Source organism: Varanus komodoensis, unplaced genomic scaffold (genome assembly GCF_004798865.1).
Source record: "Varanus komodoensis strain SLA01 unplaced genomic scaffold, ASM479886v1 scaffold62, whole genome shotgun sequence".
NCBI lineage: Eukaryota > Metazoa > Chordata > Lepidosauria > Squamata > Varanidae > Varanus > Varanus komodoensis.
In genome coordinates, this window is record NW_025336248.1 from 3,696,534 (window position 1) to 3,762,661 (window position 66,128).

At 41.8% G+C, this 66,128-nt stretch overlaps 3 protein-coding genes and 1 pseudogene across 3 annotated transcripts; all 4 read right to left on the reverse strand.

The window, feature by feature from the left end:
* Positions 1-5,613: 5,613 nt before the first annotated feature.
* Positions 5,614-28,749, reverse strand: LOC123033466 (vomeronasal type-2 receptor 26-like). Its single transcript, XM_044450071.1, has 9 exons — positions 28,640-28,749; positions 24,247-24,538; positions 20,567-20,794; positions 11,483-11,586; positions 10,353-10,644; positions 8,300-9,157; positions 7,602-7,829; positions 7,081-7,207; positions 5,614-6,515 (listed from the first exon to the last, which is right to left on the reverse strand). The coding sequence occupies exons 1-9, from the start codon at positions 28,747-28,749 to the stop codon at positions 5,614-5,616; spliced, it is 3,141 nt and encodes a 1,046-aa protein (XP_044306006.1).
* A 3,329-nt stretch (positions 28,750-32,078) lies between these two features.
* LOC123033467 (vomeronasal type-2 receptor 26-like) lies at positions 32,079-41,043 on the reverse strand. Its single transcript, XM_044450072.1, has 5 exons — positions 40,780-41,043; positions 35,132-35,989; positions 34,659-34,886; positions 33,521-33,647; positions 32,079-32,980 (listed from the first exon to the last, which is right to left on the reverse strand). Exons 1-5 carry the CDS (start codon positions 41,041-41,043, stop codon positions 32,079-32,081), a joined length of 2,379 nt encoding a protein of 792 aa, XP_044306007.1.
* A 9,805-nt stretch (positions 41,044-50,848) lies between these two features.
* LOC123033468 (vomeronasal type-2 receptor 26-like) lies at positions 50,849-54,200 on the reverse strand. The gene is made up of 4 exons (XM_044450074.1): positions 53,406-54,200; positions 52,782-53,009; positions 52,165-52,291; positions 50,849-51,750 (listed from the first exon to the last, which is right to left on the reverse strand). Exons 1-4 carry the CDS (start codon positions 54,198-54,200, stop codon positions 50,849-50,851), a joined length of 2,052 nt encoding a protein of 683 aa, XP_044306009.1.
* A 9,479-nt stretch (positions 54,201-63,679) lies between these two features.
* Positions 63,680-66,128, reverse strand: part of LOC123033469 — an 18,511-nt pseudogene continuing 16,062 nt past the window's right edge.

Here is a 66,128-nt window from a genome sequence, read left to right on the forward strand (position 1 = left end):
TACTGTTGGGCTTCATTTGGGACCATCTGGTACAAAAAGGGGAACAGAACTTTGCTCCCTTGTCCTGGCAGAAATGATCCATAGGTTATCTGCATAGAAATACTCACATGATAAACTAAACCAATATCTTGAAACCCCATCTCATGGAGTATATCCAGTTTTAGATACCTCCCATGAAGAAGCGCAGAGGCCTTTCATATAAGACATCCTCCATGGGCTCGGTCACTTCCAGTGGGCGAGACCCTTCCCCACAGATATTCACTTCAATTGTTTGACTCTCTTTTCCATGAAGACTGTTCTTCAGACAAAAATGTAAAATCTAGTCATGGCCTCTGGGCAGCAGAGAACAAGTTTCTGCCTCCTTTACTGGACTGAAGTATTTAAAAATGCTATAAACTACATTTCTTTTTCTTTGGGCTAAACACATTACAATTTCTTCAACCATTTCTCAGTTCAGTCTTTTCCCCAGTCCCCAACATTTCCATTCCCTTCTTCTGAACCTCTTCCAATTTGTCTGTACCTGTGAAGGGCATCTCCCAAAAAAGGACTCAGCGGAACTCATATTGTCTGACTAGTTTGAAATGAAGTGGAATTCCTTTATTTAGCCTTGAAAATATCATTATATTCATGCAGACTAAACTTCCATCATTTCAAGTTCAGTGCAATGCAAAAGAAAGGGTCCCTGGGTTGAATGGGCTTTTTTCTTTGGAAGATTTTTTCTTGGTGACTATTCAGGGCTATTTGGTACACTGAAATTCTACAGTTTTAAGAGATGATCAGAGATTGTGGGAATTTGTAGGATTTCTACAGTTTTCCTGAGAAGAGTAAAGCATAATGGTTAGTGTAAAAATGCTGTGTGAGCCTTGAATCCTGGAGATTTATGCTGGGTTGTGAGGAAACACCTCAGCTGCCTCTGGGACAAGTAGGCAGATTTATTCATTATTATTATTTTGGTGGGTGGGGTTTTGCTTGAATACATTAGATGTGCAGCATTTTGCTTTTTTTTTCTTACAGAGAACTTGAGGTTCAACACTGCTGAATTCCTCTATTTTACCTTCAAGTCACTGTACATTTTACCTCTTATGAGAAAGTGTCTGTTTTTCAAAGCGTTAGCTCCCCTCCCTTCAGTGTCATGCATAATTCTCATATAGATTCTTTCTATATGCTCATCTATGTCACTACTAAAGAAATGCTGAACAGCAGACCTCAATGCAGAGTCCATTGGAACCACACCCAAACCTCTTTCCACTTGGAAGAGTGGCCATTGTTGATGTGCAGTTGCTGTGAAATCACCTTTGTCACATTGCCTGGATTTCATGAGGGTGCCTCCTGAAAGGTCACACCACTCTTTTTCTGAAACTTCACTGAAATGAAAAAGATGGTGTGTCATATCTGCACACCCCCACACCCCCAAGCATATGGCTTACCTGTGGAGTCTTCCAAATTGAGGAAAGGAGGGCCACATTGGCAGAGATTTCAGAGAAGCATCCTCCAATGATAGCTATCAGAGTATTTTGGTCATGGCACTTGTAGTTGGGGACAAGCCTGTGTTGTGTGGAAAGCAGGTTGAGGGTGGCCTTGAAGGTCATTTTGGCTGTGTAGTAGCTATTGAGGATGTGGAAGCCCAGGGAGGTATTGGGTAAGATGTGGGGGTTCTCATTGAACTTGCTCACAGCAAAAGCCAAGGCCAGGACATGCTGGTAGTTCTTAGGCACCGAACTGGAAGAAGAGGCACAGGTCATTTCATCAGAAAAAGCAAGAGCAGCATGAATTTGCATTCTATGTCACCATCATCCTTATGCTTCCAGCTACCTTAAAATTATTGCAGGAAATTGGATAGGAAGATAGCAGAGGGAAGTAAATAAGGTAGGAGCTTTGAAAGGGACTTTTCTCCAATGATGAGTAAAGGACTTCAAATATTTTGAGGTAAGGCCAATGCTGAAAATAGTGTTGCATGCATCAATTGGAGCTGGCTGCTTTTGCATACCAATCAACCAAAAATGAAAAAGAAACCAACAGAACAAGGAAATAGCTCATACGTTTGGTTTGATGAATATTTTCTTTTTAAATAACACTTGTACAAAGGCTTACAAACGTGGAAACAATCCTCACTCATCAATGTAAAGCCAAAAGTTCAGGATAGGAGGAGATATTCAGAAAAGTCAAATAAGTTCACAGAACCTTATTCAGCCACTCATGTATACTGCCTTGGAGTCTTGCGACTTTGATTAATTCAGATGGTTAAAGAGCATTTAATTAGCCAAGTTGCTGAAGCTCTTACTGAAATGGGTCAGTTGAAGTGCATCCATCACAGGATTATTACAAAGGAAAGATAGAAGTGATCTGGAATTAGTATTATGATCATGTACTTTGGAAGGCAATAACCCAGGTATGCAAAAATTGAATGGTCACAAGAGCCCATTATTTTCTAAAGGGAAGAGTAGTCCTAGGATGTTTTACCTTTCCAATTCTAAAAAGGAAAGTGTGAGCATTCTCTGGTGAGTTGCTCTTACGTGTGCTCTATGTTCCTAAGCCAAGCTTGTTCCTGTCAAATGTAGAAAGAGGACAGGAAAATTACAAGTGTGAAAAGGATTAGGCTAATAAACCATGGTCGTGTTTATATAATATCACAAGTTGAAATGAGAAATGCAAAAATGAGAAGAAGGAAATCTTGAGAAAGGGGAAAGAATGGAGGCAAATGTTTGCATAGAATGAGGAGTCTTCTGACAAAAACCAAATCCATGCAGATTCCACTATGAAGATTGCCATATCCCAGAGCTTTTAAAACCTCAGCTCTGCTCTATCTCAGAGAGCATGGTTGAATGTTAGGACAGACAGGAGTTAAAGGGCAAAACATCTGGCATGCACCTGGTCATGGAAGATCCCCAAATTAGTGCACAGGATCCATTCATTTCAATGGATTTCAAATACTGGAAAATTTCCCACAAGCAGCGGTGCAACACAAAACAATGGAGATGGCATGTGGAACAAAAAGGTCAACAACCCTGAAACTTATTGGAATGAAATCTTTCTTAGACCAGTAAGGGAATATTTTTTTTCTGAATGCAGTGATGCTTTCACTGTGATGCATATTTAGCATATATGGCAGGGAGACAGTAGGTCAGAGAAAAGAAACTGTGCCTTACATAGGTTCACCCACCAGTGTCTCTGCAGGCTGTTCTGTGAAGGTGAACTGATTATACAGGGAGAAGACCTGAGAAACAATCCCTCCAATGACAAGGTCTCCTGACTGGTACGTTTCAAAGACCTGCAAGGGACCTTTTGCCAGCACCTCCTTTGAAGTCTTTTCTAAAAAAGTGGAGACACAAATGCTGGAAACATACCTAAAATAAGAGAAGTGGTCATAGGAATGAGTGGGAGAGCCCTGCACTTGCGTAGGATGAGATCTGAACATAAGATTGAGTGTGAAGCTTTTTACTGGTGCTGATTGTTGATTTTTGATCTTGAGAACAGACCATAGAAAATCTTGGAGGAACAGACTTGAAACCAGTGATTTTGATAATTACATGGGAGATTATCATTTTGACAGGGTGTTTGACAATGTGGCACAGTTGGGAAAATTGCAGGGGGTATTCTGCTTCCTGCACATGTTATTTCCTTATTTGAAAATTGCTGTTGAGTGGTGCTTAAGAGTGCTGGACTGGGACACTGGGACTCTGGAGAAATTTCCCAGCAAAGGCAACTCTGTGCCATCAGATTCCAGAGGTGTAGAGTAAGGTCCAAAGAATTTGGGGATCCCATTCTGCTCTTCCTGATTTTGAGGTGCTCACAGTTTTTCTTTTTCTTGGTGAGGATGAAAGAGAAGCCAGCTTGGGTTTCTGGCAAGATGAAGGGCAGCCTATGAGTGTAGGTTAGCATTAATATTAGTAAAATGAAATGGCAAGAGAATGGGCTGCCTCTGTGCTAAGGTATATTTAACTTCACTTAACCTATTTGTCTAATCTACTCTCACTGGCAGATCTTCAGCTATTTCATGTAACTTCTCTAATAAAAAGAAATGGTTGTTTTCTGAATGATTGCCATTGTATGCACAAACATCCATACGTGCACACACCTACTCCAAACCAAATAGTGCAAAAAGCAATTCTAACAGGAGTGTTCCCTGATGCAAACACTCTTTTCCAAATCTGTTAACATCCCTATCATCAGCTTTTCCAGAAAATAATCCTCAGCATTACCAGGAAAATAATCTATCCTATCAAGGAAAGTTAGCATCAATTGAGATTTGAAATTGAAGAAAAACCTATCCACTTGGACAGTTTCCTGTTAAGAAAGAAATGTGCAACCCTTTATAAATCCCACTCTAAAGTTAGAGCTGTCAAAAGTAGCTACTCTCATGGTTTTCTCTTTGCAATATCCCAACATGGTAAAATCTCTGGAACAAGTGCAAAATGGAGGGCACCCATTTGCAAGAAATATCAATCAAAAAGATGCTTACTGCAGCTCCTGTAGTGCAATGCACAGGCAAGATATCTTTGCCAAAAGAAATACCCTGAGTATTACTTGAAGCTTCTAATAGCCACACCCACAGAAGTACAGACATCTCCACTTGTGAAAAGGGGTCAGTAAATATTTTTGCAATATAATTTTTGTAACTGATTATGGAAATCACGTGGAGCAATTAAATGTGATTAGCAGGAATGGGCAGAACATTTGAAGAATCAGGGTTTATTAGCTAGAGAAAATTATGTTAAATTGATAAATGTTTCAAATTTTAAGGATACAATCACAAGACACAAGAAGAAAAGACATAACAAGGCAGCAATAGTGTAATGAAATAACCAGAACTGAATGCATTCGTCCAATCTAGCTAGAATGTGCCTCTTGTGTATTCAGGTATATCCAGTCAAAGTCTGTAATGTTAGGACCAGACCAAATCTCGAGTTTGTGTATTGCTAACACTTTCTTCCCACTTTGATTTTGGGTTCTTCCTCCTCCTCTGTCTTACCCTGCCCATTCCCATGAACACTGTCATTTCTCCCCTCTATTTCGTGGGTGTCTTCTCTTGTTGCAGCTCCTTTTGGATTCTTTATTGGACAAAGAGCAGATCCACATGCACAGTATTTTTTCTTTGTCTTTTTGTACATTCTACTAAATCTCATTTAGGTGGTGGTGGGTCACAGCTGAATCGTGCACCTGCATGAGCATTTCACTCCCTTTTTGCTAAGCACCACTTTTCCCCCAGTCCATCCCAACCCCACACCATGCAAAAACCATGGATGCTCTGACTGATGCTCTTTAAGCATTTGCAAACTAGCAAGAGGGAGGAATGATCAGATATAGAATATTGCAGTAAAAAGCCCTAATAGTGTATCTCCTCAGCTGCTCCTCTGACTTTAAAACTGAATGTCCTGCAAAACATTTTTCCTTCTCCCCTCTTATTCTTGGTAGAAGAAATTCAGCTGTTCAGTAACAACTCTTATTTAACCAAATGTGTGGCCTTTAAATGATTGCCATTGTAACTGAAACTGACACAAGAACACATATTAGAACTAGAATGAAATAAGTACTCTTTCAAACTCTGTTAACATCTGCACCATCAGCATTTCCAGGAAATACTCTTCAGTATTCCCAGGAAAATAATCTATCCTTTCAGTTTTTCCTTCTTATTAGATGCTCCCTGTGGTTCAGCTCAGGCCTGAGCAGAATCATATAGCATTTAGGGCCAAAAATGCAACCCAGCAGCCCAGCACTGGATGACAAGATGGCAAAGATTTCCACGGCCACCACATGCTTCCCTTTGGTGCTCAGGTAAGCTGGAACAAAGGACAACCATACACTGCAGAAGACCAGCATGCTGAAAGTGATGAACTTGGCCTCATTGAAGGCGTCAGGCAATTTCCTGGCTAGGAAAGCCACAGAGAAGCTGACTATAGCCAGGGATCCCAAGTAACACAAGACACAATAAAACATGGGAGCAGAGCCCTCATTGCACTCCAGAATGATTTTGTCCTCCAGTGAAAGCAGGTCCACATCTGGAAATGGAGGGCTGGTGCATAGCCAAAGTGTACAAATGGCTGCTTGAATCAAGGATCCAGCAAGGGCAATTGAATTGGCTAGTCCTTTCCCCATCCTTTTCCTCATGCTGGACCCTGGCTTTGTAGCCATGAATGCCAGAAGCACAGTGATGGTTTTGGCCAAGATGCTGGAAAGGGCCATGGAGAAGACAGTGCTGAAAACCGTTTGTCTCAGGAGGCAGGTCCCCTTTCCAGGCTGCCCGATGAAGAGCAAAGTGGAGAGGAAGCAGAGAAGGAGGGAGGTGAGGAGGATGTAGGTGATGCTTCGGTTGTTGGCTTTGACTATGGGGGTGTCCTTGTGCTTGAGAAAAGTGCCAAGCACCAAAATTGTGATGAAAGAGAACAAAATAGCCAAGCTGGCCAAGAAGAAGCCTAGAGCTTCCGTGTAAGAGAGGTAGCTTAGACTCTTGGGAAGACATTGTGCTTGTTCCTTGTTGGGGTATTGAGCATCTAGACATTTGATGCAAGCATTCATATCTGCAACAAAGGAAAGAAGATAAAATTATTTCATGATTCTGGTGAAATTAATCTATTAATTTATGAAGCACAAATGGTCCTTTGGTGCAAGACTTTCTTTGCTGCACACCTCAAGTAGAATTGGATACCTCTCATCCTTAAAATTCAGATGTATTTGTGAACCCACCAGTTTATGTTCCCGAAGCGTGATTATCTAAAGGGCTCCCATTCTGATACAGGATTTAGCCCTTAGATTCATCACTGGTGCATCTTCTAAGAAAATGGTGCTCAAGGTGGGTTGCAGTAATAGCTCAATAACAACTACCTTCATCTGCTGAACTCCCCTACAAGGGACACCCATCTTGCCTCCCTTTTTATTCTGTCAGTTATGTGGTTGAGACTGCCTGATGCTCCCTGTACCTTCCTTAACATTTTGTGTAGCACCCCTGCTGTGAGTGTTTATTTGATTCTTTTAAATGACATCTATATCAAGGAGCAGTTTCATCCATGTTGATAGAGTACACATTCTCCAGATAAATAGGTCAGGAATAAGTCACAAAATGGGGATGCATAATTGACCATATACCTTTCAGGTGAGAGATCATGCCTTCTGGACATGGAGCACAGTCATGGCAGCAAAATTTCTCTTGCTCCTTCTTTTTCCTGCTGGAGCCTGGATAGCAGTGGTCATTGCACATGGAAATGGGCATCACCTGTAGAAAAGCATGGGGATGACAAGATGAAGTGATCGCCTGTGCAGAGATGCAGTGCACTCACTTCTTCAGCAATGACTGAAGAGGAAATTAATATAATTTTCAGCCAGGATTCATTGAACACAGTTCTAAGAGAATCAGTACCAGTAGGAAACTGTGAGGTTAAAATATCATTGTCAGCTAGGGTTCACATGCTCCAAGATAACTGCTTGTTCATACCTTCTCCATGGAAGAGGGTTTTAGTGGAGAATGGAGACAATGGGGGTAGGAAGAAATTCAATAAGCAAGCCTTGGGAACAGGACTTTGGGGAAGGTGTGCAATGCTCTACTCAAATTGCTTTTCAATGCCATGTCAATCAGCAAGTTTAAACAATTGTTTGCACCTGTGGCTCACCTGATTAAAGATTGTATGCCAACTGATTTGCTCATTGTCAATGGTTAATTCCTCTCCTGCAGGAGCTTGGGGGTCCAGGCTTCCAACTTTTACTCTACCCACTGAGCCATTGGGGAACATCAGCCAGTTGGTAACATCAAACTCTGCAACCAACTCTCCTTTTTCATTAAAATGCACAGTGTCTCCAACATTGTTATTGAATGAGATGCTGCTAAGAAATTGATGGAGCTAGGTTGAAAGGGAAAATTAGCAGAGGTATTGAAATTACTGTGAGGAACTTCAAAGAATTGTTCCCACCTGCATCTGGAGTATTCTTTGTTGGATCAACTCAGGTGATGCCATTTTTCTTGCTGCATTTTCCCTCCAATTGAATCCATGTTGGAGGCAGATTCTGAATAAACATTTTTAAAAATCACCATTAAAAAGACTGGATTCACCTTTAGCAATGCCTCAAGAAATGTGCCGGATCCTGATGTCTTGCTCAAAAAGGAGGCACACCAAAATCTACAGTTCCATTGAATTGGGTGGATCTGCTCCAGGCATAACAAGTACTACCCCACTGAGGGCGGTACTGCCAAATCAAATGCATAAAGAACAACCTTTTTGCTGACATTATATAATGTAGAAGTGTAATTCTATTTACTTCTGGGTTGGAAGTTTAGAACCGCTTTCATTAAAATGTGTTTAGATGCCCTTACCTGCCATGGTTGCACATTCTGATGTGCAGGACTCTCTCTTTCTGCCAGTCTTCTGTGCTTTGAGCTGGTCTCATATATGGCATGCAAAGCTTGTGCAACAGTATAGACAGCATTGTAAACATTATAGCTATGGCCAGTCATCTTAATTTCAAAGAAAGATCCGGGAAGGCTCTCCAGCTTCTCATCCCCTGAACAAGTCACCTTGTCCTTCTGCCTCCCATCAGACAGTTTTAGTAAACAGCTGAATGACTGTTCCCAGAAGTCCTGGATAAAGCCATCTTCTTTTGCCCACAAAGGTCTAACCGTCTGAGTAAACCTTTGGAATCCTAATGGCTGATTAGAGTGAACAGAGAAGGATATGGAACCATGGAAGGTCTGCATATCCCACATCTTTTGAAGTGAATGTGATGCAAAATCCCAGTGGGAAGTAACAATCCACACTTTCCCCAGTGGTGGCAAATCCAAGAAGGGTGCTAGAAACAGCAACATACTCAACATCTGAAATGAGGGAGCTTCTCCATATACAAAGACTACATTGGCTTTGCTCTCAATGACAGTATTGTAGCTTTTCCAGTGCTGCAACATCACTTCTATCAGCTGGTCGACATAATCACACTTTGGTATTCTCAGTATGAAGGCATCACAGATGAGATTCCGGGCAAGCATTGGCACCATTGTCTGCAGGAACCTTTGCCCTTTGTCATCATCCACAGCACAAAGCCCAATCCAAGTCCACCTGAAATGCTGAAGTAGCCGCACAACTCCCTTGTACTGTTGGGCTTCATTTGGGACCATCTGGTACAAAAATGGAAATTGGTCTTTGCCCCCTTGCCCTGGCAGAAATGATCCATAGGTGATCTGAAGAGAAATAATTGCATGTTAAAGTTCTATTTAACTGAGTTCTTAAGTGAGCTTTTTATATGTAATGATTGTCACTGGGAGTAAAAACAAGTCTTTGCACTCTCAATGGTTTATGTTCTACCCATCACAGCTTTCGTACCATCTATTTTTCAGGGATGGGGGAAATATTCCAGTTTCATTCATTGAGGGATATGGAAGAATGCTTCCCTTGCTGTGGTTCAAGAGTGAAAAAAAATGATTACAGAATACACAATACCTTTGGCAGGCGGTCCATGTAACCTTCATAATACTGCTGTGAGATAATGTGTTGATAACTGTCAGTGTTTGAGGGATAAAGATGTTTCATGACGCAAAATGGAACCAGAAAATTATAAGGCAGTTTGATAATTATAGGCACTCCTCTGAACCCATCAGGATTTGAGCCTGGAAAGTGAAGGGGAAATGTGTGGAGTAGGAGGATAAGTTGTAAGTCTGGCAAGGCATCATCCCTGTGAGCCGTGGCTGCTGAGGCACCTGTTTTAGTTTCACATTTCTTGTTTTCTGAGCTCCAGTGTGATAGGTGGGATTCTGGCCTCAGCTTTTTTTAAAATCACTGAATATGATTAGTGGCTAGAAAGGAGAAGGAGGACACAATGCTGTTTCAGTGTGTTAGTGGATGGTTGGACAGAACCTGCTGGGTTCTGGGTTGCTGCCTGGACTCCCTTTGGAACTCAGTACATAAGCAGGTTTCCCTTGTCATGCCTATGTCAAAGCAGGTTTACTCTCCACCAGCCTGCCAAGTGTCCACAAAAATTGCTGTGAAGACTCCTTTAGATGTCTGAAGAGGGGTAATGCACAATGGTGGTACAAAACTGCAGTGTGAGCCTTGCCACCTCCAGGACAAGCAGGTAGAACTGCAGGGAGGACATTTTGGTCAAAAGCATTACCCTCACCTTACTGCTGTGCAGCATTTTGCTTTTTTGTCTTACTTGAAATTAAAAATGTTGAACAGCAGACTCCAATGCAGAGTCCCCTGGCACCATATTTGAAACCTCTTTCCAGTTGGAACAGTGGCTCTTGTTGGTGCAGTTTCCGAACAAGTGAAGAATCAAATTTTGTCACTTTGCCTGCATCCTTTAGAGATGCTTCACTGATATGAAAAAGATGCTGTATCACACCTGCAAAACTCCAGAAACCTAGGCAAGTGGCTTACCTGTGGAGTCTTCCAGATTGATGAAAGGATGGCCACATTGGCAGAGATTTCAGAAAGGCATCCCCCAATGATAGCTATCAGAACAGTCTGGTCATGGCACTTGTAGTTGGGGAGAAGCCTGTGTTGTGTAGAAAGCAGGTTGAGGGTGGCCTTGAAGGTCATCTTGGCTGTGTAGTAGCTATTGAGGATGTGGAAGCCCAGGGAGATATTGGGTAAGATGTGGGGGTTCTCACTGATCTCGTTCACAGCAAAAGCCAAGGCCAGGACATGCTGGTAGTTCTTAGGCACAGAACTGCAAGAAGAAGCACTGGTTGTTTCATGAGGAAAGCAAGAGCAAAATGCATTTACAGTCTACATCATCACCATCTGTATTCTTTGAAGACAGAGGGATAGCTGAAAATCTTTATATGGACTTTGAAAGGAAGATGAAGCAAGTAAAAGAAGGTAAGAAATTTGCAATTGGTATTTGAATTGACTTGAAATACTTGGAGATTAAGCCAGAGCTGAATGTATTTCTGTAGGTGTAAATTTGAGCTGCTCCAGCAAAAACTGACTGAATAAGAAAATAGTTCCTATGTAAGGTCTGTTCCACCTTTTCTTTTTTTAGAATTAACTTGATATAACCAGCACTTACAGGCCTGGATACAATCTAGGCTTGCCACTGAAAAGCTTAGTACCAACAGGTTCAGGAGCACATACACAATGACATTCAATGACATTAAATGAGATATAAGATGACATTCAATTGACACATACTCTGGTGGGCAATTTTCATGGTGGGTTTCTCTTTAATGCGTCAGGAATGGCAAGAAATGTAGGACAAAGAATCTGGAATACATCTGGTCAGGGAAGGCCCCATAATGCAATGCTCAGGATCCATTCTTGTCAATGAGCCCCATAGAGGAAGGTGCCCACCAGTAGCTTTTCAGCACAAAACTGCTGATGGCATGTGGAACTACAAAGATCAGTAAACCTGAAGCTTGTTGGAATGCCATTTTTCTTAGATCAGTAAGTAAATATTTTTTCTGGATGCAAAGTTATGCTTTCAGCATGACATATAACTTGAATTTACTACAGTGTTGCAGGGACAGCAATAGGGACAGGGACAGAGAAAAGGAACTTTTCCTTACATGGGATCACTAAGCAATGCCTGTGCAGGCTGTTCCATGAAAGTGAGGTGATTATAAAGGGAATAGACTTGAGAAACTATCCCTCCGATAACAAGGTCACCTGGCTGGTAAAATTTATGCAGAATAGTGAGAGGATCATCAGTTGTGGTGCAACAGATAGAATGTCTCTTGCACACTGTATGACACAGAAGCAGTGGAAAAAGTACCAACATCACCTTGAACATCCTGCTGAGAAAATGTCTTCTGCAAAGCTCCATTCCTATGTCTCATCAAAAACTTTTTCTAGAACCACATGGACCATTTTGCTAGCACCTCCTTCAAATTTTGAATGATCCACTGCTCCTCAATAGAAAGCATGGACAGCGAGAGAATCTGCACTGCCCAGAGTCCTAGAGATATTTCTTTCTCCTTGTCTATCAGTGCCCCAAAGCAGTGTATTATCTTCATCTCCTCTCCTTAGGCACAAAGGCTGCATCAGAACTATAGGTTTCTTTTCCTTTTAAAAATGAACACATCTTGCAAATATACTAGATTATATTGCTGTTTTGTATTCTAAGTGTTGACTGTGATGTTGGAAACATACCTGAAACACAAGAAATGATCATACAAATGAACCCCTGCCCTGCCCTGCCCCTGGCTTGGTTGAGATCTGAACATAACATTGAGTTTGAAGCATTTTAAAGGTGCTCATTGTTGATTGCTGATCTTGTGAGCAGGCCATGGAAAATTATGGAGGAATGGAATGAAAACCAGTGATTTAGATAATTACTTGGGATAATATCAGTTTGACAGGGTGTTTGGCATTGCATAGTTTGGGGAAATAGTGAGGGATATTGTCCTGCCTCTTACCTGTGTTACTTTCTTGTTTGAGAGCCAGTGCTGTATGATGAATAAGAGTGCTGGACTGGAACTGTGGAGAAATTTCTCAGCAGTAGCAATTCTAGTTTATCAGAGCCCAGAGGAGTAGGGCAGGATCCAAATAATTAAGTAATCCAACTCTGCTCTCCCTGAATCCTAGACTCTCCTAGGTTATTATTACTATTATTATTAGTAGAACATTTCTATGCTACCCCTTGCCGAAGCCTCGGGGCAGCTTACAACACAATAAAATACAATACAAAAATAACAATATAAAATTAAAATTAATAGTATTTCCGATTTATGTCCTGCCTGTTTCCTACAAAGGGCTCAAGGCAGCTTACATCATTCTCGTCCTCCATCTTATCCCCACAACAACAACCCTGTGAGGTAGGCTGGGCTGAGAGTCTGTGACTGGCCCAAAGTCACCCAGTTGGCTCCATGGCTGAGTGGGGACTCGAACCCAGATCACCTGAGTCCCAGTCCCAGGCTCTTAACCACTACACCACACTGGAAAATAAATAAAAAATATAAACGATATAAAAGAAGTTATAAAAGAAAAGTTATAAAAGAAAAGAAGTCGCCCAGATAAATAAGTAAATATTGTAAGTAAGAAAAGAAGTCGGCCAGATAAATAAGTAAATATTGTTAACAATTAAAATGACGTTTAAATAAAAAGGTCTTCACCTGGCGCCGAAAAACAAATAACGAAGGCGCCAGGCGGACCTCTCTGGGGAGCACATTCCATAGATTGGGCACCACCGCAGAGAAAGCCCTCCTCCGAGTACATACCCTCCTAATTTCTTTCATGGAGGGTTCCCGGAGAAAGGCCTCTCCCACAGATCTCAAGGGGCGGTCGGGCATATATGGATGTAAGCGCTCCTTCAGGTAACCAGGTCCCAAGCCGTTTAGGGCTTTATAGGTCATAACCAACACCTTGAATTGGGCCCGGGCTTCAATGGGAAGCCAGTGAAGCTGACGGAGGACTGGAGTCATGTGAACATAACGCCCAGTCCCCGTCAGCAACCTGGCAGCTCTATTTTGAACCAATTGAAGTATCCAGACCGTCTTCAAGGGGAGCCCCACGTAAAGCGCGTTACAGAAGTCAAGGTGGGAAGTCACCAGCGTGTGTGTCACCGTCACCAGGCAGTCGTACTCCAGGTAGGGGCCCAGTTAAAACAACTGAATGCCCTGGGCTAGGAGATTTGGAGTCCCCACTCTCACAGGGTTGTTGTGAGGAGAAAATGGAGATGCCACCTTGAGTTCCTTGCAAGACGAACAGCAGCCCATGAATGCAGTTGAATAATAATTGCAATAATACTACTAACAACAACAATAGAAATTGCAAGACCTATTTTGAATTTCAGCCAAAACTCTCTGAACCTCAGGGGATTTGGCAGTCAGCTTTATCACACAGATGTGCATCTTCAACAATGGATTTTCAATAGTTTTTTTTCCAGCTTATTAGTATGAACAACATTGTGTTGTCTGAAACAGTATTTATCATGATGAATCTACATTCTGAGAGGTAGTTTGGACTGATTGCCTAGACACAGAAGGCAGAAAGTGTCCTTGAGGAAACAGAATAATACTCTTATAGGTGATATATATTGTGTGTGTGTGTGTGTGTGTGTGTGTGTGTGTGTGTGTGTGTGAGAGAGAGAGAGAGAGAGAGAGAGAGAGAGAGAGAGAGAGAGAGAGAGAGAGAGAGAGGTCAAGTTGCTTTTTTCTTCATCTTAAGTCTCGGTGGGATTTTAAAAAGAGACTGAAAGATATGGGGGGCTATTCTCTCCCTTTCCTATTTTCATATTTTCCCAGCTTGTCATTACTTGCCCTGTCTAAATTTTGCGCACTAAACAAATCTTAAATGAAGTCAAAGGACTGGCACACATAAATGACACAGGGTGTGCAATTCCTTTTCATTGAATCTACTTCTCCCAATCTTGGGATCATATTGCACTTGGCCTGAAAGACCTGCATTGGTCACCAGTCCCTTTTTTGAGTCTGCTTGTATAATGAACATGTTCTTAATGCTTAATTTTGTGAAGGTAAAATGCTATGCTCTACAACTCCCAGCATGGCTCAGTCAGTATGGCAAGTTAGAAGATGTCAAATATTTTCTTTCTAAACATGCACAAGATTGCCTCCTAAATGTCAGGACTGTTTTTCATTAAGGGACACTGCATTTTGTCCTCCATAGGGATGCAGGTGGCGCAGTGGTTTAAACTGCTGTGCTGCTGGGCTGGTTGATCAAGAGGTTGCTGGTTCGAATCTGCACAACTGGGAGAGTTCCCATTGCTCCGTCCAAGCTCCTGCCAACCTTGCAGTTAAAAAGCATGCAAATGCAAGTAGATAAAAAGGTACCACTTCAGTGTGGGAGGGTAAACAGCATTCCGTGCACTTTGGTGATTAGTCAAGCCAGCCACATGACCACGGAGGCTGTCTACAGACATTCGCTGGATCCCTCAGCTAGGAAATGGAGATTAGCATCACCCCCTAGAGTCAGACATGACTGGACTTTAATGTCAAGGGAAAGCCTTTACCTTTACCTTATTTTGTCCTCCACTCAGGGAGAAGAACTGATGTGTCACTTGCCCAGGAAAAGGTGAAGGTCCATGCAGCATCTTCTATCCTATTCAAGGAAAACAATAAAGCCACAGATATGGGAAGTGTAAGCTTTCTTTTACTTGCTTTTATTTTGCATCAGTATGTCAGCTTTGTGTTCAACCATCAATGTATCATCTTTGATGCAGGTGGTGTTGCTTCTTCCTAAGTAACTCCACATAGAAATTGAGGTGCTTTGGCTAGATCAAGACCACAGAGATGAATAGAAATGGGTGCTGGTGAAAAGCACACATTGGCAGACCTGCCCACATGGCTGCAAAAGACCATCCTATGGTGGCTGGCAAGATTAGGGTAGCTTCCTTTCACAGATATTTCCTAGCAGGTTGTTCCCCAGTCCATTGGGATGCATAGTTTTAAGGGAAGTAACAAAACACTACAGTAGAACACATGACAATTACGAATTAAAGGAGAAGGGGAGAACAAGCCCATGAGTGCACTCTACATGCTTGTCCAGTGGTTCCAAACAAGATGCAGGGGTCACCTGGTGTGCCAATCCACAGGCTAAAGGCACAGTGCAGGATTTTTCCTTTAAATTGAGTTTCTAGACTTGGCTGAAGAATGCTAGTAGACCCCTGGAGGAACTTGCAATGGCTTGCGGCATGATGGAGAAAGCACTATGTTTTCTGAGCTTTATAGAATCGCACTGGATGGACACTCTTTGCAGCAAACACATGAGACAAGAGGTTCTCTTGCTTAGGCAGCTGGGTGACATTAAAGAGGAGTTGGCACAAGAAAAGGCTTCTAATCAGGGAACAGAGAGCCTGACAAGAGCAAGTTGTCCCAAATGCCAACGGTTTTGTTCTTGATCTCAGGTGGGATCCCAGTGAAGGAGGCTGATGGGAACCTTTGAACTTTTGGAAAACTTCAATAAGCACAAACCCACCACATCTGTTCATGAGAGAATCCTCAATTTACAACTTTTTATTATTGTTATCAATAAAAGAAAGAAAAATAAAGAAAAATAACTTATAAAAGAATGAAAAATACCAAAGGATCTTACACAAAAGTGAAATATAGGGCTAAGTGAAATTTCACAGAAAGGTCAATGATTGTTATTTATTCTATCAATTTTGTAACTACAATTATAACTTAAGAATACTTGGGTTTTTCTTTTAAAGCATTAACATGGGTTCAAATAACTGGTAATTTCCCATATATCCAGAAACACAGCAGAAATTATTAATTGATTTCCTCCCTCTTGCTTTCCAGATAAAACAGTCATTGCATACTTGATACTTTACAGCAGCATGCTTTCCATTCTTTTTAAATGGCAAGAAAGCATTTATACAGTAATTATGATTCACTGATTATGTCTATAGGTTCTGTTTTTTTCTCTCAATTACTGAAGCTGATTAGTAAATGTATCCATCAGGTTATCCTTACATGAATTCTAATTTTTCACTCAGTTATTAAGAAAAATATGCATAGTAAGTATTCTCCAAATTTGTACATTCTCAGGAACAAATGAAAAACTGAGGCATCAATAAGGCAGGAAAATCCAGAGGAATGATGCTAAGGTTCTTGCCACAGAGGAGGTGAACAAACCTCAATTTTTGATATGAAGATTACTTATGTGTTTGGATCCATTTGACAACTCACATGTGGACAGCTGTCAAGGGGTTCCAAAGGAGAAAACCTTACTGAAGCTCCAGTGGGACAATGCAAAGAGACAATATCTGCTAGATTTGGCCAACAAATATAGCTAGAATGTTACTTGAGGCTCCTAATATACATGGAACAACTAAAGAAGTAAAGACATCTGCAGTTATGAAAAGGTGAAAAGAAATACTCTTTGCAAAATATTTTAAGTGATTGTGGGAACTATGGAGAGGAACTAAAATGTTTGGCAACAATGCGCGCAACATTTCAAGAAATAGTGTTTACTAGTTTACAGAAAAATGTAAAATGTTTAAAAGATGGAAAAAGAAAATATGACATGAGAAATAATGTAATAACAGAACCAGGAAAAAAGTATTCTGCACCCCTGGCTAGAGTGTGTATCTTTTGTATTCTGATCCATCCAGTGAAAATCTGTTTGTCATAGTCTCAGTACTATTTGGACCAATACTACAACTCCTGTAGTTCTAACAGATACTTTTCATTGTGATTATGGGTACTTCTCTCTGTCTCTCATTCTCATTTCTTCACCACTCCCATCTCCTTTGTAAATGTTTGCACTAGGGTTTTTGATCTTAACTCTCTCTTTCCTAATTCCTACCAATTCAGTAGATATTGCCTCCATTAGGACCTTTCCCAGACAAGTTTTTAACCTTCCACTTCCAAACCTATACATCCTCCTTTGGATTCCTTACAAGACAAAGAGCTGATCCACATACATAGATTTTTACTTTCACTGCCTTTAACTAAATTAACTAAATTTCCTCTAGGTGGTGCTGTTTTATGTAGAATTGTGAAACTGCAGTAGCACGGGCTTCCCTTTCCTCAAAGACCAGATTTTTCCCTCATCAATCCCAGCCCCACTGCATGAAATAACCAAAGAATCTCTGGCTCATGTTTTCAGCATCTGCAAACTACCATCAGGCTGGGGTTTTAATGCCCAATTAAAACCTTGCTGTGAAAAGCCGTGATTATTTATCTACTCTGCTGTTCATCTGACTTAAAGCTGAAACTTCTGGTCACTGTCTTTTTCTTTTCTTTCTCACTTTCAGCTGTAACATCTCTAATTCAACCAGATGTTAAATTAGAAACGGACAACGGAGCACACACAAACTTACCCACACCTAGCTATCCCAAACCCAAATTTGTGCAAAATAATTCAAACAGGAATTTTGCAAGCACTCTTCTCCAAATTCTGTTAACATTTCCACTATGAGCAGTTCCAGGATCAAACAATCTGAATTAAGAGAATGTTCTCTCCATTCAGTTCTTCCTCCTTATTAAGTTCTCTCTATTGTTCAGCTCAGGCCTGAGTACAGTAATGCAGCATTTAGGGGCAAAGGTGCAGCCCAGCAGCCCAACACTGGATGACAAGATGGCAAAGATCTCCACAGCCACAACATATTTCCCTTTGGTGCTCAGGTAGGCTGGAACAAAGGAAAACCACACACTGTAGAAGACCAGCATGCTGAAGGTGATGAACTTGGCCTCATTGAACACGTCAGGCAACTTCCTGGCTAGAAAAGCCACAGAGAAGCTGACTATAGCCAGGGATCCCAAGTAACACAAGACACAATAAAACATGGGAGCAGACCCTTCATTGCATTCCAGAATGATTTTGTCATCCAGGGAATGCAGGTCCACATCTGGAAATGGAGGGGTCATGCTCAGCCAAAGTGTGCAAATGGCTGCTTGAATCAAGGAGCCGGCAAGGGCAATTGAATAGGCCAGACGTTTCCCCATCCTTTTCCTCATCCTGGAGCCTGGTTTTGTAGCCAAAAATGCCAGAAGAACAGTGATGGTTTTGGCTTGATGCTGGAAATGGCCAGAGAGAAGACGGTGCTGAAAACTGTTTGTCTCAGGAGGCAGGTCCCCTTTCCAGGCTGCCCGATGAACAGCAAAGTGGAGAGGAAGCAGAGAAGGAGGGAGGTGAGGAGGATGTAGGTGATGCTTCGGTTGTTGGCTTTGACTATGGGTGTGTTCTTGTGCTTGAGAAAAGTGCCAAGCACCAAAATTGTGATGAAAGAGAACAAAAGAGCCAAGCTAGTCAAGATGATGGCTAGACATTCTTGATAAGAGAGGTAGCCTGGAACCTTGGGAACACATTTTGTTTTTTCCTTGTTGGAGTATTGATCATCTAGGCATTTGATGCAAACATCTATATCTGGTCAGAAGGAAAGAAAGGAAAAGTGTTTGATGATGATGAAAACAGTTAGTTTGTGTTACCCTCTAATTAAAAATACTTGCAAATGGAGATCACTGCAATCCTGCCCACAACTCCCCCCGCCACCAAAACCTTCAGAGAATCATGATTGAACCTACAAACTTCCGAGCAAGATCACAGCAAAAGTGCATTTTGCTCAACATCTTGTACCTGGAGTGCCCAAACAGATCATTCATTCATTCATTCATTCATTCATTCATTCATTCATTCATTCACCCATCCATCCATCCATCCATCCATCCATCCATCCATCCATTCAATCACATGATATTCATAGCTTTCTTTTTTCCTGCAAGGAAGCCAAAGCAAATTATGCTGGACTTCTGGAGGTGGTTTAAGAAGCAGGAAGGGGTGGAAATTGGTGTGCACATTCATTTGATTCTTTTACTACTTCTTTTGAGCACCACACTACACTGATGGAGTGTACATTCTCCAGATAAATATGCCATGAATAAATATCATAAAGGGGATTTACTTGTACATTGTGCCACATACATTGCAGGTGAGAGATCATGCCTTCTGGACAAGAAATGCAGTCATAGCAGCAAAATTTCTCCCACTACTTCTTTTTCTTGCTGTAGCCTGGATAGCAGGAATCATTGCACTTGGAAATGGGCACCCCCTGTTCAAAAACATGGAGGTGGCAAGATTAAGTGCTGACTTGTGCACAGATGCCATGCACACATTTCTTCAGCAAGGACTGAAAATGAAATCGTATTGAGCTGAAAAATTAACCTACATTTTTTAGACAGGAATCAATGGTCTTAGTCCCAAGAGAATCATTCCCACTAGGAATGTGTGAGCCTGAAATGGTTGGCATCCAGGGATCCCATGATCTAGGAGAGCTGCTTGTGCAAACCATCCCCGTGAATTTGGGTTTAGGTAGAATAGCAGACATTGCTAGTAGGAAGAATTTCAAGAAAGAAGACAGCAGCACAAGAAAGGATCCCCTCAAAAGTGGAAAGGTTCAGAACTAGTCAATAAACTACAAATCTTAGGGTTCAGTAAGACAACTTAGAGCCAGCAGTTCTGGAAGATACGTGCATGTAGAGATGCCTTGAGAGCTGGACTCTGGGGCTGGTGTGCAAGGCCCCAGTCAAACCAAGGTTGATTGCTCTCTGTCCCAAATGGTTGCCTTTTCAGTATTTCAAGCAACAAATTTTCCTTTGAAAAGCGTGCCAAACACAGTCCTTTCCCAATGGATTGCAAGGGTGCAATCTCATATTCTATGTCAGAGGGACCATAGGATCTTTTGGTGCCCAAGCATCAAGGAACGAATTCTGCTGGCTTCAGCTTTGTGGGCTGAGGGGAGAAACAGAGATGCCAGGTGAGGGGATGGAGGTTGAGGCTGCAAAGGTGCACTGCCTGCAGGCAGCACCCAGCCTCTTTGCTTCCTCCTCATGAGTTCTAAATGTGGAAGGCAGAAAATGGTGATTTTTTACATGAAAAGGGGGTTATGATGCACAGTAGTGGTAGAGCCTCCTACCACCATGCTTCAAGACTTTCACTGGATGCTTGACAGCCTTGAACTTAGTAGGCTTCTGAGCATCTGCCACAAGGATGAAAGGGCCACACTTTCCATTACCAAACTGCATCATCACTGTTATGTTATCACTCAGTCACCAAATCACATGTACATGCAATGTCAATCAACAAGTTTTACTCATAAGTATATATAAGGAGTTGACATGGCAGTCAAGAGGCATGCTTAAACATGTGAGCAAAATGCAAAAAGGTAAGCATTTGCAGCTGTTGCTCACCTGATTAAAGCTTGGATGGCATGTGATTTGGTCAGCATCAATCGTTAACTCTTGGCCTGCAGGAGCCTGGGGGTCCAGCCTTCCAACCTTCACTCTAGCCATGGAGCCATTGGGGAACATCAGCCAGTTGGTAACATCAAACTCTGCAACCAACTCTCCATTTTCATTAAAGTGCACAGTGTCTCCAGCAATGTTATTGAATGAGATGCTTCTTAGAAGGTAATGGAGCTGAAAGGGAAGATTAGGAGAGGGATAGAAATTATTTATTTATTTTATTTTATTAAAACATTTTTATGCCGCCCCATTCGCCGAAGCCTCGGGGCGGCTTACAAACAATAAATAAAAGCAATTACAAAATAAATCACACACATATAAACATTAAAAATCCAAAAAATACAATATAAAATAAGTCGCCCTGGCCAGATAAGATCAAAAAATGTTAACAGTTAAAATACCACTTAAATAAAAAGGTCTTCGCCTGGCGCCGAAAAGCAAATAACGACGGCGCCAGGCGGACCTCTCTAGGGAGCGCATTCCATAACTTAGGCGCCACTGATGAGAAAGCCCTCCTCCGAGTAGCCACCCTCCTAATTTCTCTCACGGGGGGCTCCCGGAGAAGGGCCTTTCCCGCTGATCTCAAGGGGCGCCTGGGCATATATGGATGTAAGTGCTCCTTCAGGTAACCAGGACCCAAGCCGTTTAGGGCTTTATAGGTCATTACCAACACCTTGAATTGGGCCCGGGCTTCAATGGGAAGCCAGTGAAGCTGACGGAGAACTGGAGTCATGTGACCATAATGCCCAGTCCCCGTCAGCAGCCTGGCAGCTCTATTTTGAACCAACTGAAGTATCCGGACCGTCTTCAAGGGTAGCCCCACGTAGAGCGCGTTACAGAAGTCAAGGCGGGAAGTCACCAGCGCATGTGTCACTGTTGCCAGGCAGTCGTACTCCAGGTAGGGGCGCAGCTGATGGATCAGCCGAAGCTGGAGGAAAGCGCTCCTCGCTGCTGCTGTTACCTGAGCTTCCAGTGAAAGCTCCAGGTCGAGGAGCACTCCCAGGCTGCGGACCTTGTCCCTAGGAGGGAGTGCAACCCCGGTCAGGGCAAGGTTCAATTCACCCTCTCCGAAGCCCAATCCGCCAACCAACAGGCACCGGTTTAGTACAGCCACTGCCTCACCTGGATTGGTGGAAAACGAGAGGTAGAGCTGGGTATCATCAGCATACTGATGATTCCGCAGCCCACACCTCCTGATGACCTCTCCCAGCGGTTTCATGTAGATGTTAAACAGCAAAGGGGACAAAATGGACCCCTGCGGTACTCCATGGCATTACACTTTCAAATCTACAGTCCCACTGATTTGGGATCTGCTTCACATATGACTAAATGTGGATCCTGTCCATTGAGGCTTGTACCACCAATACAAATATATGAACAGGAAACTTTCTGCTGACATTGTTTTATATCAAAGTTGACTGCATCTAATGCACTTACCTGCCATGAATACAAATTCAGACATGCTAGACTTGCTTTTTTTTCCAATCTTTCATGTTTGGAACAAGTCACATAGATGGCCTGCAAAGCAGCTGCTATAGCATAGACATCATTGTACACATTATAGCTATGACCAGTCATCTTCATTTCAAAGACTGTTCTAGGAAGGCTCTCCATGCCCTGATCAGGTATCCTTGGCCTCTGGCCACCCATCAGACAGTTTTAGAAAACAGTTGAATGACTGTTGCCAGAAGTCCTGAATAAAGCCATCTTGTTTTCCCACGATGGGCCAATTGTCTGTGCAAACTTTTGGAAACCTAATGGCTGATGAGAGTGAACAGAGAAGATTATTGAGCCATGGTAGGTTTGCATATCCCATATCCTTTGAAGAGGAACTATTGCAAAATCCCAGTGGGAAGTAACAATCCATACTTTACCCAGTGGTGACAAGTCCAAGAATGGTGCTAGAAAGAACAAAAAAGTCAAAGACTGAAAAGCGGGAGGTTCTTCATATACAACGATCACTTTGGCTTTGATCTCACTGATAGTGTTGTAGCTTCTCCAGTGCTGCAACATTCCTTCTGTTACCTGTTCCACATAATCCATTTTTTTGAATTTTCACTATGAAGGCATCACAGATGAGATCCTGGGCAAGCATGGGCACCATTGTCTGCAGGAACCTTTGCCCAATCCATGTCCATCTGAAATGCTGAAGTAGCCGCACAACTCCCATGTATTGTAGGGCTTCATTTGGGACCATCTGGTACAGAAAAGGGAAGAGGATTTTCCACCTTGCCCTGCCAGGAATGATCCATATGTGATCTGAATGGAAGTACTTACACATTAAATGTTGGAAATATTTTTAAATGCTCCATCATGCAATACATGAACTCTAGTACTCTCCTCTGTTGAGCAACAAACAAGTTCTTCTGCTGAACGGATACCCAGGTATTTGAAGAATGGTGTAATCTCCAATCTCTTTTTCTTCAGGCTAGACACATGACAATTGCTTCAACCTTTCCTCCATGCACATTCCCCCATAATTCCTACAATCTTCATTCACCCCTTCTAAATCTCTTCCAGTTTTTCTTTGGCTGTAAAGGGCAGTCCCCAAAGAGAATTCAGTACAATTCATGTTGCTGACTATTGTGAAGTTAAGTGCAATTAATATAGTACAGCCTTGAAACTATCATTTTATTCCTACAGACTAAAATTACAACATTTCAAGTACAGTACAAGGCAAGTGAGTGTCCCTGGGTTAAAGGGTGATTTTTTTGTTAGAAAGTGTGAATTTTAGGTGGCACAAAGAGGAATGTCAAGGCTAATTGGTACACTGAAAATCTGAATTCATCAATGGTGATGCGAGCTAATGATAATTTTTATATGTATAACATTGAAAGGTTCAGGTACCATAAATACAGGGACCCAGAATGTGCAGGATATTTAGTAACCTTTTGGGAATAGAACAGCGTTTTGAAACAAAGAAAAGAGAGTGAGAGAATGGAATCCCCAAATCAATCTCCCCCTTTGAAAGGCAGTATAACAGATCTCTCTTGCCATGCCTATTTCCCTGCAGATTTATTGTCACCCAGCCTGCCAACATCTCTTGCAAAATGCTGGGAGGACTCCTCGTGATCTCTGGAGAGGAGTTATACGCAAAGGTCAGCATGAAGATGCTGTGTGGGCCTTGAAATATGCAGAGGTATCCTGGTGTGTGGGGGAACACCTCAGTCAACTCCAACAGAAGCAGGCAGAAATCCAGTTGGGCATTTACACTACACCCCCACATACTGCTTTACAGCATTTAACATTTATATCATCCAGGGAACTTGACATTCATCTCTGTTGTATTACTTTCATGCATTATATCACTTTCCTGTGTTTGCTGCCCTCTCTTTAGTTTCATCCACAAGCCTCATTTAGATTCTTTCTATATCTCCATCTCTGTGGCTAATAGACAAATGTTGAACATCAGGACTCAATGCAGAGTCCACTAGCTCCACAACCAAACCCTCTTTCCTCTTGGAAGAGTGGCCATTATTGATGTGACACTGAGGAATCCGCCTAAAAGTGGGGAATGCACCTAAAAACTTTTTCCCTTTGCCTGCCTTTGGTTAGGTTTTTCCAATGCTTCAGTCAAATGCAAAGATTGTGTGTCACACTTGCACATCCTAATGCATACAGCATACCCGTGGAGTCTTCCAGATTGATGAAAGGATGGCCATATTGGCAGAGATTTCTGAGAGGCATCCTCCAATGACATCTATCAGAATGTTCTGGTCATTGCACTTGTAGTTGGGAACTAAGTGAAGTTGTGTGGAAAGCAGGTTGAGGGTGGCCTTGAAGGTCATTTTGGCTGTGTAGTAGCTATTGAGGATGTGGAAGCCCAGGGAGATATTGGGTAAGAAGTGGGGGTTCTCATTGATCTCCTTCACAGCAAAAGCCAAGGCCACGACATGTTGGTAGTTCTTAGAGACAGAACTGGAAGAAGAGGCACAGGTTGTTTCATCAGGAAACCAACAGCAACATGCATTAGCACTTTATGTAATCATCAGCTTTATGCTTCCAAGGCAGAGGGATCACTTAAATTCATCTTGGCAAGCACAATATTTGAGTCAAGTAAAAGAAGGTAAGAGCTTTGAAATGAATATTTCTCCAATGGCAAGGGAAGTGTGAGAAATATTTTGAGATCAGGCAGTGCTGAATACAGTGTTGTGTGCATTAAATGGAGCTGGCTTTCTGCATAGAACAAAGGGCCCTGTAATAAATAAATAGCTCATATGGAAGATTTGAGACATATTTCCTTAGAAAGAATAACAAAAATCTAGGTTCACCAAGTTGTCAAATATGAAAATTTCTGGAATACAGGAAATACAGAGTGACATGAAATCATCTTACAGAACACTATTTAGCCAATAATTTATACTGCCTTTATGCCTCGAGACTTAGATCCAGTCAGTTGGTTCATGATCAACCAGTCACTCAAGATCTATACCAGCCAGTTTCTGAAGTTCTTTCTCAATTGAGTCAGGTCAAATGCATCCATCCCAGGAATACTACACAGGAAAAGTAGAAATGATCTTGCATGGGTATTATTTTCATCTACCCTTGAAGGCAAAATTCCAGGCATATCAAAAAAGAAAAAAAAATGTAGGTGTATCCAGTGTCCATTATTTAGTTAAATAATCATTTAGTCAAGATATGTAAGTGCAGTTGCTGAAGCCCTTTTGCTAATGAGTCAGCTGAAGTGCTTCCATCCCAGAAATATTAAAAATGTGAATGATTTGAATGGGTATTGCAACCTTCTACTTTTGAGGGCAAAATTCCAGGCATGTCAAAAAAGTGAACTGTTCCAAGAGCACATTATTTTCTAAAGGGAAAATAGTTGTATGAGGTTTTACCTGTCTAATTCTTAAAAGCAAAGTGTGAGCAAGTGGAGATAATATTGTGTCCCCAAATGCCTGCATAATACACATTGCTGGTGACTTGCTCTTAAACGTGCTCTATGTTTCTGGAATAAGCCTGGCATGTTCCTGCAAAATGCAGAAAGAGGTCAGGGCTAATAAACCATGGTGGCATTTCTCCAATATAGCAAGATGAAATAAGAGAAGAAGGATATTTTGAGAAAGACGTTAGGCAAAGGATGACCAGCGATGTGGAGACTTTTTGAGAAAAACCAAATCCATGCACATTATGCTATTAGGATTTTCTACAGAAACACGGAGTTGCCTTTGGTAAGCCAGAAAATACCAGAGGTTTTAGGTTCCAATTCTGTTCAACTTCAGAGAGCATGGCTGAATGGTACAACATGCAGGAGCTGTAGGGGAAGGATCTGGCATGCACCTGGTCAGGGAAGGATGCTTAGAAAAATGGACAGGATCCATTCATTTCGAGCAGTCCCATACAGGAAAATGCCCCACCAGTAGATCTGCAACACAAAACAATGGAGATGGCATGTGGAACTGAAAAGATAAGCAAGCCCATTGTTGTTGGAAAGTCATCTTTTGTACATTAATAAGTAAATAATGTTTCCATTAAGCATACTGATGCTTTCACCATAATGTTTAATCAGAATATATTACAGGAGAGAGAGAGAAATAATGACAGAGACAGAGAAAAACTGAGGCAGAAGGAACTGTGCCTTACATGGGTTCCCCAACCAGTGTCTCTGCAGGCTATTCCATGAAAGTGAGGTGACTATAGAGGGAGAAAAACTGAGAAACAATCCCCCCGATGATAAGGTCTCCTGGATGGTAAAATTTATGTGGAATGGGGAAGGGATCATCAGTTGTGGTGCAATTGATAGCATGTCTCTTGCACACAGTATGGCATAGAAGCTGTGAGAGAACCAGCATCACCTTGAGCATCCTGGAGAGAAAACATATGCAAATCTCCATTCCTATATCTCATCAATAACATTTTATAGATCCAAATGAACCATTTTGCTAGCACCTCCTTTGAATTTTCTTAAGAAGCAGAGAGTCCAATGTTGGAAACATACCTGAAATATGATAATTGGTCAGAAGAAACAAGTTCAGTGTCCTGCCCCTGCCTAGGTAGGCTGAGACCTGAACATAGCATTGTGTTTGAAGCTTTTTACTGATGCTTTTTACTGAGCAAGCCATGGAAAATCATGCAGTGACAGAACAAAAAGCAGTGATTTGGGTAATTACATGGGAGATTATCACTTGGACAGAGTGTTTGAAATTGCCTAATGGTAGGGGTAATTACAAATTACATTTTCTTGTTTGTAAGCCAGTGCTGTGTGGTCTGAGAGATTTCTCAGGAGTGGCAAGTTGGAGTTGTCAGAGCCCAAAGAAGCAGAGCAGAATCCAAATAATTTGGGGTCCCATTCTGCTCTGCCAGATTTTGAGGCTCTCACAGGGTTGTTTTTGTGAGGAATCAAATGGAGAACCCCCTCCCCCTTGGGTTCCTTGCAAGTTGAAGGTTGGCCTATGAGTGAAATCTAACACTAGTAATCATAAAATCAAATGGGGAGACATTGGGCTGCAACTGGGCTGTCTGAAGCCCATTTAGCTTCAGCCAAAGCTCTCTGTGCATCAGGGGATGTGGCAGTCAACTTTACCAGACTGATTTTCAATGGAACCGCCCCCCCCCCCCCCGCTTTAGATTATTGCCAGCATTAAGTTGTTTTATACAGTTTTTGTCATGATAAATCTACATTCCAGTGGGTTGGTAAGATTCATTGCTAAGAGAGTGAAGACAGGATGTGTCCTTAGAAGACAGAAGAATACCCTTATAGGAGAGAATGATAGAGAGCTCAAGTTAATTATGTGTTACAACTTTAGTTTCAGGGACTTTAAAAACAGAGTAAAGGATAAGGGAAGTATCCTCTTCCCTTGCCATTTTAATATTCACTTTGTCTGTCATTAGTGTATCTTATTAAATACTAAACAGATCTTCAATGAAGACAAGAGTTTTGCATCTAAATGAACCCTTGTTTGGAATTCCTTTTATTTGAATCTGTTCTCTCAATATTGGGATTAGGTTGCACCTGTCCCAAAAGACCAGCCTTGGTTGGTAATCCTTTTTGTGAGTCACATCATAAAATCAACATCTTGTTCTTAACATGTAATTCCATACTGGTGCAATCCTATGCCCTACAACTTCCAGCATGGCTCAGTTTTCATGGCTTGTTTTTAGATGTAGGATTTTTTTTCTCTATACATGTACAGCAGTGGCTTCTAAATGGCTTAGGCCTTGCTTGTTTTGGGGATGTGGTTTCCCAATAGGAATCTGACCAACTATTACAGCCTATCATAAAATCCTTTTGGAATTCACCAGGAATTGCAGGGACCCATTCATTGGGCACATGTGAAAAGGCCTCCTCCTGGGTTGTGCCAAAACTCTGGAATAAATTTCCTCATGAAAAGTAGTTGGTCCACTCCTTCGGTATGGATAAAGTTTGTGAAATGTATGAAGGGGTTTCTTCTTTGGTGCCCCCAGTATGTGATGAGCCCCAGCAGATGGATGGGGAGAATTTTCATAGACAGACTAGTGGACATGTCCAGTGGCCAGAAGCCATTATAACTTTCAGGAATCATGCTAAGCAATTATGTCCTTCAGCTGGTTTGGAAGAGCACTGGAGATAATTGCCCTGGAACTTCCTTCTGCAAAGATTTGGTAGAAAAGGACTGCTTATATTGTGAGAGTGAAAGTATTTGCATTACTTCAGCACCTTAATGTTTCCTGAGTTTGCAGGGTGGTTAGAGCCTGTGCTTTCTGACAGCATCTAAAGTTTATTGATTTCATAGCAAACATAGAAACTGAGCAGAATGGGCCTCCTGGGCCATCTAGTCTGCCCCCCAGCTCCAGCCGGCTCCACTCATGACATGCTTCCGATGCGCATTTCTAGCCTATCCTTGAACACCCTCAAAAATGCAGCATCTGCCAACTCTCATGGAAGCCTGTTTCATAACCCAGGGGTCCTCACTGTCAGGAAGTACTTCCTGGCATCCAAATTGAACCTTGGTTCCTTGAGCTTGGTTCCATTAGAGCTCGTTCTGCCTTCTTCTACTGGGGAGGTCTCTACCCACTTCCATGTGACACCCCCTCACGTACCTATATGTTGCCAACAGATGGCAAGGGGCATTGTGTTTCATTCTCAGATTGTGGAGATGAATTGATGTGTCACTTTCCAGGAAACTATAGTGCTCCATGAAGCATCTCATGGCCTACCCAAGGAAAAACTTTCATTTGCTTGCTTGCATTCTGCATTCGTATGGCATCTGAATATTCAATATTCTTTGCATCTTCAACAGAGATGGTTTCATCTCTTCCTAAGTATCTTCACATCGAAAGTGAGGTGCCTGGCTAGATCAAAACCACCATGATTAATCAAAATGGGTACAGTGAAAGGGACATTTTGGTAGATCTACCCACATGGCTGCAAAAGACTGGAGCCTATATGGATCCCATGGTGGGTGTCTACATTAGTGTGGGGTCCTGTAGTAAGAATTTAGTAGCAGGTTTCTCCTCAGTCTGTTAGGATGCAGATTTTCAGGGGAAGCAACCAAATCCACATGCTGTAGAGAGGATCACCTGAAAACTGGGTCTTAAAAGAGAGGGCTAGAACATGCCCAGGAATGTGGTCCACATAATTGACCAGTAATTGTTAAAAACATGATGAAGGGGACATGTGGTGTGCAACAACCCCAGGCTAAAGGCACAGTGCAGGATCTTTCCCCTCAAACTGGTTTTCATGACTTGGCTTAACAATACTGGCAGACCCCTGGAGGGACTTCACATGTTTGGTTCAGTCTTGTGGCATGATGGAGAAAACATTGTTTTCCCCTGACTTGCTTTCAATGGAGGCATGAATCCAAGTAGTGTGAATGAAGAACACTGCTTGAGAATACCTTGGGTCCAATTCATGTCACTGAAGCAAGCACTCATTTCATGCCCCTGATTCAGGAGGAAAATATAGGTTGTGTGGATCCATGTTGTGCCTCAATCAGCCACTCAAAGCAGGGTAGGTGATAGCACATTCAAACTTTGAATAGCACATTGGCAGCAAACTTTGGTATGTGGACTATTGCAACACACTCTACGAGGGGCTGCCCTTGAAGATGGTCCTGATCCTTCAATTGGCCCAGAATAGAACTGCCAGGTTAAGAACATGTACTGGCAGATACTCCCACATCATGGCTGTCCTATCTCATCTACACTGGCTGCCAATTGAAGTCTGAGCCCAATTTAAGATGCTGGTAATGACCTTTAAGGGCCTAAATGGCTTGGGTCCTGGATACCTGAAGGAGTGTCTTCTTCTCTATATGCCTGCCCATCCCTTGATATCTGAGGCAGAGGTCCTTCTCTGGGAGCCCTCTTTGAAGGAAATTAGAAGGGTAGCTATTCAGAGAAGGGCCTGTTCAGTGGTGCTGTCCCAACTGCAGAACATGCTCCCCAGGGAGGTTCACCTGGCCTCATCACATTTTTTTTTTTTTTTTTGCATCAGGTGAAGACCTTTTTATTTTCCCTATATTTTAAAAGTTAAATGATTTTAGCCTTTGATTTTATCATTATTTATCAGATGCAGTGTGTTGTATGATGTTCATTGTGTATAGATGTTTTGTTTTTTGTTTTTGTTTTTTTGTAAGCCATCCAGAGACTTTAGTAATGGATGGCATAAAAAAAAACTTTAAATATAATAAATAAACATATCCTCCTTTATTATAAGAGTGCAATCCTATGGTTTCTGTATATTTTCTGTGGGACCATAGGCTTTTATGATGACAGAGCAACAAGGAAAGAACTATGAAGGCTTCCCCCACAGATCTGGAGAGGGGTAAAGCAGGGTGGATGGCTGGAAAGAGTATGCAGGCTGGGACTATGCACAGACTCCAGGTATTGCCCAAGCCTCCCTACTCTCTTGTATTGGAAGAGTAGGGAGAAAGAATTTCTCCCTGCCAAGAAAGAATTTTGCAACCCTTCTAAACCACACTCTAAAATAAAAGGTGTTGGAATCCCACCCTAAAATTAGAACTGCTACCACAGCTTTGACTTTTGCATGCTCCCAAGATGGCAGAATATCAAGAACAAGTGCAGGACTAAGGGCACCTATGAGGCCGAAAAATCCAACAAAATGATCCTGAGCATCTTGCCACAGAGGAGGTGAAGGAGGCACCACCTCATTTCCACGTATGAAAAGCACTTGCTTGTTTGGATCTCTTTGGCAGCTCACATTTGGACAGATGTCAAATGGTTCCAATGGAGAAAATAAATCTGCTGAAGTTCCCAGGAGAAATGTATAGGGACTATATCTGCTCTTGGGCCAACAGATATACTCTGAATGTTACTTGAGGCTCCTAATAGCTGCACCTACAGAAGTACAATCTGCTGTACTGAAAAGGTGGCAATAAATATTTTTGAAAATGATTTTTTGTAAATGATTGTGGAAATTATGTGGAGGAATTAAAAATACGGTTGGCAACAAAGGGCACAACATTTCAAGAAATAGTGTTTACTAGTGTACAGAAAAAATTAAGGTTTCTAAATGTTTTCATATCTCTAAGGATACAAACACAAGATGCAAGAAGAAAATATAACATATGAAAAAGAGTATAGTAAAATCACCAGAAAAAAAGCATTCTGCAAACCTGACTAGAGTGTGCCTCTTTTGCATTCTGATTCATCCAGTGAAAATCGGACCAACATAGGCTCAGTGCTATTAGCAACAATCCTCCAATTCCAGGAGTTCTAACACTTTCTTTCCACTTTGAATCAGGGTCAGTCTCTTTCTCTCTCTCATACTCCCTCTCCTTTGTAACTCTCTACCCTCTGATAAGAGGACATTCTATGGAAAATCCAATTAGGTAGGTATTCCCCATCTCCACTTTGAATCTTAGGACCTTTCCCAGACAAGTTCTCAACCTTCCACTTACAACCCTATACAGTTGCTCCTCCTTTTGGTTTAATTTCAGGACAAGGAGCAGGTCTATATACAGAGGAATTTTTCCTTCATTGCCTTTTGGTACATTCCACTAAATCTCCTCTGGGTGGTGCAGCTTCATGGAGAATTGTGCAACTGCAAGTGGATTGGCTTTCTTTCCTCCATATACTAGATGTTCCCTGAAGAACCATACCCCCATCCCATGCAATATGCAAAGAGATTCTGACTGATGATTTCAAGATCTAAAAACTACCACGAAGCTGCAATGGTGAGTGCACAATTAAAACTTAATCAGGTATCTACCCTCCTGTTCATCTGACTTAAGGCTGCATCTCCTGATAAGGGCTTTGCCTTTTCATACTTACACTCAGTAGGAGAATCTATAATGAAAATAAATGTTTGATCACTGAACAATTATTAGTGTAACTGAAAGTGGCAACTAAGAATGCAGGAGGATACCCACACAAAACTATTCCATTTCCAGATAGTCACAAAAAAATTCAAGCAGGAATCTTCACCTATGAAAGCACTCTTTTTCTTTTATTTAAACACCCCAATGACCATTAAATCTGTGAAAAAAAACCTTTTGAATTGAAAGAATGTTCTCTCCCATCAATTTTTCTTTCTTATTAGATGCTCCCTGTTGTTCAGCTCAGGCCTGAGTACAATAATGTAGCATTTGGGGCCGAAGATGCAGCCCAGAAGCCCAGCACTAGATGACAAGATGGCAAAGATTTCCACGGCCACCACATACTTCCCTTTTGTGCTCAGGTAGGCTGGAACAAAGGACAACCACACACTGCAGAAGACCAGCATGCTGAAGGTGATGAACTTGGCCTCATTGAAACTGTCGGGCAACTTCCTGGCTAGGTAAGCCACAGTGAAGCTGACTATAGCCAGGGATCCCAAGTAGCCCAGGACACAATACAACATGGAAGCAGAGCCCTCATTGCACTCCAGAATGATTTTGTCACTCAGGGAATGCACATCCACATCTGGAAATGGAGGAGTCGTGCTCAGCCAAAGTGCACAAAGGGCTGCTTGAATCAAGGAGCCACCAAGGGTGATTGAATTGGCTAGTCCTTTCCCCATCCTTTTCCTCACCCTGGACCCTGGCTTGGTGGCCACAAATGCCAGAAGCACAGTGATGGTTTTAGCCAAGATGCTGGAAAGGGCCACAGAGAAGACAGTGCTGAAAACCATTTGTCTCAGGAGGCAGGTCAGCTTTCCAGGCTGCCCAATGAAGAGCAAAGTGGAGAGGAAGCAAAGAAGGAGGGAGGTGAGGAGGATGTAGGTGATGCTTCGGTTGTTGGCTTTGACTATGGGGGTGTCTTTGTGCATGAGAAAAGTGCCAAGCACCCAAGTTGTGATGAAAGAGAACAAAATGGCCAAGGTAGTCAAGGTGATACCTAGAGCTTCAATGTTAGAGAGGAAGCTTAAAATCTTGGGAACACATTGTGATTGTTGCTTGTTGGGATATTGATCATCTAGACATTTGATGCAGGCATCCATATCTGGAAAGAGGGTAAGAAAGGAAAACTATTCAGTGATGCTGGTTAAACGAGTCAATTAACTGTCAAACAAGTAGGAAGCCTTTGGCAAAAGGCTTCATTTTTTTGTAACTTTGGTGTTACCCACTTAGTAATACAAGTTGCTCATAGAGATCACATAAAGGCAGATGATACCTCCCCGCAGTCATCCAAAGCTACAGAGGCAGGTCATTGAACCAAAGAACATCTGCACAAGATCAGACCAATTGTGCAGTTTGCCCAACATCTTGAACCTGGATTGGCTAATATGATCACGCCTTCATGTAGTCACATGACATTTATATCTTTCTTTTCTTTTCCTGTAAGCACCTTATGCTGGGCTACTGGAGGAGGTTTAGGAAGCAGGAAGGGTGGCAGGTTGGTGTGTGATTTCACTCAATTCTTTTAAAAGACATCTGTGTTGAGCAGTACCTTAATCTGCATCGATGGAGTGTACATGCTCAAGATAAATATGTCATGAATAAATCTCATAAAGGGGATGAACATGCACATTGTGCCATATACCTTTCAGGTGAGAAATCATGCTTTCTGGACATGGAGCACAGTCATAGCAGCAAAATTTCTCCTGCTCCTTCTTTTTCCTGCTGTAGCCTGGATAGCAGTGGTCATTGCACTTGGAAATGGGCACCCCCTGTACAAAAGCATTGAGGTGGCAAGATTAAGTGCACAGACACCATGGACATATTTCTTCAGCAAGGACTGAAGATGAGATCGGATTGAGCTAACCAGTTAACCTACATTTTTGGACAGGAATCATTGACGTTAGCCTCAAGGGAATTGTTCCCACTAGGAATGTGTGAAGCTGAAATGCTTGGTATCCAGGGATCCCATGATCTAGCTGCTTGTGCATTCTATCTCCATGAATTTAGGCTTTAGGTTTGAAGGCAGACATTGGTAGTAGGAAGGAACCCGTCAAATGCAGAAAGGTTATCTTAGTCCTTTGCATTTGCTCTGAAAGTAAATAGTTAATGAACTTCTACAAGAAAAAGTGTGATTGCTCTCCATCTCAAATGGTAGTCTTATCAGTATTTGGAGCCACAAATTTTCCTTCTGAAAAAGCCTGCCAAATACAGTCCCTTCTGAAGAGAGTGTAGAGGTGCAATCCTAAAGTCTCTTGACACTGTCAGGGGGAACATTGAAACTTTTGGTGCTCAAGCCAAAGGACCAAACTCTGCTGGCTTCAGTCTAGTGGGCTGAGAGGGGAGAAATGGAGATGCTGGGTATGGAGGCTGAGGGTGCAAAGGTGCATAGTCTTCAGGCAACATCACAGCCTCCTTCCTTCCCCCTCACCAGTTCTAAATGTGGAAGGCAGAAAATAACACTTTTCTACATGAAAAGTGTGTTATGATGCACAGGAGTGGCAGAGCCTCCTACCACCATGCTGCAAGCCTGGATGCTCCAGAGCATCCACCTTTGGGAGCTTCTGAGCATCTGCCACGAGGATGAAAGGGCCACATTTTCCATTACCAACCTGTGTCATCACTGTTAAGTTATCACTCAGTCACCAAAGCACATGTACATGCAATGTCAATCAACAGGTATTACTCGTAAGTATATATAAGGATTTGACATGGCAGTCAAGAGGCATGCTGAAACATGTAAGCAAAATGCAAAAAGGTAAGCATTTGCAGCTGTGGCTCACCTGATTAAAGCTTGTGTGCCACGTGATTTGGTCAGCATCAATGGTTAACTCTTGGCCAGCAGTAGCCTGGGGGTCCAGCCTTCCAACCTTCACTCTAGCCATGGAGCCATTGGGAAAAATCAGCCAGTTGGTAACATCAAACTCTGCAACCAACTCTCCATGTTCATTAAAGTGCACAGTGTCTCCAGCAATGTTATTGAATGAGATGCTTCTTAGAAAGTGATGGAGCTGAGTTGAAAGGGAAGATTAGCAGAGCGATTGAAATTACACTTTCAAATCTACAGTCCCACTTAATTGGGATCTGCTCCAAGTATGACTAACTCTGGATCTAACCCATTGAGGCTTGTACTACCAAGCAAAATGTGTGAACAGGACATTTTTGATGACATTGTTTTATGACAAAGTTGAGGGCATCTTATTGCTGCATTGCAAGTTTAAAATCACTTTTGTTAATCATATTACAACACACTTACCTGCCATGGTTGCACATTCTGACATGCCAGACACTCTCTTTTTCCCAATCTTCCATGTTTGGAACCATTTTCATAGATGGCATGCAAAGCATGTGCAATAATGTACAAAGCATTGTACACGTTATAGCTGTGACCAGTCATATTCATTTCAAAGAATGTTTCAGGAAGGCTCTCCAGCTTCTCATTCCCTGAGCAGATCTCCTTGCTCTCCTCCCACCCATCAGAGAGTTTAAGAAAACAGTTGAATGCATTTTGCCAAAAGTCCTGAATAAAGCCATCTTCTTTTTCCCATGAAGGGCTAATTGTCTGTGCAAACTTTTGGAAACCTAATGGCTGATTAGAGTGAACAGAGAAAGATATGGCACCATGGAAGGTTTGCATATCCCATATCCTTTGAAGAGGAACTATTGCAAAATCCCAGTGGGAGGTAACAATCCATATTTTACCCAGTGGTAGCACGTCCAAGAAGCGTACAAGAAAGAGCAGTAGCGTCAAAGACTGAAAAGAGGGAGCTTCTCCATATACAAAGACTACACTGGCTTTGCTCTCAAAGACAGTATTGTAGCTTTTCCACTGCTGCAACATCACTTCTATTGCCTCTTCCATGTAATCCAATTTTGGTATTCTCACTATGAAGGCATCACAGATGTGATGCTGGGAAAGCAGTGGCACCATTGTCTGCAGGAACCTTTGCCCTTTGTCATCATCCACAGCCAGGAGCCCAATCCATGTCCATCTGAAATGCTGAAGTTGCCGCACAACTCCCATGTACTGTAGGACTTCATTTGGGACCATCTGGTACAGATAAGGGAAGAGGGTGTTGCCCCTGTGTCCTTGCAGGAATGACCCATAGGTGATCTGCATTGAAATACTTACATGTCAAATGTTGGAAATGGTAATAATTGTTCCATCATGCAGTAAAGCCGTAATTAAAAACCTCCACTTGAACAACCTCATATACCCTTTAGGAAAGACCTCCAGCATAAGGTCAGTGCAAAAGAAGCAACCCCCACCACCACCCTGAAGATATGCATTTCTACTGTTTGTCTCTCTTTACCATGAAAACTGTTCTTCTAAGATTGACATAATATCTAGTAATGTCCTCTGTTGAGCAATGTACAAGTTTCTGTGCTGAAGAGTTACTCAAGTATTTGAAGAAAGCTGTAATCTTCAATCTCTTTTCTTCATGCCAAACACATGACAACTGCTTCAACTTTTCTGTTGTGCACATTCCCCCATACTTTCCACCATTTTCATTCCCCCCCTTCTAAATCTCTTCCGGTTTTAGAGCAGTAGTCTGACAATTGTGATATTAAGTGAAAATAATTTATTGCAGCCTTGAAGCTATCAGATTGTTCCTTGTTGTTGTTGTTCATCACGAAGTCATGTCTGATCCATCGCGACCCCATGAGCAACATGTCCCCCAGAGTCCACATAAACTCACATCGACTGCTTCAGTGACTCCATCTAGCCACCTCATTCTCTGCCGTCCCCTTCTTATTTTGCCATCTATTGTGACCAGCATTAGGCTCTTCTCCAGGGAGTCCTCCTTCTCATTAGGTGACCAAAATATTTCAGTTTCATCATCAGGATCTGGCCTTCTAAAGAGCGGTCAGGGCTGATCTCCTCTAGGACTGACTGGTTTGATTGTCTTGCGGTCCAAGGAACTTGCAGGAGTCTCTTCCAGCACCACAATTCAGAGGCATCAATCCTTTTCTGCTCAGCCTTCCTTATGGTCCAGCTTTAATGGCCTTACATTGCATCTGGGAAAACCATAACCTTGACTATGCACACTTTTGTTGGCAGGGTGATGTCTCTGCTTTTTAGTATGCTGTCTAGATTTGCCATAACTTTCCTCCCCAGGAGCAAGCGTCTTTCAATTTCTTGGCTACAGTCCCCATGTGTGGTGATATTGGAGCCCAGGAAAATAAAATCTGTCACCATCTCCATTTCTTCCCCATCTATTTGCCAGGAAGTGAGAGGACCGGATGCCATGATTTTAGTTTTCTTAATGTTGAGTTTCAAGCCAACTTTTGCACTCTCCTCCTTCACCCGTATCAAGAGGCTCTTTAGTTCCTCTTCAGTTTCTGCCATGAGAGTGGTACCACCTGCATGTCTGAGGTTGTTGATATTTCTCCCAGCAATCTTAATTCCAACTGGTGATTCATCTAGCTCTGCCTTTCTCCTGATGTGCCCTGCATGTAAGTTAAATAGGCAGGGAGACAGTATACAGCCTTGCCGAACTCCTTTCTCAATTTTGAACCAATCAGTGGTTCCATGTCCAGTTCTCACTGTTGCTTCTTGACCAGCATATAGGTTTCTCAAGAGACAAATAAGATGGTCTGCTATTCCCACCTCTTTAAGAACTTGCCACAATTGGTTGTGATCCACAAAATCAAAGGCTTTAGCACAGTCAATGAAGCAGAAGTAGATGTTTTTCTGGAACTCCCTAGCTTGCTCCATGATCCAGCTTATGTTGGCAATTTGATCTCTAGTCCCTCTCCCTCTTTGAAATCCTGCCTGTACTTCTGGTAGTTCTATGTCCACATACTGCTGGAGCCTAGCTTGTAGGATTTTGAGCATCACTTTGCTAGCATGTGAAATGGGTGCAGTGGTGTGTTAGTTTGAACATTCTTTGGCATAGCCCTTCTTTGGGATGGTAATGTAAACTGACCTTTTCCTTTCCTGTTGCCAGTGCTGAGTTTTCCAAATTTGCTGACATATTAAGTGTAGCACTTTTACTGCATCATCTTTTAGGATTTTAAATAGCTCCACTGGAAGACTGTCGCCTCCACTAGCTTTGTTGTTGCTCAGACTTCCTAAGGCCCATTTGACTTCACATTCCAGGATGTCTGGCTTAAGGTCAGTGACCACCCCATCATGGTTATCAGGGACGTTAAACTCTTTCTTGTATAGTTCTTCTGTGTAATCTTGCCACCTCTTCTTAATCTCTTCTGCCTCTGTTAGGTCCCTGCCATTTTGGTCCTTTATCATGCCCATCTTTGCATGAAATGTTCCCTTCATATCTCCAATTTTCTTGAAGAGATCTCTGGTCTTCCCTATTCTATCGTTTTCTTCTATTTCTTTGCACTATTCATTTAAGAAGGCATTCTTACCTCTTCTAGCTATTCTCTGGAATTGTGCATTCAATTGTTTGTACCTTTCTCTTTCTCTCTTGCCTTTCGCTTCCCTTCTTTCTCAGCTATTTGTAAAGCTTCCTTAGACATCCATTTTGCTTTCTTGCATTTTTTCTTCTTTGGGATGGTTTTAGTTGCTGCCTCTTGTACAATGTTGAGAACCTCCCTCCATAGTTCTTCAGGCACTCTATCAGATCTAATTCCTTAAATCTATTTGTCACCTCTACTATATATTCATGAGGGATATGATTTAGGTCATACCTGAGTGGCCTAGTGCTTTTCCCTACTTTCTTCAATTTAAGCCTAAATTTTGCAATAGAAGCTCATGATCTGAGCCACAGTCAGCTCCTGGTCTAGTTTTTACTGACTGTATAGAGCTTTTCCATCTTTGGCTGCAGAGCACATAGTCAATCTGATTTCTTTGTTGACCGTCTGGTGATGTCCATGTATAGATTTGTATCTTGGGTTGTTGGAAAAGAGTGTTTGCTATGACCATTGTATTCTCTTGACAAAATTCTACCAGCCTGTGCCCTGCTTCATTTTGTACTCGAAGGCCAAACTTGCCTGTTATTCTGGTTATCTTTCAGCTTCCTACTTTAGCATTCCAATTCCCCATGATGACAAGAACATCATTTTGGGGCGTTAATTCTAGAAGGTGTTGTAGGCCTTCATAGAATTGGTCAACTTCAGCCTCTTCAGCACCAGTGGTTGGGGCATCGACTTGGACTACTGTGATGTTGAATGGTTTGTCTTGGATTCGAACTGAGATCATTCTGTCATTTTGGAGATTGTAATCCAGTACTGCTTTTCCTACTCTTTTATTGACTATGAAGGCTACTCCATTTCTTCTGAGGGATTCTTGCCATCAGATTCTTACCTGATGGTCATCTGAATTAAATTCACCCGTTCCTGTCCATTTTAGTTCACTGATTGCTAAGATGTCAATGTTCAGTCTTGTCATCTCCTGTTTGACCGCATCCAGCTTGCCTTGATTCAGGAATCTTACATTCCAGGTTCCTATGTAGTACAGATCTTTGCAGCATTGGACTCTCCTTTCACCACCAGATACATCAGCAACTGAGTGTCCTTTCGGCTTTGACCCAGTCGCTTCATTCTTTCTGGCACTACTAGTACCAACCCTCCGCTCTTCCCCAGTAGCATATTAGACACCTTCTGACCTGAGGGGCTCATCTTCCGGCATCATATCTTTTTGCCTTTTGGTACTGTCCATGGGGTTTTCATGGCAAAGATACTGGAGTGGGTTGCCATTTCCTTCTCCAGTGGATCACGTTTGGTCAGAGCTCTCTGCTATGACCTGTCCGTTTTGGGTGACCCTGCACGGCATAGCTCATAGCTTCATTGAGCTATGCAAGCCCCTTTGCCACGACAAGGCAGTGATCCATGAAGGAGTTATTCCTACAGACTAAAATTACAGAGTTTCAAGTGCATTTCAAGGCAAAGTATATGTCCCTGGGTTGAATGGCAATTTGGAACCAATGCAGTTTAGGTGGCACAAAGTGGTGAGTATGTGAAGGCTAATCAGTACACTGATACTCTCCATATATAAATGATGATCAGGGATGATATTAATTTTTGAAAAATGTATAAAATTGGTATGTCTTCTCCAAGCTTCCTGAAATGTTTGAGCGCGATAACTAGATTCATTTACAAACCCCTGAACATTCAGGATACTTAGTTACCTTTGGAAAAAGAAAAGCATTTTGAAATAAAAAGACATGATTGAGAGAGAATGGAATCCTAAAACAACCTCCTCCTTTGGAACTCTGTATATCAGATCTCTCCTGTTATGCATGTTTCCTAGCAGATTTATTGTCATCCAGCCTGCCAAATAATCTTTCAAAGTACTGGGAGGACTCCTGGAGACCTTTGGAGAGGAGTTAGCTACAAAGGTTAGCATAAAAATTTTCCGTAAACTTTGAAACATGCAGAGTTATGCTGGTGTGTGCCAGTTCACCTCAGTTGACACCAGGAAACCAGGCAGAAATCCAGTGGGGAGAATGTGGTTGAGTTAGTTCTGCCCTCACCCCATGCCACATACTGCTTTGCAGCATTTTGCATTTATGTCATCCAGAGAGCTTGCATGCATCTCTGTTAAATTCCTTTGTGTTACTCTCATGTCACTCTGAGCTATACCACTTATCAGGGAATTTCTTTTTTGGAAGTGTTTGCTGCTCTCCTTTAAGTTTCATCCACAATCCTCATGCAGATCCTGTCTATATGCACAGCTATGTCACTACTAAAGAAATGCTGAACAGCATGACTCAGTGCAAAATCCTTTGGCACCATACCCAAACCCTCTTTCAACTTGGAAGTGTGGTCATTGCTGAGGTACGGTTTCATAACAAGTGGGGAATCTACCTAGAAACTTAGTCACTGTGCATGCATTAGTTTAGGGTGACTCCTAAATGCTCATGCCTCTCTTTTTCTGATGCTTCACTCAAATGAACAAAATGTGTCTCACATCTGCACATTCCCATGCATACATCTTACCTGTGGAGTCTTCCAGATGGCTGAAAGGATGGCCACATTTGCAGAGATTTCCGAGAGGCATCCCCCAATGACAGCTATCAGAATGTTCTGGTCATGGCACTTGTAGTTGGGGACAAAGCGATGTTGTGTGGAAAGCAGGTTGAGGGTGGCCTTGAAGGTCATTTTGGCCGAGTAGTAGCTATTGAGGATGTGGAAACCCAGGGAGATATTGGGTAAAATTTGGGGGTTCTCATTGATCTCCTTCACAGCAAAAGCCAAGGCCATGACATGCTGGTAGATCTTAGACACAGAACTGAGAGAAGAGGTACAGGTTGTTTCATCAAGAAACCAACAGCAACATGCATTGGCACTCTAGGTAATCATCAGTTTTATGCTTCCAAGGTAGAGAGATGGCTAAAATTCATCTTGGCAAGCAAGATACTTGAGTCAAGTAAAAAAAGGTTAGAGCGTTGGAATGAATATTTCTCCAATAACAAGAGAAGTGGGGGAAATATTTTAAGATCAGGCAGTGCTGGATGCAGTGTTGTGTGCATTAAATGAAGCTGGCTTTTTGCCTACAAGTGACCAGAACAAAGACCATATAAAAAGTAAATAGCTCTTACGGAAGATTTGGTGCATATTTCCTTTTGAAAAACAACTCTAAGAAGCTAGGGCTTAGAAACCTGGAAATGAATCTAGGCTCGTCACTGAGATGTCAACATTTCCAGACTACAAGCATTACACTGTGACTTGCAATCAGTTTCCAGAACATTATTTAGGCAATCAGTTATACTGCCTTGGACCCTTGATACTTTGACTCATTCAGTTGGTTGAAGATCATTCATTATGTCGAGTTCAGTTGATGAAGCCCTTTCTCAGATGAGTCACATGAAGTGCATCCATCCCAGGAATATTACAAAAGAAAAGTAGAAATGATCATGTATCAGTCAGGTATTACAATCGTCTACCCTTGAAGGCAAAATTCCCAGCATATCAAAAAAGTGAACTGCACCCAGAGCCCATTGTTCTCTAAGCAGAGGAACAAGCCTATGATTTTTTACCTGAACACCCAATTCCAAATAGGAATGTGTGAGCAAATGTGGATAAATATGTGTCTCCAAATGTCTGCATAATACACATTCTCTTATGAGTTGTACTTAAACATGTTGCATGTTTCTTGAATAAATGTAGCTTGTCCCAGTGAAACTCAGAATGGAGTCAGGAAAATTACTAATAAATTGTGGTGGTATTTCTGTAATATAGTAAGATGAAATGAGAAATGAAAAAAATGAAAAGGAGGAAATTTGAGAAAGGGGAAAGAGATTCTGCAAGGATGACAGAGAAGGAAGAGACTTCTGATAAGAAAAACGATTCCATGCATATTACTCTCAGGATTTTCTGCAGGAACAATGAGCTGCCTTTGACAAACTAGCTTATCTTAGAGCTTTATGGTTTCAGCTCCATTCAACCTCAGAGAACATGGCTGTACAACATGCAGGAGTTGTAGGGGAAAGATCTTGGATGCACTTGATCAAGGAAGACCCCCTAGAGGAAAGCGCAGGATCCATTCACTTCAAGGAGCCCCATACAGGAAAATGCCCCAACAGTAGCTCTGCAACACAAAACAATGGAGATGGCATGTGGAACTGAAAAGATCAACAAGTCCAAAACTTGCTGAAATGCAAAATTTCATACATCAATAAGTAAGTAATTTTTCCTGTATGCATACTGATGCTTTCACCATGCTGTATAATTAGAATATATTGCAGGAGAGAGAGAGGGGGGGGGGACAGAGAGAGACAGAGAAGGAACTGTGCCTTACATGGGTTCACCAACCAGTGTCTCTGCAGGCTTTTCTGTGAAAGTGAGGTGACTATAGAGGAAGAAGAACTGAGAAACAATCCCCCCGATGACAAGGTCTCCTGGCTGGTAAAATTTATGCAGAATGGGGAGAGGATCATTGGTTGTGGTGCAATTGATAGAATGTCTCCTGCACGCAGTATGACACAGAAGAAGCAGTGAAAGTACCAGCATCAACTTGAGCATCCTGCTGAGAAAGTGTCTCCTGCAAATCTCCATTCCTATGCCTCATCAATAACATTTTATAGATCCATATGAACTATTTTGCTAGCACCTCCTTTGAATTGACATGCAGAGTCCAATACTGGAAGCATACCTAAAAGATGAGAACTGCTCATACAGAAGAGCTTGATTTTTCTGCCCTTGCCTAAGCTGAGGCCTGACCATATCAATGAGTTCAAAACTTTTTACAGGTGCTGACTGTTGACCTTGTGAGCAGGCCATGAAAAATTATGCAGTAACAGGACAGAAAACAGTGATTAAGATAATTACATGGGAGATTATCAGCTTGATAGAATGTTTGAAATTGACTAATGCTAGGGGAAATTGCAAGGGGTATTGTCTTGCATCCTTCATGTGTTATTTTCTTCTTTGTGAGCCAGTGTTGTGTGGTGAAGAGTGCCATGGAGGGATTTCTTAGTAGTGGCAATTCTGAGTTATCAGAAGCCCGAGGAGGAGAGCAGAATCCATATAATTTGGGGATCCCATTCTGCTCTGCCTGATTTTAAGGCCCTCACTAGGTTGTTTTTGTGGGGAATCAAATGGAGGAAATGCCCCCCCCATGTTTCTTGCAAAATGAAGGGTAGTCTATGAGTAAAGTCTAACACTAATAATCATAAATAAAATGGGAAGACATAGCATTGAATTATTAAAAACATTATTTTGTTTTAAGCAGGTTTTGTCATGACCAATCTAAATTGCAGTGAGTTGGTAAGAATGATTGTTACGAGAGAGAAGGTAGGATGTTTCTTGAGAAGACAGTAGAATAATCTTATAGGGGTTGTTGCAACAGAAAGGGGGGGGAGGGAGAGGGGGGGAGGTCAAGTTATTTATGTGTCCCAACTTTAGTCTCAGTGGGATTTCAAAAACAGATTAAAGGATATGGGACATATCCTCTCCTCTTGCCATCTGAATATTCACTTTGCTTGTGAATACTCTTTCTCATTACTTACTAAACAGTTCTTAAAAGAAAACAAAAGGCTTATGCACCTAAATGGACCCTTGGTTGCAATTCCTTTTCTTTGAATCATTTCTCCCTATATTGGGATCATGTTGCACTTGTGAAGAAAGACCAGCCTTGGTTGCCAATCCCATTTGTGAGTGAACTTGTACAATCAACATTTTGACTTAACATATAATTCCATACTGGTGCAATCCTTTTCCCTACCACTCTCAGCATGGCTCAGTCTTCATGGCTGGTTTTTAGATGAAGGGTGTGTTCTCTCTAAACATGTACTGCAGTGGCTTCAAATGGCTTAGGCCTTGCTTCCTTCAGGGATGTTGTTTCCCAATGGGAATCTACCCAACTATTACAGCCTATCATAAAATCCTTTTGAAGGGCACCAGGAATTGTAGTTACCTATGCATTGGGCACATGTGAAAATACCTTCTCCTGTGTTGAGCAAAACTCTGGAAGAAGTCCCCTCATGGAATGCAGTTGCTCCATTCCTTTGCTAATGAGAAAGTATGTGAAATAGTTGAAGTGTTTTTTCTTTGTTGCCCCCGGTATGTGATGAACCCCACCAGAAGAATAGTCATAGACAGCCTAGTGAACATGTCCAGTGGCCAAAAGAAAGGATCTTACATCCTTCAGTTGGTTTGGAAGAGCACTGGAGATAATGGCCTTGGAACTACCTTCTGCAAACCTTGGGTAGAAAAGGACTGCTAATGTTGTGAGAGTGAAAGTGTTTGCTTTACTTCAGCAACTTAATGTTCCCTCCCTGGGTGTGTGGCATGGTTAGAGCCTGTGCTTTCTGATAGAATCTGGTGTGAAAAAGAAACTTTATTGATTTCATGGCAAGGGGCACTATGTCGCCTTCTCAGCTTTTGGAGAAGCACTGCTGTGTTACTTCCCTGGGAAACTATGGTGGTCTATGGAACATCTCTTGACCTACTCAAGGAAAAGCTTTCTTTTGTTTGCTTGGACTCTGCATCCTTATGTTATCTTAATATTCTATAATATATGCATCATCTTCAACAGAGGTGGTTTTGTTTTTTCCTATATTAACATTGAAAGTGGCTCAATCAAAACCTTTATGATTAATAGAAATGGGTATGGTGAGAAGGACACATTGGTAGACATGCCCACATGGCTGCAAAGAGCAAAAGACCAGAGCCTACATGGTTCCCATGGTGGCTGGCAACTTAGTGTGGGGACCTGTGGCAAGAATTTAGTAGCAGGTGCCTCGTCAGTCTGCTGGGGAAGCAACCAAATCCAAATGCTGTAGAGTGGATCACATGGCAACTGGGTCTTAAAGGAGAGGAGAACATACTCAGAAATGTGATCCAGATAATTTTTCAGTGGTTAAAAACAAAATGAAGGAGACATGTGGTGTGCAAAATCCCCAGGCTAAAGGCACAGTACAGGATCTTTCCCCTCAAATTGGTTTTCACAATTTGGCTGAACAATACTAGCAGACCTCTGGAAGGACTTTGTATGTCGGCTTCACTCTTGCAACCTGATGGAGAAAACACTGCTTTCAGAGCTTTAAAGGATTGCACTGGATGGACACTCTGTGTATCAAACAAATGAGACATGTAGTTGTTCTGTTTAGGCAGCTGGGTGACATCAAAGGAGAATGGGTGCAAGCAATAGCTACCAAATAGGGAGGTGTCCCAAAGGCCATTGGTATGGCCCTTGATCTGGGGTGAGATCCCATTGCAGGAGGTGGATTCCTAACTTTGAAATTTGGAGTCCAATCAAACTCACGCCAACTGCTTCAGTGACTCCATCTAGCCACCTCATTCTCTGCTGTCCCCTTCTTCTTTTGCCATCTATTGTGACCAGCATTAGGCTCTTCTCCAGGGAGTCCTCCTTCTCATTAGGTGGCCAAAGTATTTGAGTTTCATCTTCAGGATCTGACCTTCTAAAGAGCAGTCAGGGTTGATCTCCTTGCGGTCCAAGGGACTCGCAGGAGTCTCCTCCAGCACCACAATTCAAAGGCCTCAATCCTTCAGCGCTCAGCCATCCTTATGGTCCAGCTTTCACAGCCATACATTGCAACTGGGAAAAACATAGCCTTGACTATACGCACTTTTGTTGGCAGGGTGATGTCTCTGCTTTTTAGTATGCTGTCTAGATTTGCCATAGCTTTCCTCCCCAGGAGCAAGCGTCTTTTAATTTCTTGGCTGCAGTTCTCATCTGCGGTGATCTTGGACTCCAGGAAAATAAAATCTGTCACTACCTCCATTTCTTTCCCATCTATTTGCCAGGAAGTGAGAGGACCGGATGCCATGATTTTAGTTTTCTTAATGTTGAGTTTCAGGCCAACTTTTGCACTCTCCTCCTTCACCCGCATCAAGAGGCTCTTTAGTTCCTCTTCACTTTCTGCCATGAGAGTGGTATCATCTGCATATCTGAGGTTGTTGATATTTCTCCCAGCAATCTTAATTCCAACTGGTGATTCATCTAGCCCCGCCTTTCTCATGATGTGCCCTGCATATACGTTAAATAGGCAGGGAGACAGTATATAGCCTTGCCGAACTCCTTTCTCAATTTTGAACCAATCAGTGGTTCCATGTCCAGTTCTCACTGTTGCTTCTTGACTCGCATATAGGTTTCTCAAGAGGCAAATAAGATGGTATTTCCTGGTGTGTCTCACTAAATCTGACCACACAGGGTCACTCTGTATTATGGCTTGAGCACATATTCCTGGGCTATAGCCACTGAACCTGTTGCTTTTCAAAGTTGTGGGGCCCCAATGAATTGAAGAAATTGGCAATCTCACACAGCAGATGTCTGTGAATGTGGACTATGTCTGTGCCCAGGCATCTAAGCCGATTGGATGGCTGTGGGTTGAGTGGTGATCAATCCACTTTACCAAGCAGACTTGGAATTCAACAGAGGACCTCATTCATGTTGGACCTTTGATCCTGTATGTTCCCTGGACCAGAATGTATGCCTAGATCCCCCTGATTCAGTAGGAAATTGTACATTGTATGTGGGGCAGAAACCATCCATTTTTGCCTCAATCAGCCACTCAAAGCAGGGGAGGTGATAGAATATTCGAAATTGATTCCTTGTGGTTTGCTGTAGGCTATGGTATGTCCTTCTTTAATCACTTCAGCTGGCCTTCATTCTCTTGTTAGTATGTAAAGTTGGATCATTTAAAATAAAGCATTCAATCAAGGAAAACTAGGAATACATTGAGATTTGCAACTGAAGAAAGAACTTGTCATCTTGTATAGTTGCCTGCCAAAAAAATAAATTCACAACCTTTCTAAACCCAACTCTGAAATGAGAAGTGTCGGAATTGCACTCTAAACTTAGAAATACACCCATGGCTTTAACTTATGCATGCTCCTGAGATGGCAGAATCTCAGGAATAAGCACAAAATTGAGGGCATCCATGGGAAAGCAAAATCCTTCGAGAAGGCAATGAAGAACCTGTCACTGATGAGGTGAACAAGGTACCACCTCATTCTCAGAGTTGAAGGGCATGTGTGTCTTTGAATCTGTTTCACAGCTCACATTTGGACTCCTGTCAAATGGTTCCAAAGGAGAAAAGAAACGTACTGATGGATTCCTGAAGGCTCTGGGGGATTTTCTGGTTCACAAGGTTGGTGCTCCTGTCAATGCCTTGGTTGAACTATAGAATGGGGAGATGACCAGGGCTATTGACATGATCGCTCCTAAGCATCCTCTCCCACCTGGCAGAGCCCGTTCATCTCCTTGGTATACACCTGAATTATGGGAGATGAAACGGGTTGGGAGATGTCTAGAGTGTAGGTGGAGAAGATCACGGGATGAATCTGACCAAACACACTTAAGAGCCCACTATTGGGCCTATGCTGTGGTGGTGAGGGTGGCGAAGAAGAAATTCTTCTCCGCTTCCATTGCCTCCTCACAATGCTGTCCGGTGGAGCTCTTTCGGGTGGTGCAGGGGCTGGAAATTCCAGGCCCAAAGAAAGATCTGGTGCCACCCTCGAAGGCTCACTGTGACAACTTCACCAAGCATTTTAGGGAGAAAATCACTCAGATTCGTCACGATCTGGACTCTACTATTGAATCAAATTTTTTTGGGGAGGTGCCAATGACGCCATCGAGTCCTCAATTGTTGGATGAATTTCAGTTGCTGCGGCCTGACGATGTGGACAAGGTGTTTGGACAAATACGTCCTACCACCTGCTTTCTAGACCCTTGCCCATCTTGGCTACTCAAGAATGCCAAGGACGGAATTGTGACCTGGATCCTGGAGGTGGTCAACGCCTCTTTCAGAGATGGCCGGGTGCCTGCCCCTTTAAAGGAGGTGGTAGTCCGGCCAGTCCTAAAGAAGGCATCCCTGGATCCAGGGGTGGTTGCCAATTATAGACTGGTGGCCAAAATTCTGTTCCTGGGCAAGGTGCTAGAGCGGGTGGTGGCGGGACAAATCCAGGCACTCTTGGATGAAACTGATTATCTGGACCCATTTCAGGCTGGCTTCAGACCCGGGTACGGTACTGAATCTGCCTTGGCCGCCCTGTATGATGACCTGGGCAAGGAGAGAGACAGGGGGAGTGCATCCCTGTTGGTTTTCCTGGACCTCTCAGTGGCTTTCGATACCATCGACCATGGTATCCTTCTGGATAGGCTAGCGGGATTGGGAGTTGGAGGCACCACTTTGCAGTGGTTCTGCTCCTATCTCAATGGCCAATTCCAGAAGGTGGTGCTGAGGGACTATGGCTCTGAACCATGGCAGTTATGCCATGGAGTTCTGCAGGGATCCATTTTGTCCCCCTTGCTATTTAACATCTACATGAAACCGCTGGGAGAGGTCATCAGGAGGTGTGGGCTGTGGAGTCATCAGTACGCCGATCATACCCAGCTCTACCTCTCTTTTTCAACCAATCCAGGTGAGGCAGTGGCTGTACTGAACTGGTGCCTGGCCGAGGTAATGGACTGGATGAGGGCCAATAAACTGAAGCTCAATCCAGACAAGACAGAGGTCCTGTTAGTGGGTGGTTCGGGCTTCGGGCTGGGGGACTTGGGCCTTGTCCTAAATGGGTTGTACTCCCTCTGAGAGACAGGGTTCACAGCTTGGGAGTGCTCCTCGACCCAGAGGTGTCGTTAGAAGCTCAGGTGATGGCGGTGGCAAGGAGCGCTTTCCTTCAGCCCTGGCTGAGCCATCAGCTGCGTCCCTATCTGGAGAATGACTGCCTGGCAACAGTGACCCACGCGTTGATAACTTCCCGATTAGATTTCTGTAATGCACTCTACGTGGGGCTTCCCTTGAAGATGGTCCAGATACTTCAATTGGTACAAAATAGTGCTGCCAGGTTGCTGACGGGGACTGGGCATTTTTCTCATATAACCCCAGTTCTCCGTCAGCTTCACTGGCTCCCTATTGAAGTCTGGGCCCAATTCAAATTGTTGGTAATCACTTATAAAGCCCTTAACAGCTTGGGACATGGTTATCTAAAGGAATGTCTGCATCCATATATGCCATCCTGCCCCCTACGATTGGCAGCAGATGTCCTTCTCCGGGAACCCTCCGTGAAGGATATTAGGAGGGTGAGTACCCTTTCTGAGTTGGTGCCCCACCTATGGAATGCACTCCCCAGAGAGGTCTGCCTGGTCCATCATTATTTGCTTTTTGGAGCCTGGTGAAGACCCTTTTATTTAAAAGTTATTTTAACTGTTAATTTATTATTGTTGTATTTATAGATTTTAATATATAGCCGAGATGGTACCAGTTTTTAAATTATTGATTGTATTTTATGTATGTTGTGAGCCACCCTGAGGCTTTGTTGTGATGGGGTGGCATAGAAATGTTTTAAATAAATAAATAAGTTCCCATGGAGCAATGTACAGGGTATATATCTGCTAGATTTGGCCAACAGATATAACCTGAATGTTGCTTGAAGCTCCTAATATCCACACCCATAGAAGTAGAGACATCTGCTGTTGTAGGAAGGTGGCAATAGATATTTTTGCATATGAATTCTTGTACCTGATTGTGGAAATTATAGGGAGGAATTAAAAAAATGTCAACAATGGGCAAAACATTTCAAGAAATAGTGTTTACAATAAAGTCATCTCCAGTTATTTTAACAATTGCTTTAATATTATGATGTGATTTTTACTGATTTTAATTTTAATATATTTTAACATTGATATTTGGCCTCTCAGCTGCATATTCTTTATTTTATATTGCTTTAATATGTTTTAAGACTTGATCTTATTTTATGTAAACTGTTACAATCCACTTAGGGAGTCTTCAGACTAATAGCAGATTATAAATTCAATTTAAAAAGTAAATTTATTTATTTATTTATTTTAAATATGTTTTTGTGGCATCTAATTATTATAAAACATCAAGATGGATTACGAAAAATCAGTAGATCTTTTCATATGCATCAGGATACAAGCTCAAGATGCAAAAAGATGCAATGTATTAGAAATACTTTAATAAAATAACCAAAAATCCATGCATCCCACAAATCTAGCTAGAGTGTGTTTCATGTGTATTCATTTATCCAGTCAAAATGTCACCATTGTAGGTCCAGTACTGTTAAGACCAAAAATACAAAGGGTACCAAGACAAAGTGCAAAAGAAAATAAAAAACTCATCATATGAGAAATCATGCAATACCATAATTTCATTCACTTTCTGCTAAGCACCAGATTATGCTGGCCCAGACCCACTCCATTCCATGCAAAAAAGAATACAGGGTCTGGCTAATGGTCTTAACCATCTGCAATCTACCACGAGGGTAGTATGGTGTGTGCACATTTAAAATCTTGCTGGGCAAAGTTCCGGTTGAGTATCTACTAAGCTTTTCCTCTGAGATTCAAATGAACCTCCACAAACTGTTCTTGCATCTTTACTCTCAGTTGCAGATTTATGAAACACCTCTAATTTTAGCAAATGCTTCACATTTAACTGTTTGCCTTCATAACTGAAACTGACCAACACAAATGTATTCAAACCTGAATGGAATAAATTTTCTTTTCCAGAATCTGTTAACATATGTACCATCAGCATTTCCATTAAAATAATTTTCAGTATTTGCAGGCAAACAATCAATCTGTTCAGTTTTTCCTTCTTATTAGGTGCTCCCTGCTGTTCAGCTCAGGCCTGAGTACAATAATATAGCATTTGGGGCCAAAGATGCAACCCAGCAGTCCAGCACTGGATGACAAGATGGCAAAGATTTCCACAGCCACCACGTATTTTCCTTTGGTGCTCAGGTAGGCTGGAACAAAGGACAACCACACACTGCAGAAGACCAGCATGCTGAAGGTGATGAACTTGGCCTCATTGAAAGCATCAGGCAACTTCCTGGCTAGGAAAGCCACAGAGAAGCTGACTATAGCCAGGGATCCCAAGAAGCCCAAGATACAATAAAACATGGGGGCAGACCCTTCATTGCATTCCAGAATGATTTTGTCATCCAGTGAATGCATGTCCACATCTGGAAATGGAGGGTTCGTGCCTAGCCAAAGTGAACAAATGGCTGCTTGAATTAAGGAGCCAGAAAGGGCAATGGAATTGGCTAGTCCTTTCCCCATTCTTTTCCTCATGCTGGACCCTGGCTTTGTAGCCACAAACGCCAGAAGCACAGTGATGGTTTTGGCCAAGATGCTGGAAAGGGCCACAGAGAAGACAATGCTGAAAGCCATTTGTCGCAGGAGACAGGTCACCTTTGCAGGCTGCCCAATGAAAAGCAAGGTGGAAAGGAAGCAAAGAAGGAGGGAGGTGAGAAGGATGTAGGTGATGCTTCGGTTGTTGGCTTTGACTATGGGGGTGTCCTTGTGCTTGAGAAAAGTGCCAAGCACGAACATTGTGATGAAAGAGAATGAAATAGCCAAGCTAGTCAATGTGATGCCTAGAGCTTCTTCATAAGAGAGGTAGCTCAGAATCTTGGGAAGACATTGCGTTTGTTCCTTGTTGGTGTATTGATCATCTAGACATTTGTTGCAAGCATCCATATCTGGAAGAAAGGAAAGAAAGGAAAATTATTTAATGATGCTGGTTAAATGAACCAATCAAGTCCCCTCCCCAAACCCCTGCCCAAAGCTGCAAGGGCTGGTCATTGATCTTCACAAGATCAGATCAAAGTTGTATTTTGGTTAACATCTTGTACATAAAGTGGTAAAAAAGGCTGTTTATTCATAGATTCACATGATATTTATATCTTTCCATTTTTCTGCAAGAATACAAAACACCCTACATGGGAATTCTGCAGGAGTTTTTGTATGTAGGAAGGGATAGAGGCCAATATGGATGTTCATTTGATTCTTTTAAAAGATATCTGTGTTAAGGACAACATTCATCTACATCACACATTCTCTAAATAAATACATCATTACATAAAGGGGATGTATGTGCACTTTGGGTTTCATACCCTTCATGTGAGAGATCATGCCTTCTGGACATGGAGCACAGTCATAGCAGCAAAATTTCTCCTGCTCCTTCTTTTTCCTGCTGTAGCCTGGATAACAGTAGTCATTGCACTTAGAAGTGGGCACCCCCTGTTCAAAAACATGGAGTTGACAAGATGAAGTGATCAGATGTGCACATATGCAATGCATAGACTTCAACAAGGATTTGAGAGGAAATTGAATTGCACTCCCTAATTAATGTACACGTTTCAGACAGGATTGATTGAACACAGTCCCAAGAGGATCATTTTCACTAAGAATGTGTGAGCCCAGGGATCCCAAGATCTAAAAGAACTGCTTGGGCATCCCATCCTCTTTTAATTGGGCCTTTGGTAGGAAAGTGAGCCGTCTAGTAAAGAGAAGCTCAATAATCTGGGCTCACTAATTATTGCTGCTCTGCTCATAAGCATCATCATTTGTGCACTTCTGAGTATCTGCCACAAGAATGAAAGGGTCACATTCTCCATTACCAAACCGTATCTCCTACTTTAAGGCATCACTTAGCCATCAAATCACTTAAAAATGTCATGTAGATCAAGAGGCATGCTTAAAGATGTAAGCATTTGCAGCTGTGGCTCACCTGATTAAAACTTGTGTGCCACCTGATTTGGTCATCATCAATGGTTAACTCTTGTCCTGCAGGAGCCTGGGGGACCAGGCTTCCAACTTTCACTCTAGCCATGGAGCCATTGGGGAACATCAGCCAGTTGGTAACATCAAACTGTGTAACCAATTCTCCATGTTCATTAAAATGCACAATGTCTCCAGCACTGTTATTGAACCAGATGCTGCTTAGAAAGTGATGGAGCTAAGTTAAAAGAAAAAATAGGAGAGGGATTGAAATTGTACTGAATTTCAATGTCATGTTCCTTTGAATACTATGGCAGCATTTGCCTTCCATCTTGATCATTGTTGGAAGCAGATTCTGAATAATCATTTTAAAAATCACAATTAACTGGATTGGATCCAAATTTCATGTTGCCTCAAGAAATATGCTGGATCTGGATTTGGCATGTGTAGTGTAGGGAAACTGAAATCTACAGTCCCATCGATTTAGGTGGATATACTCCAACTATTACTAACACTCTGAGGCTTTAAATGTATGGACAGAAACCATTTTGTTATATGTAGAATTAGAGTCCCTGTTATTTCTACACTGTGAGATTTAAACCTCTTTTGCTATAAGGTGTTGTTACGCACTTACCTGCCATGGTTGCACATTCTGATGTGCTAGAACCTCTCTTTCTGCCAGTCTTCTGCCTTTGAATCTGGTATCATAGATGGCATGCAAAGCATGTGCAACAGCATAGACAGCATTGTACACATTATAGCTGTGGCCAGTCATCTCCATTTCAAAGAACGTTCCAGGAAGGCTCTCCAGCTTCTCATGCCCTGAGCAGATCTCCTTGCCCTCCTCCCTCCCATCGGGCATTTTTAGTAAACAGTTGAATGCCTGTTCCCAGAAGTCCAGAATAAAACCATCTCCTTTGGCCTTGGAAGGCCTCAAAATGTACTCAAACATTTGGAACTCTAATGGCTGATTTGAGTGAACAGAGAAGGATATGGAGCCATGGAAAGTTTGCATGTCCCACATCTTTTGAAGAGAATGCAAAGCAAAATCCCAGTGGGAGGTAATAATACACACTTTCCCCAGTGGTGGCAAATCCAAGAAGGGTGCTAGAAACAGCAATGTACTTAACATGTGAAAGGATGGAGGTTCTCCATATATAAAGACTACATTGGCTTTGCTCTCAATGACAGTATTGTAGCTTTTCCAGTGCTGCACCATTACTTCTGTCAGCTGGTCCACATAATCCCATTTTGTTATTCTCAGTATGAAGGCTTCACAAATGAAATTCTGGGAAAGTATAGGCACCATTGTCTGCAAGAACCTTTCCCCTTTGTTATCATCCACAGCACAGAGCCCAATCCAAGTCCATCTGAAATGCTGAAGAAGCCGTACAACTCCCATGTACTGTTGGGCTTCTTTTGGGACCATCTGGTACAGGAAAGGGAACAGGACTTTGCCACCTTTTCCTGGCAGGAATGATCCATATGTGATCTGCATAGAAATACTTACATTTTATGGAGATGCTTGAGGTAACTGTTAATCTCAGTGACGATAGGCCAAAAAATTGATAACCCACACCCAAAATGTCTGATTTGACAGTGAATGTAAATTACTAAAAAACAAAACCCTGCATGTTATGAGACAAGTTATGCATAGTAGGGAAGGCAGATTGTCTAACCTTTCATGACTTAGGTCTCAGTATAAAAACTTGATTAACCAAAACAAAATGGAACACACCAAGTTCTTTTGGAGGGAGCTAGTTTGAGCAGATTAAAAAAAAAAAAAAAAAAGACTCCTGTTTCTGGGAACTGGTTGCTATCAAGAAGAGCAGTCTGTACTGTCAGGCTGATTCTTATGTACCAAGTCATGTTTGGGCTTTACACTTTAGTAGTGTCTTTGGGTCTCATTATTCATCAGTAGAAGGGATTAATGAACAGCAAGAGGATGACTTCCTGCCACTTAGGACAGTATCAGAGTGGTCGCCAGCTTCTGTTTCTGAAATTAGATGCCAAAGTGCCCCTCTGAAGCTCAGAAATCCTCCAGGAAAGGACATCCTGCCACCTCATCTCTTTAATGCCTTCCCAAAGTGGTGGCCCCCAGTTCTGGCCAGAATTTTATCACTGATTAATGAAACAGTTCAAATCCCATCCAGCTGGAAGGTAAGCATTGTAGTACTCATTCATAAAAAAGGGGATAGAATGAATCCTCAGAATTATAAACCAATAAGATTATTGGATGTATTGACAAAACTTAATAGTAAATCTTTCTTGTCAAAATTGGAAAACTGGGTCAATACAAAGCACGTCCTACCCCCAGCATAAGCTGTTTTCTGAAAAGGCCACAGAACCATTGACCATAGCCAAACATTACTTCAACTGGCCCATTTCAGTATGAACAGGTATACAAACATGCTCTACATTGCGTTTGTTGGCCTGGCAGCCTCATTTTATTCCATCAATAGGTCATACTTATAGTCAAAGCTTGCCACAATGAATATTGATAAGAGACTTCTTTCTCTTCTCTGAAAGTTCCACAGAGACATGATCATACAAATTAGGGTGGGAACTTCAGCTTCTCTAACCAACGAACTTCCTATCAGAAAAGGAGTGACGCGGGGTGTGTGCTGGCCTCCTTATTATTCAATGTATATATAAAGACTATAGTAGAGATTGTATCAGGACCACAATTTACACTCCCATTATTGGGCCAAGTAAAATTCTTAATGTTGTTATATCCTGATGATAGGATCCTGATTTCTCAAACTAAAATTGGTCTAAGAAGTTTAGCAATTAGAACAGTATTGTAAGGAAGAAGATCTTAATGTAAATTACACTAACAAAGTAATGGTTTTTTTTTTGGGGGGGGGGTGGACGGAACCAGAGCATTTGAACCAGAGCTCTTGGAGCATCCTTGATGATCTAATCAAGCAATATTTCTTTAAATATCTTCAGGGTTACCTTAAATTGGAAACTCCACTAGGAAATGGTCAAATCTACAGCACTTAGTTTTGTAGGATCAGTCTTGCATTTCTTCCAAACCTGGGGTGGATGCTTGATAGATCCAGCATTGAAGTTATTCAAGTGCAAGGCTGTTCTCCAGCTCTTATATGCCATCCAAGTATGGGGATGGAATGAGAACATTCTATCTAGCCTGAAGATAATTCAAAATCTCTTTTTAATGTGTATTCTTGCCCTACATAAGGGTACCTTGATTGGCCTGCTGAAAGCAGAAACAGAGTTCCTCTCTCTTAGGGCTTGCACACAGCTATCAGTTATAAAACATTAGAATAGGAACAGCTCTGATGGTCTCAATTCTTTAGGCTATAAATCATTTAATGTACTACTATCAAAATAGCCCAAATGATCCAGGTTTTTCAACTGTATTCTTGATAGATACTCCATCCCCAGTGATAGTCTAAGTGCTACAGTTGACAGTTCTCATTTTAGGGAATGCATAATCTGTTCAGATGCTCTAACTGATTGATCATGAATTTCAAATTCCAAAGTTGCTCCTTGGATTAAATTAAGTATGAACATTTTGATCCAATTATCTAGCTAACATCTTTAACTACAACTTTAGGGTGGTCTTTACAACCCTTCACTACCAAACCATGCATATAGCTCTCATCTTTGGTCACTATTCTCAAATACCTACGGAGTGCCATTTCTGTATCTGTGGATCACTTGAAGTGGAAAATGTATTGCATTACATCATTCATTGCTCTCTATATAGTGAGTCGAGAGATAAATTTCTGACTGGTATTCTACATGCCTCTAATACTTATTCAGAGTCTTGGAAAATAGTGTTCTTGTTATCAGATTTTGATGCACATGTGCTGTATAGAGGCCCTCTTTTCACCTTTGTATCCGAGATTAGAGCTAAGAAAGATCTGAAGGAGATAGTGTCCTGATATATGGTCAGTCCTTTTTTAGTACCACATTTTCTTAGATTAGTTTTATGGTTTTATCTGCTGAACTGTATTTTGGTTATGTAAGCTTGTACTGGGCTATATGTAAATACAATAATCTTGCTACTACTCTACATTTTAAAGTTCTGAAGTGTTAACTCCCCTTCCTTTAGTGTCAAGCACAAGTCTCAAATATGATCTTTCTATATCTTCATCTCTTTCAGTAATAAACAAATAATGAGCAGCAAGCCTTGATGCAGAGTCCATTGGCACCAGGGTGGATTTGATTTACTGTAAATTCAATCTATTTACATTGCCATTAAATCATGACCTAAATCACTAGTCCACAAGAATAAATTTAAATCACGTTTTTGCATGCATGCCTTACCTGTAAGTTGAGAAGCTTCATTAAAACTTTCCCAAACTGACTCTCTTGTATGGCCTGCTGATAATACAGTTTTTCTCTGCCAGGTAAATGTTTTCCCAATATTTTAACAATTAATTGGTTTTAACCTTGTTTATATCATCATTTATTGGATGCAGTGTGTTGTGGCATGTTGTGTGTTGTTAACTGTATATGGTTGCTTTGTTTTTTGGAAGCCATCCAGACACTTTCAGTATTGTGATGACATATAAAAACTTTAAATAAATAAATAAATAAATAAATGATAAACCTCAGGCTGTACACAAAAGGATGCATGTACTTGTGGAGTGTTCTGCTCAAAGGTTTCACTTTCATTTTTACTGCTTACCCCTCCCTGTTCACACTTAGCTTCATGTGCAGATCTATTCCACTCTCAAATATCTCCTTCTCTGCACTTAATTTTTTTTGAAATTTAGCACTTAAAAGGTAAGGGCTTGATTCTGTGTACATGGATTTGAAAAAAAAATGGGATTGGGGTCTTTTTGTTAACTCTGTATGTTTATTTTATGTTTTTGCTGTGAAGAAGAGGTATGTGATCTCTGCAGACACAGATTCAGAGTTATGAGTACTGTAAAACCAAGCATCTGTGATAATATCCCCTAGATAGAAAAAATGCCCAATAATCTTACAGAAACCTCTGAAAGTGGATGACATTATGAATGGACTAATGAAATTCATTTAAGGAAAAAATGAACATTATATAAATACACAGCTACATACTATATAATTAAAAACTAACACTTATTTCATGATGAAAAACCTTTAGACTACAATGTATCCTAAACAGAAAATCATCCTTAGATTTTTCCTCAAAACATGTTTTACTGTTTTAAATTCAATTTAAATTAAAAAATCTGATTTACATAAACATTTAAAAAAAAACTGATTATTTGATTTTGTTTAAACATTGATCTTTATCCACCCTTTTTTGCAGCACACCCAAAATCTCTTTCCAATTGGAAGAGTGGGCATTGTTGATGTACTGTTTCCTGACATTCTGAGAATACACTTTCCCTGCATTTCATGAGTGTGCTGAATGGAAGATCATGCAGTCTTTCACTGAAGCTTCACTAAAATAAAAAAGATGGTTGGACACATCTGCAAAAACCCCAGAGCCCCATGAGAGGGCTTACCTGTGGAGTCTTCCAGATTGCTGAAAGGATGGCCACATTGGCAGAGATTTCGGAGAGGCATCCCCCAATGACAGCTATTAGAACAGTCTGGTCATGACACTTGTAGTTGGGGACAAGCCTATGTTGTGTGGAAAGCAGGTTGAGGGTGGCCTTGAAGGTCGTCTTGGCTGTGTAGTAGCTATTGAGGATGTGGAAGCCCAGGGAGATATTGGGTAAGATGTGGGGGTTCTCATTGATCTCCTTCACAGCAAAAGCCAAGGCCAGGACATGCTGGTAGTTCTTAGAGACAGAACTGGAAGAAGAGGCACAGGTTGTTTCATCTGGAAACCAACAGCTGCATGTATTGCACTCTATGTCACCATTACCTTTATGCTTCCCGGAAAGAGGGATAGCTCAAAATCAGCATAGGAAATTGGAAAGGAATATAATAGAGGGAAGTTAGAAAAGGTAAGAACTTTGAAACTGATATTTGACCAATGATTTTGAGATAAGGCAGTTCTGAATACAGTGTTGTGTGCATTAATTGTAGCTGGCTTCTTTGCATACAAGCAACAGCTACAAAAACCAGTAGAACAGGAAAAGCTCATATGGAAAGTTTGGTGGATTTTTTCTTTTTTAAAAATTATCTCAAAGAGGCCTGACCTTACCAACCTGAACACAGTCTAGGCTCATCACTGGGAAGCTTAATACCAAAATGTTCAGGAAAACCAGAGGTATACATTGATACAAAATCATATTACCTTGCAGCGTAGAGATTTTAATTTACTTGGTTAAAGAACATTCATTTATTCATAATCCATACAACCTGGTGCTGAAGCTCTTTCTGAAGTGATTCATTTGGAGTGCATCTATCCCTACAACTTTGCAAGAGGAAAGTAGAAATGATCTTGCATGGGTATTACCATGCATAAGCAGTATCATCTACCTTGAAGGCAAAATTCTAGGTGTGTCAAAACAATGAGAACCCCTTATATTCTACAGGGAAGAATAGTCAAATTCTAAATAGTAGAGTGTGAATAAGTGGAGACAAGACTGTGTCTCTAAATCCTTCCATGATAAAAATTCTTTGGTGAGCAAACTTTATGGTAGATTGCTTTACAATGTTTCTGAAAAAAACCAGGCTTGTCCCTTTAACCTAGCATGCACTTGAGATTTTAGGTTTCAACTCTATTCATCTTCAGACCATGGTTGAACATTAGGACATCCAGGGGTAGTAGAGCAAAAGTCCTGGTGTGTACCTGGTCGGGGAAGCCCCCCCGGTGAAATGCATGGGATCCATTCATTTCAGTGACCTCCCAATAGGAAAATTCTGTACCAGGAGCTGTGCAACACAAAATATTGAAGATGGCATGTGGAACAAATAGAGCAAAACCCTGAAGCTTGTTGGGATGCTATCTTTCTTACATCAGCAAGTTATTTTTTTCTGGATTATTAGTGATACTTTCACCATTATGTATAATTAGAATCTATTACAGGGAGTGCTGGAGAGAGATAATGAGGGGTGGTGGTGGGGAACTGTGCCTTACATGAATTCACCAGCCAGTGTCTGTCCAGGTTTTTCCATGAAGGTGAGCTGATTATGAAGGGAGATGACCTGAGAAACAATCCCCCCAATTACAAGGTTGCCTGGCTGGTAAAATCTATGCAGAATAGAGAGGGCTTCATTGGTTGTGATGCAACTGGTAGAATTTCTCTTGCACACAGTTCGACATAGAAGAAGCAGTGACAGAACTAGCATCACCTTGAGCATCCTGCTGAGAAAACCTCTTCAGCAAAGCTCACTTCATCTCCCTCATCTGGAATTTTTTATAGATTCATATGAACCATTTATCTAGCACCCACTTTGAATTTTGAATGGTCGCATAAATCCTGAATAGAAAGCATGCACAGTCGGAAAGTCTGCACACAAGGTTGAGAGGTGAACATAACAATGGGTCTGAATCTTTTTACCAATGCTGGTTGTTGATTATTGATCTTGGGAGCTGGCCATGGAAAATCAGGGAGCATCTGATCAGAAACCAGTAATTTGCATAATTAGATGGGAGATTATCAGTCTGGCAGTGTTTGTCATTGCATAATTATTGTCAGAGTGATTGTCCTTGTTCTGTTATTTTCCTGTTTGAGAGGCAGTGTTGTGCAGTGGTTAAATGTGCTGGGCAGGAACTCCAGAGAAATTTGCAGTAGAGGCAACTATATATTATTAGAGCCCATAGGATCAGAACTGGGTCCAAATAATTTGGGGATCCCATTCTACTCTCCCTGAATTCTCAGCTCTCACAGGGTTGTTGTTGTGAGTAATCTCAGATTAAAGAAAATGGAGGCCCTGGGCTGGAAGACCTTGGGAGGCACAAACTTAATAGCATTTTAGCATGAGCAACAACACCTTTTTATCTTCTTTATCTACTCAATGGAAATAGAACATTGCTGAAATTTGGGATTGATAAAAACATCCTCAGAAGATGAATTGACTAAGGGAGGAGGAAACTATGCTGAGGAATCTGGTCCACATGTTTGTCCAGTGGTTGAGAACATGATGAAGTTGACACCTGGTATTCAAAATGCCCAGGTTAATGGCACAGTACAGGATTTCCCCAAACTCAAACTGGGTTTCAAGATTTGGAGAAATAATGCTGGCAAAGTTCCCTGGAGGAATTTTGCATGCCTGGTTCAAATGCCTGTAGGATACAGGAGAAAATATCATGTTTCTAAGCTTTTAAGATGGACTCTGTGTACCAAACAAATGAGACTTGTGAATGTTTTGCTTATGCAATGGAGTGACATTCTAGAAGAGTGGGGGCAAGGATGGGCTGCCAAACAAGGAGACAGAGAGCATGAGAAGGGCAAGGTGTCCTAAAGTTCAATGGTTTTGGCCTTGATCCTGGATAAGATCCAAATGTAGGAGGTGGGGGTAAACATTGAACTTTGGAAAAAGTGTGCTTTCGAAAAACACCATCACACCACTTCAATGAATGAGGCAATGTTGATTGTATGAGCAGTGACAGAGGTCGAATCTCCAGTCCTGAAGCTTCCAGAACTGTTCTCTAACTTGCTGGAAGAAGTGGCATGGATCTAAGTAGGGTAAATGCTTGAGAATACCTTGGGTCCCATTCATGCTGTATTGAAGCAAGTGCTCATTTCTCGAAGTGTCTCGTTAAGGCTGGCAGCACGGAGTCACAATGTGTTAAGTCTTGATGAATTTCTCTTGGGCTGTAGCCACTGAACATGTGACTTGGGCTGAACAGAAGACAGCTGATGACTGGAAGATCATGACAAGGAGTACTGGGGTCCTATTGAGGGGGAGAAATTGTCTGATCCTACACAGCAGATTTCTGTGCATGTAGATCACATCAATGACCAGAGAGCTAAGCTGATTTTGGCAGCCCTTCTGAAGACGGGAGGAGAGTTGAGTTGTTAGGAGGTTAGCTGTGGGTTGAGAGATGATCCAAACCACTTCACCAAAAGCAGATTTGCAATTCATCAGATGATCTCATATATATTGGAACCCATCTTTTGATCCTGTATGCTGCCCCAATCAGAATGTATAAATAGATCCTCCTATTCAGAAGGAAACACACACACTGAGTGTGGGGCAAAAAGTATCAGTCTTTTGCCTTAATCAGCCAGTCAAAGCAGGGGAGGTGAAAGCACTTTCTAAAGATATTCCTTGGGGGTCACAATCTTTAGCATACCCTCCTATGATAATTTCAGCTGGCTCACAATCTCTAGTTAATGTGGAAAGATGTCTCTTTTCGATTAATGAGTCAATTAAAAATTAAGAAAGGTATAAATAGGATTTACAATTGAGGAAAGAACCCATCTGCTTGTACAGTTTTCTGCCAAGAAATGCATTTGTGATCTTTTCCAAATCTCACTCTAAAATTATAGCTGTCAGAAGCAGCTTTCACTTTTGCATGCTCCCAAAATGGTACAATCTCAGGTACAAGTGCGAAACTGAGGGCACACTCGGGGCAGCAAAATCCAACAAAAAGACAATGAGGATCTTGCCACAGAGGAGGTGAAGAAGGTACCACTTCATTTCCACATATAAAGATCACTTGTACATTTGGATTCATTTGACAGCTCACATTCAGACAGCTGTCAAATGGCTCCAATGGTGAAAATAAACTTACTGCAGCTCCTGCAGGGCACTGCATAGTGTAGATATCTGCTAGCATGGCCAACAGATGTATCCTGAATATTTCCTAGACTCCAAATAGACACACCCACAGAAGTACAGACATCTGGAGTTCTCAAAAGGTCTCTCTGTCTGTCTGTCTGTCTGTATATTGCAAAGTACTTTGTGAAACTGACTTTGGAAATTACGGGGTGCAATTTAAAAAAATCAGAACAATGGGCACAGCAATTCAAGAAATAGTGTTTACCAGTTTACAGAATGTTAAATGCATAAAGTTATCCTATTTATAAAGATACAAAAACTATGTGCAAAAGAAAAAAAACACTGTATGTAACCAGAAATAAATGCATTCAGGAAATCAAGCTATAAACTGGGTTTATTGTGTATTCAGATTGATCTTGTCAAAATCTGACCACCACAGGTCCAGTACTGTTAGTATCAATTACCCAATTCCAGTAGTTCTAACACTTTCTTTCCACTTTGATTCTGGTGGCGGCAGCTGCCTCCTCCTCCTCCTCCTCCTCCTCTCCTTTGCTTTTTCTCTCTATTTCTCTCTTGAATGTGTTCTACCATTACTCCCCTCTCCTTTGTGGGACTCTGTCAAAGGTTTCCTATCTTAATCCTCTCTTTCCCAGTTCCTACCAATCAAGCTGATATTTTTTTCCCATTGGAAACTTGGGGCAATTTCCAGGCAAGATTTTAACCATCCACTTAGTACAATGTACAGCTGCATCTCCATGTGGATTCTTGATGGGACAAAGGGTAGATCAATATATGTAAGATCTTTTATTTCTTGACTGTTGATGCATTGCACTAAATTTCAATAAGGTGGTGCTGTGTCTTGCAAGAATTGTGCCATGAATGTAGCTTTTCATTCCCTTTACTCAAATACCAGATTTTCCCAGATCAATCCCATGTCCACCCCATGCAAAATTCATAGAGGCTCCAGCTGATGATCTAAAGCATCTGCAAACTTTCACAATGCTGGAATGCTGACTGCACAATAAAAACCTTGCTTAGAAATGCCCCAATTGTGTATCTATTAAGTTGTTTCTACTATTTTCATCTGAACCTCTTGCAAAGTTTTTGTGACTTTTCCCACTTGGTTTCAGTTTCAGATCTTCAACTATTTTTTCTGACATCTCTTAACCAAAATTATGATCTCAAAATGATGGAGATTTTGACTGAAATTCACCATCAAGCCCACACAAACATACCCACACACATCTATTCCTTAGGCAGATGAACTAAGGACCCTTCTTCTTAAGATCTCTAACATCAGCATTTGCAGGAAAATAATCCATCCCTTCAGTTTTTCCATCTTATTAGATGTTCCTTGTTATTCATCTGAGGCCTGAGTACAATAATGCAGCATTTAGGGCCAAAGATGCAACCCAGCAGCCCAGCACTGGATGACGAGATGGCAAAGATTTCCACGGCCACCACATATTTCCCTTTGGTGCTCAGGTAGGCTGGAACAAAGGACAACCACACACTGCAGAAGACCAGCATGCTGAAAGTGATGAACTTGGCCTCATTGAAAGCATCAGGCAACTTCCTGGTGAGAAAAGCCACAGTTAAGCTGACTGCAGCCAAGAATCCTAAGTAGCCCAAGACACAATAAAACATGGGAGCAGAGCCCTCATTGCATTCCAGAATGATTTTGTCATCCAGTGAATGCATGTCCACATCTGGAAATGGAGGGTTCGTGCCTAGCCAAAGTGAACAAATGGCTGCTTGAATTAAGGAGCCAGAAAGGGCAATGGAATTGGCTAGTCCTTTCCCCATTCTATTCCTCACCCTGGACCCTGGCTTGGTGGCCACAAATGCCAGAAGCACAGTGATGGTTTTGACAAAGATGATGGAAAGGGCCACAGAGAAGACAATGCCGAAAACCATTTGTCTCAGGAGGCAGGTCACCTTTTCAGGTTTCCCAATGAAGAGCAAGGAGGAGAGGAAGCAAAGAAGGAGGGAGGTGAGAAGGATATAGGTAATGTTTTGGTTGTTGGCTTTGACTATAGAGGTATCCTTGTGCTTGAGAAAAGTGCCAAACACCAAAGTTGTGAGGAAAGAGAATGAAATAGCCAAGCTAGTCAAGGTGATGCCTAGATATTCTTGATAAGAGAGGTAGCTTGGAACCTTGGGAACACATTGTGTTCGTTGTTGGGGTATTGAACATCTAGACATCTGATGCAAGCATCCATATCTGAAAAGAAGACAGAACGAAAAATCATGCAATGATTCAGGTGAAATGAATCAATTAAGCTATGAATCATGTAGGTATCCTTTCTTTGCCTGAAACCTCATGTAGTATAAAAGCCCTCGGCACTTTTTGAAATGTCTAAAGTAGTGGGGATTGTAACTTTTCTGTTATCCCTTTATAAAAATATTTGCAAATGGAGATCACTGCAACACAGACTACACCTCCCCCCTGTCACCCAAACCTACAGAAAATGTTCACTGAACCTAAGAAACACTGCACAAGATTACAATGTATTTTGCCCAACATCGTGTACACAGAGTGCACAAAGAGGTCATTTATTCATACATTCATGTGATATTTATATCTTTCATTTACTCTGCAGGAACACAACGCACCTTATTCTGTACTTCTGGGGGAATGTTTGGAACCAGGTAGCCATGGAGACTGTTTTGTGTGTTCCTTTGATTCTTCTGAAAGATATTTCTTTTGAGTACCATTTTCATCAACATTGGTAGAGTACACCAATACTAATACATCATTATATAAACATGTTGTGTATGTGCACTAGGCCACATACCCTTCAGGTGAGAGATCATGCCTTTTGGACATGGTGCACAGTCATAGCAGCAAATTTTTTCTCGCTCCTTCTTTTTCCTGCTGTAGCCTGGATAGCAGTGGTCATTGCACATAGAAGTGGGCACCACCTGTAGAAAAGCATGGAGGTGACAAGGTTGAGTGATTAGCTGTGCAGAGATGACGTGCACACACTTTGTCAGCAAGGACAGAAGAGTAAATTGTATTGAGTTCAGCAATTAACCTACTTTTTCCAGCCAGGAATCAATGACCCCAGTCCCAAGAAAATCAGTCCCACTAAGTATCTGTGAGGCTCAAAACACTGGCAGCCAGGGATCCCATTATCTAGAAGAGCTGACTGTGCATGCCATCCCCATGGAATTAGGCTTTATGTTGTAAATCAGACATTGGTGGTTCTCAGTACTTCAGTAATCAAATCATCAGGTTAATCAGGAAGCAAACTGAAATGTGGAAGGGGTGTCTACCATCTTTGCATTTGTTCTTTGGGAAATCAGTTAATGGCTTTCAAAGAGAAATTTTGAATTGCCAGCAGTTTTGAATGTGGCTGATATCTAGTGATGTGTTGAGAGCAAGGCTGGTGCGCAAGGCCCCATTCAACTGGAGAATGAGTGTGATGGCTCCCTAATCCAACTGGCTGCCTTTGCTGTTCCTGGTGCCATGATATTAGCTTCTAGAAAGCACTCCTATCCTCTACAACTCTTTTCTGAAGGAGTTTTAAGGGTACTATACAATGGTTGCTTGGCATTGTCTGGGAGACATGTGGGGTGTTTGGTGTCCATGCACTGAAAAGAGAACTAGGCCAGATTCCCCTAAGAGAACTGAGAAGGGAAAAGGTGGGTTGCTAGGGAGATGAGGGAGATGGAGACTGTGCAATTGTACTGACTGCAGGCCTTCTTTCCTCCTCTCACTGGCCCAAAATTTTGACGGTAGAAAATAGCAGTTTTCAAAATAAAATACAAG

Excerpts from the sequence above, each read along its gene's own strand:
- LOC123033467 (XM_044450072.1), bottom strand. The coding sequence starts at position 41,043 with ATGGCCTTGGCTTTTGCTGTGAAGGAGATCAATGAGAACCCCCAAATT. Across the intron at positions 34,887-35,131 it reads AGAATGTGCAACCATGGCAG|CTCCATCACTTTCTAAGAAG; the intron begins GTAAGTGTGTTG and ends CTTTCAACTCAG. Across the intron at positions 32,981-33,520 it reads CATGATTTCTCACCTGAAAG|ATATGGATGCCTGCATCAAA; the intron begins GTATATGGCACA and ends CCCTCTTTCCAG.
- LOC123033468 (XM_044450074.1), bottom strand. The coding sequence starts at position 54,200 with ATGGTCCCAAAAGAAGCCCAACAGTACATGGGAGTTGTACGGCTTCTT. Across the intron at positions 53,010-53,405 it reads AGAATGTGCAACCATGGCAG|CTCCATCACTTTCTAAGCAG; the intron begins GTAAGTGCGTAA and ends CTTTTAACTTAG. Across the intron at positions 51,751-52,164 it reads CATGATCTCTCACATGAAGG|ATATGGATGCTTGCAACAAA; the intron begins GTATGAAACCCA and ends CCTTTCTTCCAG.
- LOC123033466 (XM_044450071.1), bottom strand. The coding sequence starts at position 28,749 with ATGAGATGCTTCATGGAGCACTATAGTTTCCTGGAAAGTGACACATCA. Across the intron at positions 11,587-20,566 it reads GCCATCCAAGCTTTAATCAG|CCAGGTGACCTTGTTATCGG; the intron begins GTGAGCAACAGC and ends AAATTTTACCAG. Across the intron at positions 10,645-11,482 it reads GCATTGCTTAGTGATCCCAT|TTCTGTGCCTAAGAACTACC; the intron begins GTAAGGAAAAGT and ends TTCTTCTTGCAG.